General features: G+C 50.8%; 1 protein-coding gene and 4 non-coding genes across 5 annotated transcripts; 3 read left to right on the forward strand and 2 right to left on the reverse strand.

Moving 5' to 3' along the window:
• Nucleotides 1-4,967: 4,967 nt before the first annotated feature.
• Nucleotides 4,968-36,329, forward strand: LOC144258208 (uncharacterized). Its single transcript, XM_077806614.1, is given in 10 exon segments — nucleotides 4,968-5,027; nucleotides 5,924-6,016; nucleotides 11,538-11,664; nucleotides 15,434-15,547; nucleotides 15,892-17,266; nucleotides 27,529-27,826; nucleotides 28,855-28,981; nucleotides 33,734-33,847; nucleotides 34,199-35,980; nucleotides 35,983-36,329. Coding segments are annotated over 9 exon segments (4,116 nt in total). The 5' UTR covers nucleotides 4,968-5,027; nucleotides 5,924-5,935; the 3' UTR covers nucleotides 36,081-36,329.
• Nucleotides 36,330-42,708: 6,379 nt separating this feature from the next.
• TRNAS-AGA (transfer RNA serine (anticodon AGA)) lies at nucleotides 42,709-42,790 on the forward strand. Its single transcript has one exon. It is a non-coding gene; the product is annotated as a tRNA-Ser (tRNA).
• Nucleotides 42,791-48,766: 5,976 nt separating this feature from the next.
• TRNAC-GCA (transfer RNA cysteine (anticodon GCA)) lies at nucleotides 48,767-48,838 on the reverse strand. Its single transcript has one exon. It is a non-coding gene; the product is annotated as a tRNA-Cys (tRNA).
• Nucleotides 48,839-56,839: 8,001 nt separating this feature from the next.
• Nucleotides 56,840-56,911, forward strand: TRNAG-UCC (transfer RNA glycine (anticodon UCC)). The gene has a single exon. It is a non-coding gene; the product is annotated as a tRNA-Gly (tRNA).
• A 13,497-nt stretch (nucleotides 56,912-70,408) lies between these two features.
• On the reverse strand, nucleotides 70,409-70,480 carry TRNAG-UCC (transfer RNA glycine (anticodon UCC)). The gene has a single exon. It is a non-coding gene; the product is annotated as a tRNA-Gly (tRNA).
• Nucleotides 70,481-71,020: the final 540 nt, after the last annotated feature.

The raw sequence follows: 71,020 nt of genomic DNA on the forward strand, positions 1-71,020 counted from the left end.
GCCCACGCCCCAAAACAGGGAGATAGGAGACTAGTCACTCACATCACTAAGAGGTAAGCGAGACATTTCACACCTCTCCCTCTTGGGCCCTGGGCGCGGACCCAGTGGAGCAGGAGGCCCAGGCCCCCCTACCCCTCTCCACCACCCGTTCGGGAGAACTCTAGGGCTTGACCATCTGCTACTTGCCTGCTAGGCCTGCTGGCCACTAGGCTGGCCCGTTCCCGTGATACACCAGGCAGGGTCTGTTCCCTGCCCTCGCACTGTGAGTCAGCTACCACCCCTCAAGGCATTTTGGGGAGTATGGACTGTCGAGCCTGCGGGCCCCTGAGGGAAACCCGCTATAGAAGGGCGAGCGCTCCCACAATGCACTGCATGAGCATTCGCACGGGGGGCTCAGCTTGCTGCGGTGCTACAGTCCGTGAGACGTGCCCCCCTGAAGCCTCAGCCGCCCCCTCGCACAGGGCAATATGGCAACTCTGCCCATTCTGCAGCACGGCACCGGCCACGGTATCGCCTGACACGAGGGAGGTGGTAAGTCCATCAGTGGCTGTTAACCAAGATGGGCAGGGACACAACCCCATGTTCTGGGTGTCCCTAGCCTCGGAGTGCCAGAAGCCGGCGGTGGACGGCAGCATATGGCCCACTCGGTGACTGCCCGTGCTGTTCATTCCCTCTGAAGCACCTGGCATTGGCCACTGTTGGCAGACAGGATACTGGGCTAGACGGCCCATTGGTCTGACCCAGTGTGGCCGTTCTTATGAGTAAGTCGAGGTTGGTTGGCTTGTGTTAAATCTGTTGCTGCTAAATTGTATAGTCAATTGCTTGACCCCACTTTGGTTCATTATGAAATATACTCAAGAAACCAAATACCCAATGTCAGTCAGGTTTGTTGATATGGTACAGGAAAACGGTTCTGTACACTACCAACCTCCGAGGAGCCATCCCATGCAGTGATGTTACGTTCACCTCATGCAGACGGTGCGCTCCCCAATTTACACTTTCAGCTAGTATCATTTCTGTGATTTTACAAGTTACACATCTCTTTGCACGTCACAAAAACCCAATCCACCAGGTCATTCCAGTTCTCTAACTTCTTGTTCTGTTCATTTCTTTGTCCGGGATGCTAGCATTCCCAGCACTGAAGATAATTCACTAGCTTGTTTTCCTGTTCCTTCCTCGTCTTTGTTTGGGATGCTAATATTCCAGGCACTGATCCATGAAGATAATTCCCTAGCTTGTAGTAAGACAGAGAATGAATGTATCTTGACTTTTGACAATTTTCCCGTCTGTGACAAACATTTACTTCACCAGATGCAAGGTGTTATGGGATACTTAGCATCAGTGAACAGGATTATGGTATTAGGCCAGTTTGGGTAAGATCACTGATATAATATCTGTACCTAATCTTATTGGTGCTTAATACATATATATGGTGCGGATAATACATACTATTAATATGAGTTATAGTTATATGCTAGCCACCATATTCTAGTCAGCACTGGCATGCCTTGCTTGCAGTTGGCCGGGGTGATCGGCACTCTGTTTAGCCTAGCCTGGGTGTGAGTGGCCACACTGCAAATCCAGACTCAGGTTACTGGTGCTGTGCCCTCCCGTTTGTGTCTCTAGGGCATATGGAGGGAAGATCCCCCACTTCTCTGTGCTGTGCCATGGGGTGAGTCCGTCTCAGTGGACCGAGGGAGACCTTGTCTCTCCCTGCTGGGCATGATGGGTTGGAAATGGTGTGACTCCACATTCGGGGCATGGCACTGCTGTCTCCCGTGTGCACCAGAGGGGGAGAAAAGGGAGGCTACGGTCATGAGGGTGCAGGGGGAGTCGTGGGAAGGCACTTGGGGGGCTGAGAGCAACCGAGTGGTTTAGCCTGCGTTCTCCTTGCGAAGTGTGTGCGTGTGTTGGGGGAGGGGGCAGGGGGGTTCCCTGCACCAGGATTCTCACCCCCGAGCGAGGCCAGGCACCGGGATTTAAAGCCCCACCAAGCCCAGCTGGCAGCATGTAATCTGTGGACAGGAGGCGGGTCAGGAGGGTGGGGAAGCGCTGGAAGGGGCTCCCCGGGGAGGGGGTGGAAACTCCTTGCTTAGCAGTTTTTAAGGTCAGGCTTGACAAAGCCCTGGCTGGGATGATTTAGTTGGGGTTGGTCCTGCTTTGAGCAAGGGGCTGGACTAGATACCTCCTGAGGTTCCTTCCAACCCTGGGGGAGGGGTTTCTCAGTGGTTTGAGCATGGATTGGCCTGCTAAACCCAGGGTTGTCAGTTCAATTCTTGAGGGGGCCATTTGGGGCAAAAATTGGGGATTGGTCCTGCTTTGAGCAGGGGGTGGGACTAGATGACCTCCTGAGGTCCCTTCCAACCCTGATATTCTATGATTCTAGAGCAACACCCAGGTGAAAACCTGGGCGAAGTCTGCTGTGAAGACAAACAAATGCTGTGCCTCTCAGGTCTAATCAGGATCTACAGCCAGCTTTGTAGCCTCTAGGGTCCCTAACCCTTCCCGCACTCCAAATTACTCAGCGCCAGCCCGGAGCCCCCTCCTGCACCCTGAATCCCTCATTTCTGACCCCATGCCAGAGCCTGCACCCACAGCCTGTACCCCCTCCCGCACCCCAACTCCCAGCCCCAGCCTGGAGCCTCCCCTCACACTCCAAACCTCTTGGTCCCACTCCCCACAGCAGAGCCCCCTCCTGGACCCCTAATCCCTGGCCCCACCCCAGAGCCCACACCCCCAGCAGGAGCCGTCCACCCCATCCTGCACCCCAGTCCCCTGCCCCCCAACCTGTACTTCACTCCTGCACCCCTAACTCCCTCCCATAGCCCCAGAGACCCTCCCGCTGATCCTAGCAGCTGCCCCACCTAGGTGGCCCTTCCCCCCACAAGTGGCTGCTTGGGGAGGAGGGGGTCAGGTGGAGATGCTCCCAATTTGTGGCTCCCGTCCCCAGTAGTCCCTACCTTGGAGCCTCCTCATCAGCCCCGCTGAGCTCTCTGGGGTACGTCTACACTGCAATTAAATGCTTTGCTTGCCCGGCTTGGCAGCCGGGGGCTGTAACATGTGGGTCTCTGAGTCCCTCCCCCCTCGGGGTTCTCAGAGCTTGGGGCTCAGCTGGCCCAGACACAGCCCCACAGCGAGCCTGTCAGCGGATGGGGGCAGCCAGCTTCAATCGCGGTGTGGACACGACCACCCACATCAGCTCCCGGCAAGTGGGACACAGCAGCCAGCCCAGGCCAGTCCCACCCTGCAGGAGGGGCCTGTAGGCTAGTGTAGTTTGGGGCATGTCTCTGTCAGTGCATCCGGGGCCCTGGGACTGGGCTGGGCTTTGCCACTGGGGTGGCCACTGCATCCCCCAGTCAGCAGGGCACATTAGGAGCCACGCCAGCAGCCAGCCATCGCGGCGTGCCAAGCCTGGCACGTCGCACTGGTGGGAGCCGGCCCGAGTCTGCAAACCGTAAGCGGGTCAGATGGTGCCAACCCCGCGGGCGGCACAAAAGGGGCCTGGCAGCAGGGAACGCACAACTTCCCTAACGCTGATGTTTGCGGCTCGGATGCGGATACAAACTTTGTATCTAGAGCCCTGCCAATCTGCAGCTATCCGCTTTATATCCACGGACCATTTCTGCGGCTCGGACGTGGACAGAAATTTTGCACCCGTGTAAATCTCTAACCATTACACTCATCTAGTCTGACCTTGTGTCTAACGCGGGCCGTAGTACCACACCCAATAATATCTCCGTCGAACCCAGAACGTCGGCCTAGGCTAGACGATCTCTTTTAGAAGATATCCAGGCTGGATTTATGAAGACGGCGAGGGGTGGAGAATACAGCCGGCCCGCAGACCGGCCCAAAGTGAAAAGTTAGGACCTGACAAATTATTTCTCATGTTAGAAAAAAGCCAGAGGTTGTCACAGAAACGTCAAAGAATGACCGAGATGCACTGGCACACGGCTTCAGGGGAGGTCCAGGAACAGAGCCAGGAGCATCAGTTGGCTGGATTATCCATCTAGCTGGGTGCACCCAGGCTAAACCTGGGTTCAGAGGAGCCCCTGGCGGAAAGTCACCCTCAGGCGTCAAGCAGCACAGCCCGAGGCTCCCAGCTCCCGGTGGGGAACAAGCCAGACCCTTCTGCGCACTGGATCCGCTGGAATTCAGCTCGGGGGCGGTGAACAGATTTTCATCCTCCCCCGGCCAGGGCAGCTGCTGCAGCTTCAGCAGAGCTGACTGAGCACGTGTGTGAGGCTGACCCTGCTCCGGCCGGAGTCCCCGGGCCCGATCCTGCGGGGGGAGGGGCCGGAGTCCCGGGGCCGATCCTGGGGGGAGAGGGGCAGGGGTCCCCGGGCCCGATCCTGCGGGGGCAGGGGCAGGGGCTGGAGTCCCCGGGCCCGATCCTGGGGGGAGAGGAGCCTGGGTCCCCGGGCCCGATCCTGCGGGGGGAGGAGCTGGAGACCCCGGGCCCGATCCCGCGCCGCCCCATTGTTCCGGCCGCAGAGACATTTTGTATCTGGAGCCCGGCCAATCTGCGGCTCCGCCCTAGTCGCCTGGCTCCGCTCGCCCCGCCCCAGGCCCGGGCCGCGCCGGAACAGCTGGGGGGGCGGGGCTGGGAGAACAAAGCCCAGAGCCCGGGGGCGGGGCAGCTCCTGGGGGCGGGGCTCGGGCCCGGCCCGGGGGCGGGGCAGCTCCTGGGGGCGGGGCTCGGGCCCGGCCCGGGGGCGGGGCAGCTCTTGGGGGCGGGGCTCGGGCCCGGCCCGGGGGCGGGGCAGCTCTTGGGGGCGGGGCTCGGGCCCGGCCCGGGGGCGGGGCAGCTCGTGGGGGTGGGGCTCGGGCCCGGACCAGACGCTGCTGCTGCCGCCGTGGGAGCCGGGAGCGCGGGCTGGGCAGCGGCTGCTCCCCCCCGGGGTCCCTGCGGGGGGGGGGGCCCGTCATTAACCCCTCCGTGCCCGGCCGGGGGGGCGTTTCTCCAGCCGGGACCAGACCCCGGGCAGCCCCGGGCTCTGCCTGCCCCAGCCCCCGGCCAGAGCCCCCCGGTGAGTGAGAGACCCCGCGGGGGGGAAGCGACTCTCTGCCCCCGGGAACCGGGGAGAAGCCTCGGAGCTGCCTCAGCCCCAGCGGAGCCGCCGCCAGGATCTGCCCCCGGCCCCGCTGGGATGGGGGGGCAGAGACTGGGGCCCGGCGGGGGGGGTTGAACTGTCTCTGTGCAGCCAGGAAATCCCCGGGGGGGAAGTGGGGGGCGGGGGAAGGGGGGCAGTTAATTGGATCCCGTCCCTGTTTGTGCCACTCGCCTCTCAGCCCCGATACAAATTCCCTCCGGCTCGTCCCCTTTTCTCTCTCAGCATCTCACACGTGGCTGCAAACTCCGGGGCGATTCCCCACCTTTCCCTCAAATGATCCGCTCTCTCGTCTCTCCTCATCCCCCCCGTCTCTCCCTAATTCTCAAATGTCCATTTAAAATCTCCTCCCATTGGGGGGGGGGTTTCCCACCCCTTTTATCTGCACTAATTTGTGTTTGTTTACGTGGGAGATCGTTGCCCTGGGTCAGGGATCGGGGGCTGTATGGGGAGCCCTGAGACAGGCTGACTCTGGGGTGGGGATGGGGTGTCCCTTCTCTGCCAGCAACAGGGCCGAGGTGGGGAGGGGGGGAAGGGAGGAGCCAGTGTCCCCCATGGAGCCTGCCCAGTCCCTTTGGTTCTGCTCTTTTCTAGCATTTAATTCAGAGAATTTGTTACTGGGGAGGCTGAAAAATCTCTCTGTGGGTTTAGCCTGGCAGGAGGGGCCAGGTCTACACTGGAATAAAGAGATCAAGTATTTTACCAGCATGGCAGAATGTAGGATGTCTGTCTGCAGGGAAAGGGCCTGGGGGAAGCCTGATGTGAAATTCACTAAAGCCTGTTCTGAAACCCCCACAACTGCCCTTCTCATCCAGCCAGGCCGCAGAATGACATCCATGTTTCCCTCCAGTTCATCCCGTACTCCCACGGGACAGGGGAGAGAAATGGCTGCAGAGGAGCCCGTTCAGGTAGGGATTATTGGGGGGTTGCTGGTGGGGTCCTGCAGGAGGGAGAGGGACAGCAAATACCCCGGAGAGGGGAAGGTTTGCACCGTCTGGGTTGGAGCGGGGCAGGAAATGCACAGGGTGAAGAAAGGGAGGAGGCCAGGGAGTGGCAAAGCTGCCAGGACTAGTTTAATAAGTGGCCTCGATTCTAGGAACAGACCCATGAGTTCGGAGGTGGAAATGCCCTGATTTGTGGGACAGGAAATAACCCATCTACATGGGGCTAGGAAAACTGACCAGACTCCCAGTGCTGGAGCCTGACCCGACTAACCAGCGGGTGCCGTGACTTATGAAGGGGGCCCCCACCAGTCAGGTTTGGGGAGCTTCCCCTCCCTTCATATCCAGCTCCATACAATGCAGAGGGTGTTGGGCTCCTTACCAGGGAGCTCTCCCTGGACCCTGCTAGGGGCTCCAGCTCGTGTATCAGTCTGTGGCTAGTCGGTGTGTGATGGATCTGCTGGGAGAGAGGAGGGGCTCTCTCTTCGTCCCCTCACCCTGGTGTTTCCTGGATGCTCGGAGCATGTGGTCGGACAGAGACATCCCTTAGGGGAGGATCTATTAATGGAGATTCTCTATGTCCTAATAAGGAGGAGAGGATGGAAGGTAATAAAATACAGGTAGGATCTGATGAGAAAGAGTCAAATGGAAAAAAAAGAGACCCTTTCAATTACATCATATAATAGCAGACAGCTAAAAAGTGACACGTTTTTAAAGTGCTTATATACCAGTGCTAGGAGTCTAAATAATAAGATGTAAGTAAGTAAGATGAAGTAGAGTGCCTTGTACTAAATGAGGATATTGATATAACAGGCATCACAGAAACTTGGTGGAATGAGGATAATCAATGGGACACAATAATACCAGGGTACAAAATCTATCGGAAGGACAGAACAGGTCGTGCGGGTGGGGGAGTGGCACTAGATGTGAAAGAAAGCGTAGAATCAAATGAAGTAAAAATCTTAAGTGAACCAAACTGTACCATAGAATCTCTATGGATAGTAATTCCATGCTCGAGTAATGAGAATATAGCGGTAGGGACATGTCACCGACCACCTGACCAGGATCATGATAGTGACTGTGAAATGCTCAGGGAGATTGGAGAGGCTATTAAAATAAACTCAATAATAATAATGGGGGGTTTCAGTTATCCCCATATTGACTGGGTACCTGTCACCTCAGGACGGGATGCAGAGATAAAGTTTCTTGACACCTTAAATGACTGCTTCTTGGAGCAGCTGGTCCTGGAACCCACCAGAGAAGAGGCAATTCTTGATTTAGTCGTAAGTGAAGCACAGGATCTTGTGCAAGAGGTGAATATAGCTGGACTCTTTGGTAATAGTGACCATAACATAATTACATTTAACATTCCTGTGGTGGGGAAAACACCTCAGCAGCCCAACACTGTAGCATTTAATTTCAGAAAGGGGGACGACACAAAAATGAGGAGGTTAGTGAAACAGAAATTAAAGGGTACGGTGCCAAAAGTGAAATCCCTGCAAGCTGCATGGAAACTTTTTTAAAGACTCCATCATAGAGGCTCAACTTCAATGTACACCCCAAATTAAAAAAACCAAAAAAGAGCCACCGTGGCTAAACAACCAAGTAAAAGAAGCAGTGAGAGGGGAAAAAGGCATCCTTTAAAAAGTGGAAGTGAAATCCTAGTGAGGAAAACAGAAAGAAGCATAAACTCTGGCAAGTGAAGTGTACAAATATAATTAGGAAAGCCAAAAAAAATTTGAAGAACAGCTAGACAAAGCCTCAAAAAGTAATAGTAAATATTTCTTTAAGTACATCAGAAGCAGGAAGGCTGCTAAACAACCCGTGGGGCCACTGGACGATCAAGGTGCTAAAGAAGCACTCCAGGACGATAAGGCCATTGCGGAGAAAGTAAATGAATTCTTTGGATTGGTCTTCACGGCTGAGGATGTGAGGGAGATTCCCAAACCTGAGCCATTCTTTTTAGGTGACAAATCTGAGGAACTGTCCCAGATTGAGGTGTCATTAAGGGAGGTTTTGGAGCAAATTGATAAACTAACCAGTAAATAAGTCACCAGGACCAGATGGTTTTCACCCAAAAGTTCTGAAGGACTCAAATGTGAAATTGCAGAACTGCTAATTGTAGTCTGTGACCTGTCATTTAAATCAGCTTCTGGACCAAATGACTGGAGGGTAGCTAATGTGATGCCAATTTTTAAAAAAAGGAGGTGATCCTAGCAATTACAGGCTGGTAAGCCTGATATCAGTACCAGGCAAAGTGGCTGAAACTCTAGTAAAAGAATAAAATTGTCAGACACAGATGAACATAATTTTGTTGGGGAAGAGTCAACATGGTTTTAGTAAAGGGAAATCACGCCTCACCAATCTGCTAGAATTCTTTGAGGGGGTCAACAAGCATGTGGACCAAGGGGATCCAGTGGATATAGTGTGCTTAGATTTTCAGAAAGCCGTTGACAAGGTCCCTCACCAAAGGCTCTTACACAAAGTAAGCTGTCATGGGATAGGAGGGAAGGTCCTCTCATGGATCGGTAACTGGTTAAAAGATAGGAAACAAAGGGTAGTATAAATGGTCAGTTTTCAGAATTGAGAGAGGTAAATAGTGGTGTCCCCAAGGGGTCTGTTGTGGGACCGGTCCTATTCAACATATTCATAAATGATCTGGGAAAAGTTGTAAACAGTGAGGTGGCAAAATTTGCAAATGATACAAAACTACTCAAGATAGTTAAGACCCAGGCAAACTGTGAAGAGCTACAAAGGGCTCTCTCAAAACTGGGTGACTGGGCAACAAAATGGCAGATGACATTCAATATTGATAAATGCAAAGTAATGCACATTGGAAAACATAATCCCAACTATACATATACAATGACGGGGTCTAAATTAGCTGTTACCACTCAAGAAAGAGATCTTGGAGTCATGGTGGATAGTTCTCTGAAAACATCCACTCAATGTGCAGTGGCAGTCAAAGAAGCCAACCGAACGTTGGGAATCATTAGGAAAGGGATAGATAATAAGGCAGAAAATATCATGTTGTCTCTATATAAATCCATGGTACGCCCACACCTTGAATACTACATGCAGATGTGGTTGCCACATCTCAAAAAAGATCTATTGGAATTGGGAAAGGTTCAGAAAAGGGCAACAAAAATTATTAGGGGTATGGAACAGCTTCAGTATGAGGATGTGCTGCATCCGAGAGTGCTAAAGGAGTTGGCGGATGTGATTGCAGAGCCATTGGCCGTTATCTTTGAAAACTCATGGCGACTGGGGGAAGTCCCAGATGACTGGAAAAAGGCTAATGTAGTGCCCATCTTTAAAAAAGGGAAGAAGGAGGATCCTGGGAACTACAGGCCAGTCAGCCTCACCTCAGTCCCTGGAAAAATCATGGAGCAGGTCCTCAAGGAATCAATTCCAAAGCACTTAGAGGAGAGGAAAGTGATCAGGAACAGTCAGCATGGATTCACCAAGGGCAAGTCATGCCTGACTAATCTAATTGCCTTCTAGGACGAGATAACTGGCTCTGTGAATGAAGGGAAAGCAGTGGACGTGTTGTTCCTTGACTTTAGCAAAGCTTTTGACACGGTCTCCCACAGTATTCTTGCCAGCAAGTTAAAGAAGTATGGGCTGGATGAATGGACTATAAGGTGGATAGAAAGTTGGCTAGATTGTCGGGTTCAACGGGTAGTGATCAATGGCTCCATGTCTAGTTGGCAGCCGGTATTAAGTGGAGTGCCCCAAGGGTCGGTCCTGGGGCTGGTTTTGTTCAATATCTTCATAAATGATCTGGAGGATGGTGTGGATTGCACCCTCAGCAAGTTTGCAGATGACACTAAACTGGGAGGAGAGGTAGATACGCTGGAGGGTAGGGATAGGATACAGAGGGCCCTAGACAAATTAGAGGATTGGGCCAAAAGAAAACGGATGACGTTCAACAAGGACAAATGCACAGTCCTGCACTTAGGACGGAAGAATCCCATGCATCGCTACAGACTAGGGACCGAATGGCTCGGCAGCAGTTCTGCAGAAAAGGACCTAGGGGTTACAGTGGATGAGAAGCTGGATATGAGTCAACACTGTGCCCTTGTTGCCAAGAAGGCCAATGGCATTTTGGGATGTATATGTAGGGGCATTGCCAGGAGATCGAGGGACGTGATCATTCCCCTCTGCTCGACATTGGTGAGGCCTCATCCGGAGTACTGTGTCCAGTTTTGGGCCCCACACTACAAGAAGGATGTGGAAAAATTGGAAAGAGTCCAGTGGAGGGCAATAAAAATGATTAGGGGACTGGAACACATGACTTATGAGGAGAGGCTGAGGGAACTGGGATTGTTTAGTCCGCGGAAGAGAAGAATGAGGGGGGATTTGATAGCTGCTTTCAACTACCTGAAAGGGGGTTCCAACGAGGATGGATCTAGACTGTTCTCAGTAGTAGCTGATGACAGAACAAGGAGTAATGGTCTCAAGTTGCAGTGGGGGAGATTTAGGTTGGATATTAGGAAAAACTTTTTCACTAGGAGGGTGGTGAAACACTGGAATGCGTTACCTAGGGAGGTGGTGGAATCTCCTTCCTTAGGTTTCAGAGTAACAGCCGTGTTAGTCTGTATTCGCAAAAAGAAAAGGAGTACTTGTGGCACCTTAGAGACTAACCAATTTATTTGAGCATGAGCTTTCGTTAGCTACACTTCATCCGATGAAGTGAGCTGTAGCTCACGAAAGCTCATGCTCAAATAAATTGGTTAGTCTCTAAGGTGCCACAAGTACTCCTTTTCTCCTTCCTTAGAAGTTTTTAAGGTCAGGCTTGACAAAGCCCTGGCTGGGATGATTTAATTGGGGATTGGTCCTGCTTTGAGTAGGGGGTTGGACTAGATGACCTCCTGAGGTCCCTTCCAACCCTGATATTCTATGATGATAAGACTGGGACTTTTCAGCTTGGAAAAGAGATGACTAAGGGGAGATATGATAAAGGTCTATACAATCATGATTGGTATGGAGAAAGTATATAAGGAAGTGTTATTTATGCCTTCTCATAACACAAGAACTAGGGGTCACCCAATGAAATCAATAGGCAGCAGGTTTAAAACAGACAAAGGGAAGTGTTTCTTCACACAACACGCAGTCAACCTGTGGAACTCTTTGCCAGAGGATGTTGTGAAGGCCAAGGCTATAACAGGTTTCTAAAAAGAACTGGAGAAGTTCATGGAGGACAGGTCCATCAGTGGCTATTAGCCAGGATGGGCAGGGACGGTGTCTCTAGCTCTGTTTGCCAGAAGCTGGGAATGGGCAACATGGGATGGATCACTTGCTGATGACCTGTTCTGTTCATTCCCTCTGGGGCACCTGGCATTGGCCACTGTCGGAAGGCAGGACACTGGGCTAGATGGACCTTTGGCCTGGCCCAGTCTGGCTGTTCTTATGCTCCTCTCCCCCACAACTAGTGGGGCTGTGAGTGGGGCAGCAGGTCCTGAGTGTGGGGCTCTGGCTCTTTCAGGGACTGGTGACCTTCGAGGAGGTGGCTGTGTATTTCACCAGGGAAGAGGGGGCTCTGCTGGACCCCGCTCAGAGAGCCCTCTACAGAGACGTCATGCGGGAGACCTATGGGAATGTGACCTCGCTGGGTAAGGATTCCTGTCCCCTCAGTTCTTAGAGGGGGAAATGCAGAGTTAAGGTTCACAACACCCCACAATAACACACACACTAACATGTACTTCCCTGCTACAGAACACTCTGGGTACTGCACAAAGTCTAACAACGTCTCTTTGCTAAAGCCAAATAAGGATTTAGGTCCAGCGTAACAAACCAAAGCTTCCGCACTCAAACACTGAGCCTACTTCACACTCACCAGCTCAGACTTGCAAACCAATACCACTGTGCAAGCCCGGTCTCTCTGGGTCTAGCCCTGGGGGAGGCCATGTTTCCGCGCTGTCCAGCCCTTAGCACTGCAATCAATTAGTGGGGAATTAGCAGTCTTTAGACTGCTCAGTCCACTTGATCCTGGCTGAGCAACAGGGAGTCTGTGAACACCTGCCCTCAGGCAGAGCGGGACAGCAAGCAGTTAGGGGCTCTGGCTTGCAAACAGGGCAGAGGACCACAGTCTATGAGCCCAGGCCCTTAGTCAGGGTGGGCTAGCAGGCAGTTAGGGGCTCTGGCAAGGGTAAGCACCAGACACAGGCCTCTGGCCAAATGTGGGGAGGCTGCCACCCCAGGGGTGAGGTGGTAGGGGGACCCAGGCCAACCCTGCTCCACCGGGTCCCAGCCCAGGGCCCTAACAGTGGTGGAGTGTTGCACCACCGGGTCAGCGGGGATCCACCCACAACATGCCAACCTGTCAGGCCAAGGCCCAACCAGACGGTCGTGTAGTTTCCCTGGGCTACTTCCTACCTCCCCATAGTCTGGTACCTCCATGCTGTAGGTGTCCTCTGTCTCCCCGGGATGGGTGGTCAGCGGTAGCCCCAGGCGTTTGTCAGCACCTTGCTCAGCCAGCGGCCCTGGGAGCTCTGGCCAGGCATCCTGGGAGCTCCCCATCAACGTCCTGCTCCGGCAACAGGGGGGAAGCGTCTATCTCCCTTGGCAGCTCCAGCGCAAATAACGGCCATCCTTTTGTGCTTCCGCTTCCTGTCCTGCCCCTCCACGTCCGGTGGGGTGGGCATGGCTTTCCTGATTCTGAAGCCCAAAGGGCGGGTTATGGTCCTTCCAGGTCTAGCTCTGAGGGAGGCCAGGCCTCCTCGCTACACACTCCCCTCCCCTCACCGTGAGGTTTCCTTCTGAGTCATTGTCTTCACTTTGCCATTGATCAACCTTGGAGTCTGCTAGAAGTAAGCACCCAGGCTGCTGGCAATCTCCGTGACAAGAACATGCCCTGGTGCACCTTCACTGACACAACCTACAAACACAGCACGGAAATGAGGCACGCTTGGTCCCTCAGGGTTCACATGGACCTCTCTTCATCCCACAGTCACAGCTCTGCCAAGCTGCTCCAACTAATCCCTCCACCTTTCAATTACGGCTATGCTGCACACAGCTGGAGGGCATGCGGATAAATGCCGGTATTCCCATCTGTGCAACACAACACAAACACTGACAGGTTCTCTTAGTCCTTCCTTGTGTCTATTGTAGATTCACGGGTTTTGTGGCCAGAAAGGACTATTGGAACATCTAATTTGGCCTGCTGTATAACACAGGCCACAGAATTTCATCCAGATACTGCCAAGTTGAGCTGAATCCCTTGTGTTTGATTAAATCATCTTCCGGAAAGGCATCCAGTCTTGACCTGAAGACTTCCTGAGATGGAGAAGATGCCACTGACCTTCGTAGTTTGTAAACCTTTGCACCAATCTTACTGAACTGTTTCCAGTGGCTAGTGCCTACTCAAGGATTAGAGAAGGGCAGAGTTAAGGTTGTGTTGCAGGTATGGCATCGTTTTCTAGTTTTCAGAGGTTTAAGTTTTGCTCTCATCCACATGCTGGAAGGACATGAGGCCGCACTGGGCAACCTTAACTCTGCATTAATGTACTTTATGGGTATTCTACGCGGATTTTTTTTTTTAAATGGACTTTTTGCCACTATAACTGTGTCTACCTTACACCTTTTCCTGGCACGGCTGTGATGGTTAGCGGTGTGATTTTTACACCCCTAACTGCCAGTGCTACGCTGGCAAAACTTGTAAGTACAGACCGGGCAAAACTCTGCATGTGGACTTTAGAGCACTTTAAAATAGAACTCTGAACCCACATATTTTGGAGTCAGAGGGGAAAACTTCCAAGAGGAACTTCTGCAGAATGCAAGAAAAAGGCACAACACACATTGTCTGAAACTATCAGCGGTCGGGCTCCATCTCAAATTCATGGGTGTGGTTTAGGTTCAAAGGCTGCAGCATAAACCCTCTTGAGCCAACTCAAAGAGGCAGTGGGGGCTACGTACTACCTGAGATAAATGCCAAGTGAAAGAAATCAGTCCGGGGACAATGAGAACCGTCGTTTCAGCCCCAGCTGTGGGTAAGAAACTATGACAAGAGGAAGATGATTTTGTAAAACAGCTGCCAAAGGGGATGGGGGGGCCTGTATCTTAGGTATCTCTTTAACAGATCTCCCCCAAGTTGAACCACTAACCCTTCCCTGAATGCCCATGAAAAATGTGCCCTGCTAATTTCAAGAGACTCCAAATACACATGTGGAATTCAGGGTAGTTCGAATAGTTGGTCTTTAAACAGAAAATAATGCTTCCATCGAGCTGCTGCCTCTCGCGGAGGTGGATGGCCTACGCTGATGGGAGAACCTTTCCCGTTGCTGTAGCGAGCGTCTACACTGACGCACCATAGCAAGACAGTCGCAGGGTCTCAGGTGTAGACAAGCCCTGGGATACGACATTCAGTGACACCCCCAGTCCCTCCTTTTCCTGACTGCGCTGAATCCCTCCAGTCCGTGCTCACCAGTCCCGGCTTTCCTACACCTCTCCCATTGTCTCTAGGTTTCTCTCTCTGATTCAAAAGCAGATCCAGGATGACTTCCCCTCTGGCTGGAGTCTTTAATTCCTGGAACAGGGAGTTACTGACTCTGTGTTTTAGGAGCTGCATTGCCAAGATGGCCAACGGCATATTGGGCTGCATTAGTAGGAGCATCGCCAGGAGATCGAGGGAAGTGATTATTCCCTGTACACATCACTGGTTAGGCCACATCTGGAGTATTGCGTCCAGTTTTGGGCCCCCACTACAGAAGGGATGTGGACACATTGGAGAGAGTCCAGCGGAGGGCAACGAAAATGATTAGGGGGCTGGGGCACAGGACTTACGAGGAGAGGCTGAGGGAACTGGGGTTATTTAGTCTGCAGAAGAGAAGAGTGAGGGGGGATTTGATAGCAGCCTGCAACTACCAGAAGGGGGGTCCCAAAGAGGATGGAGCTCGGCTGTTCTCAGTGGTAGCAGATGACAGAACAAGGAGCAGTGGTCTCAAGTTGCAGCGGGGGAGGTTTAGGTTGGATATTAGGAAAAACTATTTCACGAGGAGGGTGGTGAAGCACGGGAATGGGTTCCCCAGGGGGGTGGTGGAATCTCCTTCCTTAGAGGTTTTTAAGGCCCAGCTTGACAAAGCCCTGGCTGGGATGGTTTAGTGGGGGTTGGTACTGCTTTGAGCAGGGGGTTGGACTAGGTGACCTCCTGAGGTCTCTGCCAACCCTGTGATTCTATGAGCAGTGTCTGGCTGTGTGTGTTCCCAGCAGAGATGGGGATGGTTAAATCCCTCATACGCAGAGCGTCCTGCACCTTTGAGCACCTGAGGAGCTGCCCCCAGGATTTGACTGTTTTAAAACGGGCTGGGGTTAAAGTAATAGACTCTTTGTGACAAATGTCCCATGAACTCCCCTGATCTCCCTTGTTTTCTATCCCCTGAGCAGGGTTTCCCGTTTCCAAACCTGATGTGATCTCCCAGCTGGAACGAGGGGAGGAGCCGTGGGTGCTGGATCTCCAGGGCTCTGAGGAAGGAGAGATCCCGAGAGGCACCTGCGCAGGTGAGGGATCATTAAACCAATTCAAATACACTCTGTGGCTGAAGGAAATACCTGGGACTCGCTAAAAAGGCCTTGGGAGCTCTCGGAGTTCAGGAGTATCCCCAGGAGGCCTTGTACCCTATGGGCAGCTATCGCTCACGGCTTCCTACCTATCCTGACTGACACCCAGCAGCAGCTCCCTCCCTGATGGGATGTGGAGGCAGAATTGTTCCCCTCCTCTCTCCCCTAAGGAGAAGAGTTTTGGAGAATTCAGCTACTAGATTTTTTTCTGTCTCTCCAGCTCTAATTTTGATTTGTTTTCCCCTTTTCCACCCCTGTTTCTGAGGTTTCTCTCTTTGTCCTAGCAGGTGCTTGGATGGTGAATGAAAACGAGGAGCTTAATCCTGAGCAGGAAGATGCTGAGCAAGTGGAAGCGCACAGGGAATTATCGCAAGGATCGAAAGGGAATGTGTTCAGGTGTTGTGTGAGGGGGAAAGCCTGTGAGAGCCAGCCCAGGCCAGAGAGGCAGCAGGGAAACCAGCCCAGGGAGAAAGTGGGTAAATCCATTAATTGTCAGGGGACTCACCAGGACTCCAAGGAAATCACAGCCGAGCAGAGAATACCTACAAGAAAACACACATGCACTGAGTGTGGGAAACACTTCAGTAGCCACTCAGACCTTATGAAACATAAGCGAATCCACACGGGAGAGAGGCCCTATGGATGCGGTGTGTGTGGGAAAAGCTTCAGCCAGAGCTCTCACCTTATTCGGCATCACAGGATCCACTCAGGAGAGAGACCTCACGAGTGTGGCAAGTGTGGGAAAAACTTCACTCTGAGTTCTGCCCTTATTAGACATCAGAGGATCCACACGGGAGAGCGACCCTATCAGTGCTGTGAGTGCGGGAAAACCTTCACTGACAGCTCAGCTCTTATTAATCACCAGAGGACCCACACAGGAGAGCGACCCTATACATGCTGCGAGTGCGGGAAAAAGTTCACTCGGAGCTCAGGTCTTATTATACATCAGAGGATCCACACAGGAGAGCGACCCTATGAATGCTGCGAGTGCGGGAAAAGCTTCACTGTCAACTCAGACCTAATTAATCATCAGAGGATCCACACAGGAGAGAGGCCCCATGAATGCTGCGAGTGCGGGAAAAGCTTCACTCAGAGCTCAGCCCTTATTAGACATCAGAGGATCCACACAGGGGAGCGACCGTATAAATGTTGTGAGTGCGGGAAAAGCTTCTTTGTCAAGTCAGATCTTATTGGACATCAGAGAATCCACATGGGAAAGATCCCCTATAAATGCTCTGAGTGCGGGAAAACTTTCACGCAGAGGTCAGCCCTTGTTACACATGGGAGGATCCACACAGGAGAGAGACCCTATGAATGCCGTGAGTGCAGGAAAAAATTCACTGTCAAGTCAGACCTTACTAGACATCAGAGGATCCATACAGGAGAGCGCCCCTATGAGTGCTATGAGTGTGGGAAACAGTTCAGTCAGAAATCAAACCTTAGCGCTCATCAGACAAGCCACACAGGCGAGACACCTTATCAATGCTGTGAGTGTGGGAAAGGCTTCAGTGTGAGCTCTGCCCTCATCATACATCAGAGGATTCACACGGGTGAGAGACCTTATCGCTGCTCGGTGTGCGGGAAAGGTTTCATCCGCAGCTCACACCTGAATAGACATCAGAGTCTCCACAGGAGAGAGAGACAGCACAAAAACTTTGTGTAGGGCTGAGAAGTTTTTTTTGTTTGGTGGTGGTTTTTTTAACCATATTTGCTAATTCCCACACAGCAACCTTTTGGTTTGTTTGCACCATTTGCATCACCCTGTTCTCTCAGCTCCCCCAGGTTAGTTGCCCTCTTTTGCCTTTTCACAGATCGCCCTTCTCTCGGGTGACTCCTATGGTCCTTTCTACCAACTCCTTTCTCCCAGGAGTCTTGGGAGCGTGTGTCCTTCTGGCCAGGAGTTTCCATCAGCCCCAGGTGGGGGAAATAGGGGTGACCTCAAGTAGCTACACTGAGCGAAAATCAACCTGGGCTTTGTCTCCTCTAGGATTTTCCAGCCTGCTGGAGGTAGCGATCCTCATGTAAACACCCTGCTGTATGTGCCGTGCTGACATAGCCCAGGGGCTGGGGTTAGCTCGCACCTTCCCCTTTGACCTGTCCTAATCGACACCAATGTTCCTGCTCTGGAAAGGCCCTGACCATCACCTTTATACTGGCCCCGCTCTAGCAGAGCGAGTCTTAGTCACCAAGTTCCCCCTTTGGCGACAGATTGTCTCATCCCCAGTTGTTCTCACGCTGATCCAGGTTGTGCTGGGCAGCAGGTATTTTTCTTTTTACCACTTTTCTTATTGAAAATCTATTTCAATATCACAAAGAGGAGGAGCAGGAGTGGGACAAATGTATCATTTCAGTCTTTGCAACACTGGCAGGAAATGGGGTGAGTCGACGGGATTCCCTTCTTCCCCATCACCGTCGCTAGGCCCGCTCACTCCAGCAGCGCTGGGGTCTGTCTGAGCCACAATGGAGCTTATCCACCTATATTCTACCCCTCCACCTCCCAAACTTAATAGCACCGATTTGATCCTAAATCTGACTCATTATGGAGATGAAAGATGAAAGTGTCCCAGTCCTGGCTGGGGAATTCCAATGGATCCCAAACACCATGCGATCATTCCCAGTTTAAATCCCAGTTTCTGTCTATTGACAAAGCCACTCCTGGGCTTTTTCCCTCTTGAGCTGGGCTCATTTGCAGATGAGAAGGTCAGCAGTTTTTCCCTATTACGATGCTTTTTTCTCAATAACACAACTCTATAATAATGAAGGGCTGTTGAGTGAAGCAGGTGTGAATGGATCAGTGGAGAAAGCGATGGGGGAATCGGCTGTCTTGATTTCTGAGTAATCAAATGTAACCTGCTCTGGAATTTCATGTTGTACGAACAAGAAAGTGACTTATACCGCTCTGTGTTGCAGGTTTTTCTCTCTCTCCTGGAGGCCATTTGGTCACATATCTGAATATTAGTTTTGTAGCTCAGATTTATCAGGGACTTTTGGAGAAATGACTGTTTGCTAAACAAGTACTGTCTTATTTTATTTTTGTCTTTTCCCCACCGCTGCATGAGGACATGGAAGAAGCTCAAGTGGAGTTCACTCACCAGGAGAGGATGCTCCGAGCCATCCGGCTTGCTAACAAGGAAACAGTAGTGGGTTTAGGGCTCTGCTCCAAAATGGTGAACAACAGCACACCCCAGATTGTGCAACTAACTGAAATAACTGGGTGCGTGTGGCCTATGATTTGGGAAACGCTGTCCCTGCCTGTGTTGATGTGGAGAAAACAAAAGTGGAATTTTTGGCAAACTTGCACTTGGGAGATGCTGCAAATATTCATTACAGTGAAATCAGTAGCTACACACTGTCTTTTTTTATATATATTCTGCTCCTTTGGTGACTTATAGGGATTCTGCTCCAGCTGTATATTATTCCTGGGGGAATTCTGCACCAAAAATTGAAAATTCTGCACACAATAGTTTAAAATTCTGCATATTTTATTTGTCAAAATAAGACAATGTAATCATGCCAGCTTCAATTATTTTGGTAATTTATTTCCAATTATCTGTCAGCAAGTATGTCTCTAACAATACAGACCCAAAAAAAAAATATTCTGGGGATTTTTTTTTGACAAATAGATTCTGAAGTACAATATCACTCCAAGGCTGAGGTGGGGGGAATGTGAAAGAGAAATAGTGTATAGGAGAACACCGACCCAAGCTTCAGTTATTTCAAATGGAATTTGTTTTGACAAGCTCTAAAGTAAAATTACTGAAGGAGACAAGTTGTGTAACCTTTTACTCAATTAGACTATACGGGTCACTGAGTTCCTCGCTTCTCTGCAAAGCAAAGATGTAGAACGTCTGTCAGGAGAGGCCCATGGTGCTTTTTATGAATGGCAATGGATGCATGAGGAAATAGGTAGCTTGGTTTGGATTTTTGGGGTTTTTTTTTTTTTTGGTGGGGGGGGTTGGCTATCCATTATTTTTATGGGAGCCGAGATCCCTTTTCCTTTTTTAACAAAGCCCATTGTCACAGCTCAGACTTTTAACCCTCAAGCCGGGCTACTGAAACCTCCCCAAAACTGCCCTTGGTGTTTTCACTTTGGAGATCTTTGGGGTTCAAACCTCCACAGTGCCTGTGGTTCGGAGCAACCGATATTTTAAGAAAACTGCTGGGTTAATTCGGACTCTTCCATGAGGCAGACTGGGCTATCGTCAGTTTGGATCAGACTGTGGTGTCTGTAACCAAGGCGTACTTCACTCCTCACATGCCTGGAGACTTCAGGGGAGTGACCGCAATGTTGGGTGAGCTGGAATCCTCAACCATAAAGACCAAGGTAAAGGTGGAAGCCCTTTTGCACCAGCACCTGCCTAAGAAAGATGGACATTCCAGGACTCCCAGACTGATCACCTCTGGGGAAGGAAGTTGTAACCTCAACACCAGGCTGTGCCAGCCTTGACTTGTCTCCTCGTACCTGACACAGCTTGCGAATGTGGAGTACTGAGTAGGCGACCCCATCGCCTGGTTCCTTGACTGCAGCTCTAGCTCCTACTCCAGGGGAGTTGAAAGAGCTGCAGAGTTGGAATCACTTGTCAGTTTCAATCTCAGATGGTTACTTGTTCTATTTTTCATGCTTTGTTTTTATCAAGTGGGAACTATCCCAGCCTTTCTATTCTACTGCGTTGCGTGCAGGTGTGTGTGTGAAACCTGTCTCAGCCACTCAAGGAAGGAGCTAAAAACAATTCCCAAATCTAAATAACCCTAAAATGCTGCCCTAGAAAATGGTTGAACATGTGCTCCTCGTTCGGTGAAAGTGGTCAGAGAACCTGAGCTGGCGGATACATACCGTTAAAACTCTGTGCATTAAGATCTGTGTCTATTTTAAGGTTTTTAATCTGTAGAAGCCACCGGGAGGTTAGCGATATGCTGGTGAGGTCTAAGATGGACGCTCCAAAGTTGTGGCTTAAATGTGAACAATGTGGACAGCTGCCTCCTTGGGTTCCTGTTTCAGGGTTTATAAGGGCTGATTTTCTGCTTTATAATTCTGATGATTTGGCTGAACTGATGATTTGATTCCAAAGCAAGATAATTGTTAACTGAGTGATTTCCGGATCTGGCCTGATCGAGATCCCAGTACTGTGTGCCCCAGAGCTAGCTGAGGGGTGTGAATAATAGTTTAGGTTTAGTTAGATGTGGTGTTCATTTTGTTTGTTCATTTTAATGAAATGTATAAAAGGGATATTGAGTCTTGTCTTCCACTAAGCTACATGGCCAGAACCGTAGAGATCAGCCAGCCCGACTCGGAGCCTTATCAACTTCCTCAATATTAACTCTTAGGTTCTCAGATGGGACCAGCTGGGGGAGGCCACACGCATCTCATCCTAGGGGGCTCACACAAGGGAAAATGAGCTCCCAGCGCAGACTTTCAGGAGTAGTGAGGGTGGGCGTGGGCCAGGGGCAGCGTGTCTGTCTGCATGATGAGAGGTTGGTGGAAGGGGGTATCTCAGCCGGTGGGAGAAGTGGCTCCGTCCCATCCCCTCTGCTCCCCATACGTGCCCGGAGCAGGGTCTTTCTGCTCAGCCAACTTAGGGACATTTCCTGCCCCCCTCACCCTGCTGAAGGGCCCAGGCGTGCCCAGGAGCTCCAGGGAGACACTGATGCTGTGAGTCTCCCTGAGCCAGGGATGTGGGGCTGGAAGGTTCCTGCCAGAGGTGACACGGGGGAGCTCATGTCCTCCCCCGCCCCTTTACATTGTGCCCTTCTAGTATCACAGGTACAAATCGTCTCTACTGGGAGGGGCAGACTGTCCTTGTCACAGTGTATATATACACGGGGCCAGGGTGTACATGTACACCCTGGCCGGGTGGGCAAGGAGCATGTGGTTACCGCAGTTACAGCCTACCAGACTGTACTGGGTCTTGTCATGATGAGATTCAGAGATCAGGGTCGCATGGCAGCCCTCAGGTACAGGGCAGCATGGCCTAGAGGCCAGCATCAATACTGCGGCCCTTGAATTCAGGACAGCGCGGCCTAGTGGCCAGTACCCAGGGGAGCCACCACCAGGGGTTGTTGGTCCAGGTAGAGGGGCACCCGACTCCACCAGGGCCCTAGAGTGGTCTGTCAGCGGGGAATCCCACCGAAACATGCTGACCTCACGCAGGTGGGAGACACCACTCGCTCACCCGCCTGCTGTCGCTTCCTGCAGCTGCAGTTCATGAGGCATCGGGGTCTCCAGGCTCCTGATGGCAACAGATCTCTGGTCCAGCTCTCCAGCTGGCACCTCCCGCAGAGATCCTTCTTCTCCAGTGGTCAGCCCAGGCTGCTCCCTTTTTATACTGAGCATAACACCTGGAGCATGCCCAGTACGGTCTGAGAGGCGGGAATTCCTTCACCCGCAGTGTGGGGTTAACCCCTTCTGGCCCAGTGTGCGGTGTGTACGCCCCATCACACATCCCCCATCACAGTATTGTGGGGGGGGGAAGGTACTGACTCCATGGCAGATGACTGCTCTCCCTCCCCTGCCCCTGGAGGGAGGGGAAACCCTTTACCCATGTCTCCAGCTCCCTTCCTTCCTCAGCTGCAGGAGATCTCGAGGTTGTGTTAAAAACACTGCATGGCAGTTCAGGCCAGTGGGTGGTTGGAGCTGGCCATGCTGGCTCCAGGGTCCCGCTGTAACCTCCAGGGCAACTGCACCTGGATTCCCCCTCCGTGGTCCACCAGTGACACCCAACCTTAGACTTCCCAGATGTCACCTTTCTTGGGCAAAGACACATGTCTCTCCCTCTCCTGAACAGCATATTTCCAGGCTGCACCAGCCCTGTTTACCCTGTACTAGCCCTCAACAAGTCCTAAACGGCCAGCGCCTGCCCTTTGCTGTCTCTGCAGTGACTAAGGGCAGTGTCACGGCCAACACTGATACCCACCCAGCTCTTTGGTGCAAGCACGTTTATTCTTCAGGGGAAAGCATTAAAAACAAGGAAAGAACCAGAGATCACCCCAGCTCCAGCAAGGGCTCTGGTTGGGGATTTGTCCTTCAAACCCCACTATGGCTTTTTCTGTGGTTACAACAGCCTTCGCTCAGCACAAGCCCCCACCCCGTTAATCCGTAAATCTCTCCTTTGTGGGGTTCTGTGATCTGGGAATGGAATCACAGGGTCACCAAAGCACGAACCTCTCCGGGGGTGGGGGGTGTCAAACGGCACATTCTGCCCCAGCCTGACTCTGGTTCCCCCAATCCCATGAGGTTTGCCTGCACAGGTTCAAATCCTGCTCACAGCAAAGGGCCAAGCACCAGTCCCATGGAAGGGCAGTGGGGGTTTGTGCTCCTAGGTCACCTTGGTGCTTCTCAGAATCCAACCTCGTGGGCTTCCCGGGAGGATGCTTAATGCTGAAGGAGAAGGGGGGGATCCTGGAGAGAAAAAGCCACAACAACACAGACTGAACGGTGAGGAAATGGGGTGGGGGAAGCAGGCAGAGGTTACAGAGAAGACTCTTTACACACAACAGGGAGCAGGAGGCAAGTGCAGCATGTTTAGGATGATGGTCGTGGAGAGAAAAAAGGCTGGATTCAATGCACTATGAGACCAAAGGAGGGGAAGGCGAGTGGCAGCCCACACAGGACCACGGCGCTCAGAGACCCCAGTGCTGGTCACCCTGACTGTCCTAGCTAGAGAGAACTGGCTAACAGGGACCATCCCCCCGCCATGCTCCTCTCCTGGCAGAAGGCCCCTTGGAGCAGTAGGAGCTGGATTGGGAGTGGGGGGCCCTGGGGACAGAGGGCAGCTGAAGTCCCTCAGATATCTGGGAACTAGGCACTGCACAATGAACGGGCTTCACACCCCTCACAGCCGGGACTGAGGGGCAGCAGCAGCTGGTAGGGTCTGCGAGCAGGATTGGGGAAAAGACGAGCAGATGGGCCAGATCCCCAGCTGATGTTAATCACCCTGGCTCCATTGGAGTAAATGGGCCAGAACCTCAGCCGATGTAAACGTCTTTTACTCCAGTGGTGACAACTTCTCTATTTCCCTCATGTCCCATTGAACCAGCTCGCTTCCCTGTTCAGGCTAAACGTTTTGTCATCTCGGTGGTAGAGGATCCCCCTCTAGTGGCCGGCCCACATGCAGGACAGCCTACAGCTCTCAATTACACTACTCGCTCAAGGCGCAGAGGTCTGTATGCGGTGGATTGAATGGCCCTGTTTTGCTGATGACCCGTGGGAAGGTCATAACGGCTCCCCATGGTGCAATCCCTCTTTGTTCAGGTTGTGAGCTTTAAAATTCTAGGAAAGGACACAAAAAATGTCCTGGCACCTTTTCTGTGCGGGATTCTCTGGGCAGGAAGAAAAGGCCGCTGTCTCTTACCAAGAACAAGCCACGTGATGGCTCGGTGCTGGACGTGCAATGAGCACAAAGACTCCTCTCTCAGCCTGCAGTAACCCCTCTGCATTGCTCCTTCTTCATCCAGCCCCAGCGAGCTTGTCTCAGAGACACAGGCTGCTTGGTCCCCAGACAGCTTCCCAGTGCCGGTGACCCTTAGATTCAGGACACCCAGCAGGACCTGGGGGTGGCTCCTCTCTCAAAGGGCTGGCAGGCTCAGGCCAGGCCCCTGGTATGGGGTTCACTATCTACTTACCTAGATGCCAGGGAAACCCACAGTCCCTTTGTGAGCCAGGTGAGGGATGGGTCTCGGCCCAGCTGAGCTGCCCAGAGAGAGGGGGCAGGAGAGGCTGGGGGCTGCTTGGCTCTTCTTGGGTTTTTGAAACTGATGGGAGACTTTGAAAACGTGTAGCCCACAGATCTGGGCATTAAACCCTCCACCCTGTAAAGGGATCCGAGGCGACAGACAGTAGAAGAATGGACAGAGCATGGGTGGACAGACCCATCGGCAGGGAAAAGCTCTAGGTACACACAGTCTTAGTGGCAAAAAAAACCCACTGAATAAAATCAAGGTAATTAAATGCCCATAAACTACATTAATGCAGAGTAACAGTGGCCCAGTGCTTCCTCCTGCCCTCCCAGCATGTGGATGGGAGCTAAAGTTAAACCTCTGAAAACTAGGAAATGAAGAGTTAAAGTACATGCCATAACCACAAGACGACCTTAACTCTGCCCCTCCCCTGTCCCTGGAGTTGGCACTTGCCACTGGGAGTGGTTCAGTAGGGCTGGTGCAAAGGTTTACAAACTATGAAGGGAGGCGGAGAATGCTCCATCTCAGGGAGTCTTCAGGTCAAGACTAGATGCCTTTCTGGAAGATGATTTACTCAAACACCAGGTACTCAGCTCAACTCGGCAGCAAATGGATGAAATTCTGTGGCCTGTGGTATAGAAGAGGTCAGACTAGATGACCTAATCGTCACATTTGGCCATAAAAACCCATGAATCTACAATAGATACAAGGAAGGACTAAGAGAACATGCCACTGTTTGTGTTGTGTTGCACAGATGGGAATACCGGCATTTACCTGCATGCCCTCCAGCTGTGTGCACTCCGCCATCTCTAGCTAGAATTTGTTGCTGGAGGGATTACTGGGAGCAGCTTGGCAGAGCTGTGACTGGGATATGAAGGGGGGGTGCGTGTGAAACTTGGGGCACCAACTCTGCCTCATTTCCATGCTGAGTGTTGTAGGTTGTGTCAGTGAAGGTGCACAAGGATGTGTTCTTGTCACATAGACTGTCAGCAGCCTGGTGGCGTATGTGTAAAGAGAAGTTGTTAGACTTTGTGCTGTACTGCTCCTGTTCCCAAAGTGTTGTGTAGCAGGGGAGGGCAGAGGGTGTCACTCTGTGTGTCACTGGCATGTCGGGGTGATGCTGAAACAGGACAGAGTAGAGGTTGCATTCTGGGGCTGGTGTGAACCTTAACTCTGCATTTCCCCTTCCAAGAACTGAGGGGACAGGAATCCTTACCCAGCGAGGTCACATTCTCATAGTTCTCCTGCATGACATCTCTGCAGAGGGCTCTCTGAGAGGGGCCCAGCAGAGAGAAAAGGGGAAGAACTAGAGACGATTTGTATCAGTGTGTGAGAGAATCATAGAATATCAGGGTTGGAAGGGACCTCAGGAGGCCATCCAGTCCAACCCCCTGCTCAAAGCAGGACCGATCCTCAATTAAATCATCCCAGCCAGGGCTTTGTCAAGCCTGACCTTAAAAACTTCTAAGGAAGGAGCTTCCACCACCTCCCTAGGTAATGCATTCCAGTGTTTCACCACCCTCCTAGTGAAAAAGTTTTTCCTAATATCCAACCTAAATCTCCCCCACTGCAACTTGAGACCATTACTCCTTGTTCTGTCATCTGCTACTACTGAGAACAGTCTAGATCCATTCTCTTTGGAACCCCCTTTCAGGTAGTTGAAAGCAGCTATCAAATCCCCCCTCATTCTTCTCTTCCGCAGACCAAACAATCCCAGTTCCCTCAGCCTCTCCTCATAAGTCATGTGTTCCAGACCGCTAATCATTTTTGTTGCCCTCTGCTGGACTCTTCCCAATTTTTCCACATCCTTCTTGTAGCGTGGGGCCCAAAACTGGACACAGTACTCCAGATGAGGCCTCACCAATGTCGAATAGAGGGGAACAATCACGTCCCTCGATCTGCTGGCTATGCCCCTACTTATACATCCCAAAATGCCATTGGCCTTCTTGGCAACAAGGGCACACTGCTGACTCATATCCAGCTTCTCGTCCACTGTCACCTCTAGGTCCTTTTCCGCAGAACTGCTGCCTAGCCATTCAGTCCCTAGTCTGTAGCGGTGCATGGGATTTTTCCGTCCTAAGTGCAGGACTCTGCACTTGTCCTTGTTGAACCTCCTCCGATTTCTTTTGGCCCAATCCTCCAATTTGTCTAGGTCCCTCTGTATCCTATCCCTACCCTCCAGCATTTCTACCTCTCCTCCTAGTTTACTTTAGAGAGAAATGGCACAAACAGGGAAAGGGTGCAATTAATGCACCTCTGCCCCCCGCTTTTCCCCCTGGAAATTCCTGGCTGCACAGAGACGGCTCAGTCCCCCCCAGTGTAAAAAATTGCTCTCTGTCTTAATGTGCTAACAGGAGCAGTTACTGATGAGTCAGGTGGGGTGAGGGGGTGTAGGTCAAACACTTCACTGAATCAAGTCTCCCACAGCCCCCGGTAGGTAACATCAGACAGAGATCAGAGGGGTCGCCGGGTTAGTCTGCATCGGCAAACAGAACGAGGAGTCCTCGTGGCACCTTAGAGATGACCAAAGGGGGGTCCAGCCCATGAAAGCTTCTGCCCAAATACATGTGTTAGCCTCTAAGGTGCCACAAGGCCTCCCTGCTCTTCCTTCACCAGCCAGGGAGACGCTACCGCGACTCGGCCGTGCCCCACCTGGGCCTTGAAGCACCAACCCCGGGAAGCCCATGCTGGGAAGTGCTGTCTGGGGGAGGGGAAATAAAGAAGCCCCTCTGCCCCCCCCATTGCAAACACTGGTGTCGCACTGGAGTGTAACTGGCCCCCCTCTGCCTGTGCTGGGCTTTTGCCCCCCCCACCCTCAGGCAGGCCTCATCCCGGAGCTTACGCCCAGTTCCTCCCCCCACGATTTTGCCCTCAGCCCCCTCCTAACCCTGCCTCCAGCTGCTTGATCCCCTGCCCCGACCTGTCAATTCCCGCCCCCCCGCTCAGACCCCGGCCGCCCCCCGCTCCAATCTGCTCCCTGGCCCCTTTCTGAGCCCGGTGAAGGGCAGCCGGCAGAACCGGGGGCCAAGGAAGGGCAGGCAGACGGGCAGCGGCTTCCGCAGATGTTACTGAGCATGCTCCGTGCCCCCTAAGTAGCCAAAACAGAGATTTCCACACTACTCCCCCGCCCAGGCTGGCATCAGGCCGACAGTCAACAAGTACCGTAAGGGAAAGTTGAAAAGAACTTTGAAGAGCGAGTTCAAGAGGGCGTGAAACCGTTGAGAGGTAAACGGGTGGGGTCCCCGCAGTCCGCCCGGAGGATTCAACCCGGCGGGTCCGGTCGGCCGGATCCCCCTCGCCTGCGCACTAGGGCCCCGCTGCAGCGTCCCGCGCGGGCTGCGCCTCCCCCTGGCCCCGCGGGGCCGGGGCGGCCTTCGCAGCCCCCGGGACCGGCCGCCCGCGGTCTGGCGCCAGGGCCGGAGGCTCAGAGCCGCACAAGCCCCGCGGGGGCCGGCTGGGGCGCTTGGAGCAGCCGACCCGCCCCCGCAGGCTCGCCCAAAGCTCGCGGGGATGGAGGAGCCCCGCCCCCCCGCAGCCCGAAAAAAGGTGACGGATGCACCGACCCCCCCGCAGCAAGGTCCCGCCTGCACCGACCCTCCCGCCGCCTCCCCCGGCCCAGCCAGGCCCCGGGCTCAGCCCCTGCAGCGGCTCCGCGACTCACAGGCACGCCGGGGCCCGGCTAGGAGCGCGGCAGCCCGGCCCGGCGTCTGCAGGACCCACAGGAAGGGGCAGGAGCAGCCGGGAGCGGGGCGGGCTGGAGGAAGCAGGAGAACAAAGCCCGGAGATCGGGCCCGGGGCAGGTCCGTTCCCCGCGGGGAGCCAGCCCCGGGCTCTGCCCCCGTCCGCTCCGGAGCCAGAGACTCCAGGTGCCCGAGAGCCCCCGGGGGAAGCGCTGGGGCCGGGCAGGAAAGTGACTCTCTGCCCTGGGGAGCCCCAGACGCTGCAGCCCTCGGGGGTCGGCCCCGGCATGGCTGGGATTGGGGGGGGGGGGAGAGACTGGGGCCTGGCGGGGTTCCCCTGGGGTGTGGGGAAGGGGAAAAACCGGAGGTGCAGGGCGAGGGGAGGTTGGTCGGTCAGGGGCGTTTGAATTGTCTCTGTGCAGCCAGGAAATCCCAGGAGGAGAAGTGGGGGGGGGATGAGTTCATTGCACCCTTTCCCTATTTGTGCCACTTTGCTCTCTCACACTGCTCCAGATTCTCTCTAGTTCTTCCCCTTTTCTCTCTCGTTATCCCATATGGCTCATCAGTTCCAAGGAGATCCTTCCCCTATTTCTCTTAAAATGATTGACGCTCCATTCTCTTCCTACCAGGCAGCTCTCCCTAGACCCTGCTCGGGGCCCCATCTCCTGCATGTCTCTGGTTAGTCTGTGTGATGGATCTGCTGGGAGAGACGAGGAGCTCTCTCTTCGTCCCCTCACCCTGGTGTTTCCTGGATGCTCGGAGCCTTGTGGGGGGTTGAAACTCTTTTGACAGCGAGCCTCCCGGAGCTCCAATTTGATTGGCTCCTCTCCCCCACGAATAGCGGGGTTGTGAGTGGGGCAGCAGGTCCTGAGTGTTGGACTCTTACTCTTTCAGGGACCAGTGACCTTCGAGGAGGTGGCTGTGTATTTCACCAGGGAAGAGGGGGCTCTGCTGGACCCTGCTCAGAGAGCCCTCTGCAGAGACGTCATGCAGGAGAACTATGAGAATGTGACCTCGCTGGGTAAGGATTCCTGTCCCCTCATTTCTTGGAAGGGGAAATGCAGAGTTAAGGTTCACACCAGCCCCAGAATGCAACCTCTACTCTGTCCTGTTTCAGCATCACCCCAGCGTGCTAGTGACACACAGAGTGACACCCTCTGCCCTCCCCTGCTACACAACACTTTGGGAACAGGAGCAGTACAGCACAAAGTCTAACAACTTCTCTTTACACATACGCCACCAGGCTGCTGACAGTCTATGTGACAAGAACACATCCTTGTGCACCTTCACTGACACAACCTACAACACTCAGCATGGAAATGAGACAAACTTGGTGCCCCAAGTTTCACACGCACCCCCCCTTCATATCCCAGTCACAGCTCTGCCAAGCTGCTCCCAGTAATCCCTCCAGCAACAAATTCTAGCTAGAGATGGCGGAGTGCACACAGCTGGAGGGCATGCAGGTAAATGCCGGTATTCCCATCTGTGCAACACAACACAAACAGTGGCTTGTTCTCTTAGTCCTTCCTTGTATCTATTGTAGATTCATGGGTTTTTATGGCCAAATGTGACGATTAGGTCATCTAGTCTGACCTCTTCTATAACACAGGCAAGAAAATTTCATCCATTTGCTTCCAAGTTGAGCTGAATGCCTTGTGTTGGATTAAAGCATCTTCCAGAAAGGCATCTAGTCTTGACTCAAAGACTTCCTGGGATGTTGAAGCTGTCACTTCCCTGGTAATTTGTAAACCTTTGCACCAGCCTTCCTGAACCATTCCCAGTGGCGAGTGCCAACTCCAGGGATAGGGAAGGGGCAGAGTTAAGGTTGTGTTGCAGTTAGGACATGTACTTTAACTCTTCATTTCCTAGTTTTCAGAGGTTTAACTTTAGCTCCCATCCACATGCTGGGAGGGCAGGAGGAAGCACTGGGCCACTGTAACTCTGCATTAATGTAGTTTATGGGCATTTCATTACTGTCATTTTTGTTCAGTGGTTTTTTTTTTTTGCCACGATGACTGTGTGTACCCTAGAGCTTTTGCCGTCCTAGCTATGATGGTTAGCGGTATAGTTCTCTCTAAGGTGCACCCCTGGGCAGCTGCCCATGAGAGAATGAAGGGCCATGCACCTAATTAGATGTGCTGCACACGCATGGCTCCACTAATTAGGTGCCCCTGGACAGGACATGGAAAAAGGTGAGGTTATGGGGGGGAAATAGGGGGTGGGTGGAGTGAGGTTGGGGAGGGGAGTTTAGGGTGTCCCAACTCCCAGCTGGGCTGCAGCTGCCGGTGCCGGGGAAATACAGAACTCACTCTCCGCTCCAGGCTGGGCTGGGGGAGCAGGCTGCATGGGTCGGGGGGTGGAGGGGCTGGTGGGAGTAGGCTGCACGTGGGTTGGGGTGCTAAGATTTTGGGCGGGTTGCTGGCATTTTGGGGCATGCGGGGAATGTGGCTACATGGGAGGTGGGGTGCTGGGGAAACTCCATTGTCTGATTAATGCATCAGAGCAAGATCAGTCCAAGCACATCTTGCCTTTTCTTGTTGTTGAGGTAACTATAAGGCTAGGGTGAGGAGCTGGTATTAATTACCACCTGATTGTTGATATAATTACGAGATCTGAAATATCCCAGGAATAATCTGATGGGGAAGGAATAATGTGGCACCCCCGCTATTTTCCCCTGTTAGAATTAGGGAGCAAACACAAAACATTGAATCCTCTGCGGTTCTAAACCAAAATATTTTCCACTTAGTATTAGCAGGGAAAGATGAAGAGCTTGCTTTGGGCCATGTTGCATTTCAGTTGACAGCTGGTGGACATCTGCCAGAGATGTGAGAAAGACTGGGCTAAGATTTAGTTTGACTGGAGGGAGACAGATCCAGAGCAGAGCAGTAAAGAGGGCGGAGGGATTCTGCATTAGCAGATCTTAATGCAGAATATGACTTGTACTGGTGTTTTTTTTATTGTAAAGCCTTTAGGCTGCTTTTGTAGATACGTGTAATTAATCTGTCCTCTTCCTAGAGTTCTGAGGAGGTTATATGAGTATTTTTAAAGAGTGCAGACTGCAGATTAGGTTGCAGTGAGGTCTCAATAACTGCAGGATCAGGCTCTAAACTGCTGTCCAGTCCACACACTGAACAAACTGAAAAAAGGTTTCAGAGTAACAGCCATGTTAGTCTGTATTCACAAAAAGAAAAGGAGTACTCGTGGCACCTTAGAGACTAACCAATTTAGCTCACGAAAGCTTATGCTCAAATAAATTGGTTAGTCTCTAAGGTGCCACGAGTACTCCTTTTCTTTAAACTGAAAAAACACTTTGATCTTTCTGTCGTAGTGATCTGATGGGTAAAGTACAGCAATCCAAGGTTAAAAGAAATAGATCTGTGATTTTTATTTTGATTGGTGTGCGTAGGGGCAAGGTTGCGGAAGATTGGCGAGGAGCTAAGTGGTGCACTGAGTATGTGACTGGATGTAAGTGAAGGATGCAGGCGATTTCAATGAACTTTGTCCGACAGATCCTGCCAAAAGATATTGTAGCCTAGCTCAGCATATTTTTGCCTGTAAACGAGTCAGTTTATGTAACAAGCATAAATTGTACATATAAGAATGTAGCCAGCTGTTGACCGCATGTAACCCCGAGATAAGTGCGGAGAATACAGTGCCACAGAGGACTCCCCACTGGTGGAGTCCTGCCTGGTCAGCTGTCCCGAACGGCCAGAGTCCCCTACAGTCCCTCCGCGCGTCCTAGGGGCTCCCCACGCAGATTGGAGCGTAAGTTTTTCCTTCCTTCAATAAAGCATAGTTTGCTATTCTTAGGCCTGAGTGTCCTCCTTTCGCTGATATCTTCCCCCCCCCCCCCCCCCCCAGCCCTTGCGGGCACAGTGTCGCTTTAAGAAGCTGCTTTCATGCTATTTACTCTCTCTTAGGTACTGATCCTGCAAACAGTTATGCCTCTGGAGGGCATCCATACATAGGTGTTTGCGGGATTGGGGCTTTAGTGAATAAATATTGGAGCAAAAGCACCTGGCTAGGCCTAGCTCGTGACATTGGCATGGTTACATTTCAAACAAAGTTTACATGGGTGTTAATGGCTTAAGGTAAGAAAGAAAAAGAAAAAAGGATTCTTTTACAACATAATTCTTGGGAGGTATCTGAACACGGAGATCTTAATGATTTTTTAAAAAATATCCTGTGTTACTAATCAATACATAAGAAATTGTTAAAACTGGAAGAACTTGACCATGGATGCTGTTTGGCCTTTCAATTAGAGTTGGATTCCAGACAAGTGATTCCCATTAAGTTTTAGAATTTGTCTGGGGAGAGGTATTAGCAAAGATCTGGCCTTAATGCTTTCCATCTGGTATAGTTCTGGCATGTCAGAGTACTCCCATTGACTCAGAAGTAGGAATAGGTGTTTTGTAGGATGAAGACCTTACTTGCAAGCTCTCTGAAGCAGGGATCTGTCTGTAAACTCCGAAGCCATGTGTCAGTCTGCTCCAGGGCTTCTGCTCTGAGTTTTTGAGTTGGTGACACACACACACACAATGTGAAAACAGGAGAACTTTGCCTGTTTCTACAGGGCTCTGTTGCACTTGCACAGTGTGGGTCCTGGACACTCATTTAAAATACCCATCACCAGCCAGTTGCTGTTTTACTTCCCTTTGTATTCTCAGTGTTGTCACTTGTTTGTTCGGGGTTTTGTTTGCTGTCTGTGTTGCTTTATTACTTCTTTTTCCTGTTCTATGTGTGTGAAGTATTCACCAAATTAAGAATTGACATCCCATAGAAATGGTATAAGCCTGAGTGAATACCTTCTACTCTCCTTTCCAGTATCAGACAATATTGTATTAATATTTGCGATGAGAGCATGACTGTTTCTAGTTGACTCATAGATTTGTTTAGCATCTTAAAGCTGGGCTGTGTGCACAGATAATATGCATGCAAGAGGGATAGTTTGGGGAACTGCGAAAGTCGGTAGCATGCTAGCGTTTTGGCAGATGCTTCATTTTTTGAGAGCAGCTTTCCCTGAAGATTTAGTGATCAGGCTGTATGGTAGGAGGAGGTTATTAAATTGGGTCTCTGGTGCATACTTTTTATGCTTTTACTAAGTGGCCATGGCTTTGTTTTATTTCTATAGCTGTTTTCAGTAGGCCACATTTGGGTGTGTTTACTAGCTTGAGTTGTTAGAAAGGATGATAAAATACATGTACTCCAAGGGCAGTGTCCATTTTCTTTTTATTTGATTTCATATTAAATACACATCTTAAGCAGTGCACCTTGATAATTATCCCTTGTTTTAATATTCTTTCTTCTTCCTCCATACCTAGGAACTGTTTAAGAATATATATTCTATCTAGGGTTTTGTTTGAACTGGTAGCGTGCACCCACACATTACCTCAATGCTGGTGGAGCACATAACAAAATTCAACTCGCACGTGGATGGAAAATATTCGAGGGAACATTGGTTAGTGGTGTGATTTTTCACACCCGTAACTGACACAGCTACGCTGGAAAACTTTTAAGTACAGACCGAGCAAGAGTCTGCATGTGGATTTCAGAGCACTTTAAACTATTACTTTTAACACAAACATGTTAGTATCAGAGAGAAAACTTCCAAGAGGAACTTCTGCAAAAAGCAAGAAAAATGTCCTGCCCCTGGGGAGCTGCCTCCAGGATTTGAGTACTTTAAAATGGGCTGGGGTAAAACCGATAGACTCTTCTCGGTGAGAAATGTCCCATGAACTCCCCTGATCTCCTTTGTTTTCTATCCCCTGAGCAGGGTTTCCCGTTCCCAAACCTGACATGATCTCCCAGCTGGAACAAGGGGAGGATCCGTGGGGCCTGGATCTCCAGGGCTCTGAGGAAGGAGAGATCCCGAGAGGTGCCTGTGCAGGTGAGGGATCCTTAAATCAATTCAAAAACGCTCCGTGGCTGAAAGAAATACCTGGGACTCCCTAAAAAGGCCTTGGGAGCTCTCAGAGTTCAGGAGTATCCCTAGGAGGCCTTGCACCTTATGGGCAGCTATCGCTTACGGCTTCCTACCCATCCTGACTGACACCCGGCAGCAGCTCCCTCCCTGACGGATACAGTTCTGCCTCCAAATCCTCTCTTCTCACCGCTGTGGGGAAAAGTTTAGGAGAATTCACAACCAGGGTTTTTTTTTCCCTGTCTCTCAAGCTCTAATTTCAGTTTGTTTCCTTCTTTTCCACCCCTGTTTCTGAGGTTTCTCTCTCTGTCCTGACAGGTGCTGGGATGGTGAATGAGAACGAGGAGCAGAGTCCTGAGCAGGAAGATGCTGAGCAAGTGGAAGCGCGCGGGGGATTATCGCAAGGATCGAAAGGGAATGTGTCCAGGTGTTGTGTGAAGGGGAAAGCCTGTGAGAACCAGCACAGGCTGGAGAGGCAGCAGGGAAACCAGCCCAGGGAGAAAGTGGGTAAATCCATTAATTGTCAGGGGACTCACCAAGACTCCAAGGAAATCACAGCCCAGCAGGGAATACCTACAGGAGAGAGAAAAAACACATGCACTGAGTGTGGGAAACACTTCACTCTGAACTCCACCCTCGTTAGACATCAGAGGATCCACACAGGGGAGCACCCCTACCAATGCTGTGAGTGCGGGAAACAGTTCAGTGAGAAATCAAACCTTATTACACATCAGACAAGCCACACAAGAGAGAGACCCTATGAGTGCTGTGAGTGCGGGAAAAGCTTCACTCGGAGTTCAACCCTTATTAGACATCAAAGAATCCATATAGGGGAGAGACCCTATGAGTGCTGTGAGTGCGGGAAAAGCTTCACTCGGAGTTCAACCCTTACTAGACATCAGAGAATCCATACAGGAGACAGACCCTATGAGTGCCGTGAGTGCGGGAAAAGCTTCACTCAGAGCTCAGTCCTTATTAATCACCAGCGAATGCACACAGGAGAGCGCCCCTATACATGCTGTGAGTGCGGGCAAACATTCGCTCAGAGCTCAGCCCTGTTTAAGCATGAGAAGATCCACACAGGAGAGCGCCCCTATGAATGCTCTGAGTGCGGGAAACAATTCATTGAGAAATCAAAATTTATGAAACATCAGAAGAGTCACACAGGAGAGAGACCCTATGAATGTTGTCAGTGCGGGAAACAGTTCAGTGAGAAATCAAGCCTTACTAAACATCAGGCAAGCCACACAGATGAGAGACCCTATGAGTGTAGTGAGTGCAGGAAAAGCTTCACTCGGAGCTCATCCCTCATAAGACATCAGAGGATCCACACAGGAGAGAGACCATATAAATGCTGTGAGTGTGGGAAAAGCTTTGCTTTCAAATCAGACGTTAATAAACATCAGAGGGTCCACACGGGAGAGCGCCCCTATGAATGCCGCGAGTGCGGGAAACAGTTCAGTCAGAAATCAAACCTTAGGGCACATCAGAGAGGCCACACAGAACAGAGTCCCTATGAGTGCCATGAGTGCAGGAAAAAGTTCACTCAGCTCTCAGGCCTTATTAATCACCAGAGAATCCACCCGGGAGAGCGCCCCTATGAATGCTGTGAGTGGGGGAAACAGTTCAGTGAGAAATCAAACGTTCTTAAACGAGAGGCAGACCACACAGGAGAGAGACCCTATGAGTGCTGTGAGTGCGGGAAGAAGTTCACTCAGCGCTCAGGCCTTATTAATCACCAGAGAATCCACACAGGAGAGCGCCCCTATACATGCTGCGAGTGTGGGAAAAAGTTCACTCAGAGCTCAGGCCTTATTAAACATCGGAGGATCCACACAGGAGAGAAACCCTATGAGTGCTCCGAGTGCGGGAAAAGTTTCACTGAGAGCTCATCCCTTATTAGACATCAGGGGATCCACACGGGAGAGAGACCCTATGAATGCTTTGAGTGTGGGAAAAGCTTCACTTTTAAATCGGACCTTATTAATCATCAGAGAATGCACACGGGAGAGCGCCCCTATGAATGCTGTGAGTGCGGTAAAAAGTTCACTCAGAGCTCAAGTCTTATTATTCATCGGAAGATCCACACACGAGAGCAGCCTGTGAGTGCGGGAAAAGTTTGATCCGGAGCTCACACCTTAATAGACTTCAGCGATTTCACAGGATAGAGACACACCATAAAACTTTAAGATTTTTTTAAAGACCTTTGCTAATTCCCACATAGCGACTTTTTAGGGCTGTTTGCACCATTTGAGTCACCCTGTTCTCTCAGTTCCCCCAGGTGAGTTGCCTGCTTTTTGTTTTGCAGGTCGCCCTTCTCTGGGGTGAATCCCGTGGTCCTTTCTACCTACTCCCTTCTCCTGCGAGTCATCATGGGAGTGTGTCCCTCCTGCCAGGAGTGTCCGTCAGCCCCAGGTGGGGGAAATAGGGGTGATCTCAAGTAGCTACACTGAGCGAAAATCAACCTGGGCTTTGTCTCCGCTAGGATTTTCCATGGGGTCGGCCTGCTGGAGGTGGTGATCCCAGTGCCAACACCCCACTGTATGTGCCGTGCTGACACAGCCCAGGCTGGGGTTAGCTCGCACCTTCCCCTTTGACCTGTCCTAATCAACGCCAATTTTCATAGTCTAGACAGGCCCTGAGCAGCACGTGTATATTGTCACCCCACCAGCAGAGCGAGTGTTAGTCACCAAGTTCCCCCTTTGGCAACAGATTGTTTCATTCCCAGTTGTCCTCACGCTGGTCCAGGTTGTGCTGGGCAGCAGGTTGTTTTTTGTTTGTTTTTTTTTTACCATTTCCCTTATTGAAAATCTATTTCAATATAACAAAGAGGAGGAGCAGGAGTGGGACAAATGTATCATTTCGGCCTTTACGACACCGGAAGGAAATGGGGTGAGTCAGCGGGATTCCTTCCTTCCCCATCATCGTCACTAGGCCCCCTCACTCCAGCAGCGCTGGGGTCTGTTTCAGCCACAGTGGAGCTTATCCACCTATATTCTACCCCTCCACCTCCCAAAGAGTCTCTGCACTTCATAGCAAATTGATCCTAAATCCAACTCGTTAGGGCTGGAGATGAAAGTGTCCCAGACCTGGATGGGGAATTCCAATGGATCCCAAACACAGTGCAATCATTCCCCATTTAAATCCCAGTTTCTGTCTGTTGACAGAGCCCGTTCTGGGCTTTTTCCTGCTGAGCTGGGATCGTTTGCACAGGAGAAGTTTGGTAGTTTTCCCCTATTACGACAATGCTGTTGTTTTTTGTCAGTAACACAATTCTATAACAATGAAGTGCTGTGGAGTGAGGCAGGTTTGAATGGATCAGAGGAGAAAGCGACGGGGGAATCTCCCCTCCTTCTTTTTGATTAATCAGACGGAACCTAGAATTTAATTTTATATGAAACTGAAAGTGACTTATACAGAGCTAGCTGAGTGGTGTTAAAAATAGGTTTAGGTTTAGTGAGCTTCTTCATTTTATTTGTTTTATACATTTCATTAAAATGTATAGCAAATCATGTCTTTCAATAAGCTCCCGGCTCAGAACCATAGAGGATCTGGGTGGAGATCAGCCAGTCCAAGTCAGAGCCTTATCAGCTCCCTCTGTGTTAACCCTTTGGTTCTCACAGAGCAGCTGCGGGGGTGGGGAGAGAACCCATCTCAGCTCCCACTGCATCTTCGGGGGCTCAGAGCATCGCAAGTGAGCTCCCCTATGCAGGCTTTCAGGAGTAGGGAGCTGGGAGGGGAGAGGTGGGCTGAGGCTGTGTTTGCCTCATGAGGGGTTCGTGGAATGGGGGGTATCTCTAAGTAGGGGTGGATTGGTTGTAGATTTCTCTGCTTTCACTGTAATGGTCAGGGCCAGTCACCACTGCCATCTGGCTTGCCCTGGCTTGGGGTTGTGTCTGCTCAGGCCCAGCTGAAGTTGGGGGTCTAGTTCGGAGGGTTGTAAATGGAGGTAAGGAGATTGTGCCTTTCAGCCATTGTGGTGTTGGCAGAGTGAAGATGTTTGTGTTTGAGGGGAACATTGGGGAATGACTGAAAGAGGGCAGAGTTAAGGTTAAAAGAAAAGGAGTACTTGTGGCACCTTAGAGACTAACCAATTTATTTGAGCATAAGCTTTCGTGAGCTACAGCTCACTTCATCGGATGCAACAGCTCCGATGTAGCTGTAGCTCACGAAAGCTTATGCTCAAATAAATTGGTTAGTCTCTAAGGTGCCACAAGTACTCCTTTTCTTTTTGAGAATACAAACTAACACGGCTGTTACTCTGAAACCTAGAGTTAAGGTTGTGTGGGTAACCTTAACTTTGAGTTTCCTAGTTTTCAGATGTGTGAGTTTTTTAAAAGCTGAGGTTCTGAAGGCAGACAACATTCCACTGGGTAACCTTAACTCTGCATTAATGAGGTTTTTTTGCCCTTTAATTACTCTGAGGGGAATTCTGTGCCAAAAAAATTAAAAATTCTGTACACAATATTTTAAAATTCTGTATATTTGATTTGTCAAAATAACACAATATAATCACTCCCGTTTCAATTATTTTGGTAATTTATTTCAAAATACCTTTCAACAAACACAGACGACAGCAAAAAGTGATTCCCCCAGGAGTGGAGAGTTAAAGAAATTCCTACAACACCCCAGTTCCAGTTGTGGGGGTGTTGGAGGGGTTGTGTGGGGCCCCCAGAGCCCAGACACCTGCACTCCCATCCCCCCAGAGCCCAGCTGCGGGGCATCCCCCAGCCCAGAAACCAGAACCCGCTTCCTGCAGAGTCCAGCCACGGGGCAGCCCCCAGACACCAGCAGTCCCCTCCCCACAGAGCCCAGTCATGGGGCAGCTCCCGGCCCAAACACCAGCACCCCCAGAGTCTTTACTTCCTGCAACTTCTTTACTGTCCCATCGGGAGACATGGTGTGGCAGGGTCTCCCAGGCCCTACGAGCCGGAAGAGTCCACCCTAGTGGCCAGAAATTCCACAGGGAAGACAGGGAATTCTGCAAAATTCTGCATGGTGCAGTGATGCAGAATTCCCCCAGGAGTATTTAATCAATATAAAGCGGATAGGCTCTGGCTGCCAGCTAGATATTAACCAGCTAGCAAAGCCAACTCCAGGCGTAAACTCTTAGAAAGAGAGCAATGAAAATTCCCTTTGACCAGGCATCCTTTAAACCCATCAAACCCCAAACGCAGGTTGGAAGGGGACATTAAATGCACAAGAAACCTGCCTGTGTCCGAAGCAGGGACTTCCAGGCTGTTCTTGGGGCTCCTTTCACCATAATCCACACACCCTGTCGCTCCCACATACTGCCCCGTGCTGAAATTTTAACTTTACACCCTAAGGGCCTGACATGATGAAGAGGGACTGTTCTTAATGTTTTCTCTGAATATTGTGGGGGTGTCTCAGTTTGCCCTCTGCAGTTCTTAAGTATCTAGGTGGTAGGATAAGGGTGTATGATTGTTGCAGAGCCCTAGAGGGCAGGTGTGTGCAGGGGTCTGGACACAGAGAAGGGCCGACACCCTGTTTCCTGGCAACTGATGGCCTGGGCCTTCCCCCCTGCAAGGTGGGAGCTAAAGGGTTGGAGAACAAAGGAATCAAAGGAAACAAAGGAATTTCTCCTGGCCCAGGAAAAGGACAAAGCCCAGAGCAGGAGGGTCTGGGGAGAGTTTCAGTTGGGGGCTGGCTGGGGACTTGGAATGAAGTGCAGATGTGGTTGTCTGGCTCACTGCCCCCCAGAATGGACCCGGCTGAGGGGTCCTGTTCTCTGCACCTAGAAACTCTGTGTTAGACCGTGTTCCTGTCTCCTGACTCCCGGATCATGAAAAGCCAAAAAGCCGTTTCTTTTTATGGCCGGGAACACTAGGAGAAAAGAGTTCCAATAATTCCTGCCCGTTTACTTATGAATTCTTTTATATTATAAAGAAAATTGTCACAAGATTTGTCTGAACGTGAGCTGCCTGTTATTAAAAACTGGTTTCCCAAATCAGTTCCAACTGCTCTGCTAGAAACACCCCCAGGTCCCTGCTCACCCCAGTGGGAGCAAGACGAGAACGCCCCACTGGGTGCTGCCCTTAGCCCCACGCTGCTGTCCCGAGGGTGGGGACTGATTGTTTCCTGCTGAGGAGGGAGCCAGTACAGGCCTCTGGTGCTGAGCTCCTGGCATCTGCCCAGCCCTGTCTGTCCTCGGCCTCAATTGTTCCTTCTCCACACTCCAGAGTCAGACATGCTAGGCCCCCAGAAACCTGGGTGGGCTGGGAAGATGCTGGGAGTTCTTGTTCCCCCAAAACTGGCCTGGCTCCCTTCTCAATAGCAAACAAATCAATTCCACGTCCCCTCCCCGGATAAATCAGCCTGGAGCCAAGGGCAGCACGGGACGATTCCCTGTAGTTCCCACCGAGGTGTGAGGGAACCCAGGGTGTTTCTAGAACGTTTGGAACTGACCTGGGGAAACCAGCCGTTAACACCAGGCAGCTCACATTTAAATTAACTGGGTTTGGTTTTTTTTACAATTCATTAGAGCACTAACTAATCCTTCAGTCCTAGTGTAACCACACACAGAATTGCTTTAGTCTTGTAGTTTTCCAAGGGCTAAATTAAACATCTCTTCAAATCCAAGGGCGTGGAGATCAGTCAGTGTGCAGAGTCATCCCACATAACAGAACCATGTTGTGGTTCAGACCTGCCCCATCATGTGGCCATCACCTTTCCCTCCTCTCCCTTAAAAGTTTTAGTCTTTTGCATCAAAACTTTCTTCCCTCAGGAGAGACCTGGGAACCAGGGCTGCCTGCTAGACAAACACCTTTAAGAGGATGGGTGCCGCCCAGTCAAAAAATCATCTCCCTCCTTCAGTTCAGTGACAGCCTGAATTGTTCCTTATTCTGGCAGAGCCAGAGGATTGAAGGCAGCAACATCAGACCCCTGTGTAGCTCACAGGAATGAACACAAACACTCCCTTGTGTCTGAAGAGCTGTTTAGTTTTACCCTTGGTAAACGACCAGGCTAAAGGGAAAGGCGGTGGCACCAGATATAAGGACTGAAACATGACACAGTCAGCATAGTTAAGCCCCGAGTGACTGCAAAATCTTTTTATATACTTCTTATTATCATCAGTGTATTATTTTCTCTGGAGTCTAGACCTTACAATCATAGAAGATTAGGGTTGGAAGGGACCTCAGGAGGTATCTAATCCAACCCCCTGCTCAAAACAGGACCAACCCCAACTAAATCATCCCAGCCAGGCCAATCTTAAAAACCTCTAAGGAGGGAGATTCCACCACCTCCCTAGGGAACCCATTCCAGTGCTTCACTACCCTCCTCGTGAAATAGTGTTTCCCACCTAGAGCTCCCCCACTAAAACTTCACTATACCTTGACTAGGAAATTTGGATCTTGATAAAATAATCGACTACCCCTGGTTAAGGCCACGGACTTGACACCCACAGGTACACGTACTAACAACAGCGGCTGCCTTTTAGCCATAGATTTTAATCAGGGCAAGAAATTGATACAAACCCGTTAAATCATTTCTCAGCCCGAGTCCTTCACCCACATTCCTTAGGCTAGGGGTGGGCAAACTATGGCCCATGGGCTGGATCCAGCCCACCAGCTGTTTTAATCTGGCCCTCGAGCTCCTGCTGGGGAACGGGGCCTGGGGCTTGCCCCGCTCCAGTGCTCCATCCAGGAACAGGGTCGGTGGCTTGGAAGCAGTGGGATGGACCCCACCAGCTCCTACTCATAGGGGCAGCCAGGGGGCTCTGCTCTGCATGCTGCCCCCACCCCAAGCGCCACCTCTGCAGCTCCCATTGGCCGGGAACAAAAACTCACCCACCCCTGGTCTACTCCAGGGTGCTAGAGCCATGTCACAAGCATAAGCAGCCTAAGACTGAGACAAGATCTGGCCCCAGTTAGCACTGTGACAACAGCAATGACAACACACCGGTGCTTCCGGAGTCAGGAGGATTCGAACCTGCACAGGGAGACCCCAATGGATTTCTAGTCCATCCCTTAACCACTCAGCCACAACTACTTGATGGATGGTTACTTCCTGACACTTCAATTCTGTTCTCACTGAATTGTCACTTCAAATTGTTTGCTCAGACCAGCTTCCCCAGCACACTCATGGCTGTGCGGTTGTGTAAGTGTGTCCATGGCTGAGAATTCCTGCCCATTTCCCTTCCAGCTGGAGCATGATCGGAGTGTGTTTGTGTTAATGACATCGCTGTAGATTGTTGTTTGTTCCCCACTCTGACAATTCAGACAGTCCCGTTCCTGTTCCCAGAGCAGGGGGTCAGAATTTCTCTGTTAAATAATTTCTCAGCCCAAGTCCTTCACCCACATTCCTTAGGGCATTGGGCCACCATGGGGATGTCTCATTTCCCGCCTCAATTTCACACAGAGACACAATTTCCTTTGCACAGATCCATGTACAGCAAAACCTCCCTGTGTCTCTTGTCTGAGCCAGGGCATTCAATTCCAGTGAACCCGTCTCCCCTGCAATGGCAGTGGTCAGACAGAGGGGACGTGGCCACCTTCTGCCCTGACAGTGCCCCAAAGAAATCCTGGCCCCGGCTATTGGAATGATGTGCTGGAGATTTAAATAGGAAAGATTTGAATTGTCAAAGTGGGGAACAAACAACAATCTACAGCGATGTCGTTAACACAAACACACTCGAATCCCGCTCCAGCTGGAAGGGAAATGGGCAGGAATTCTCGCTGTTCAGCCATGGACACACTTACACAACCGCAAAGCCACGAGTGTGCTGGGGAAGCTGGTCTGAGCAAACAATTTGAAGTGACAATTCAGTGAGAACAGAATCACAGTGTCAGGAAGCAAACATCCATCAAGTAGTTGTGGCCGAGTGGTTAAGGCGATGGACTAGAAATCCATTGGGGTCTCCCTGAGCAGGTTCGAATCCTGCCAACTACGGAAGCACCGGTGTGTTGTTGATGCTGTTGTCTTAGTGCCTGGGCCAGATCTGGTCTCGCTCTTAGGCCGCCTGCACTTAAAATGTTGCCATTACCCTGCTCTAGCACTGTGGATTAGACCGGGGTGGTTGAGCTTTTTTGGCCTCACAGCCACATCTGGGAATAGAAATTGTGTGGCGGGCCATGAATGCTCACAAAATTCGGGTTGGGATGAGGGCTCTGGCTGGGGGTGCGGGCTCCGGGGTGGGGCCAGAAATGAGGAGTTCAGGCTGTGGGAGGGGGATCCGGGCTGGGACGGGGGGGGGGGGTGAGGGCTCGCAGGGGGGCTGGGGATCAGGCGTTTGGGGTATAGGAGGGTGCTCTGGGCTGGGACTGAGGGGTTTGGAGGCTGGGAGGGGGATCAGGGCTGGGGCAGGGGTTTGTGGCTCAGGGCTGCAGGCTCCAGGCAGTGCTTACCTCAAGGGACTCCCAGAAGAAGTAGCATGTCCCTTCTCCGGCTCCTACGGAGAGGTGCAGACAGGCAGCTCTGCACGCTGCCCCATCTGCAGGCACCACCCCTGCAGCTCCCATTGGCCATGTTGCCTGGCCAATGGGAGCTGCGGGGTCTGCACTTGGGGCAGGGGCAGCACGAGAGCAGAGCCCCCTGGCTGCCCCTACATGGAGGTGCTGGAGGGGTCCACTGCTGGAATCATGGGTCCAGTTCTGAGGTCCATAGTCAAGGAGGATGAAAAACTTGAGAGGAGTCAGCAGAGCCACAAGAAGGATGCCAGGCTTCGAAACACGGCCTTGTCGTGACAGACACAAAGCTCTCAGAAAAGGTTAGAGGGTGACGATCCCAGTCCAGAAGTACCTACATGGGAAACAAATACTTTGTAACAGGTTCTTCAATCTAGAAGACAAATGTATAACATCAGCCGATGGCTGGAAGTGAGGCTAGACAAATTCAGATTGGAAATTAGGTGTGCTTTCTGACAGGGAAGGGAATTAACCATTGAAAATCTTACCCAGAGTCCTGGTGGATTCTCCATTCCTGGCAATTTTCAAATCAAAATTGGATTTTTTTTTAAAAATGTGTTCTAGTTGAAAAGGAATTCTTTGGGGGCAGTTCTCTGGCCTGTGTTAGACAGGAGGTCAGACTGGGTGTTGCAAAGATCCTGTCTGGTTTTAAAATGTGTGAAACAAACCCTTAAATAACACTCTCTTTATTCATTCCAGGAATCAAAAAGAAGTTGTACTTTTCCTGGCTCTGTTTCTCATTTTGTAAACCAGGGCGTGGAAGTTCAACTCTCAGTGAAGCTTTGGCTTTAAACTGAATAGGTTAATTTTCCAACTCTTGATCCACTGAGTCTAAGGAAGAATCCCTGATAGGGGATGAAGTTTTTAACCTCAGAATTTCATTGGTTAATTTGATGCCATCCAAGAGCGAATTCTTTGGTAGGGAACGTTGGAGAATTTGTTGATGGAGAAAAATTCCTGGTGAAAATAGGCAAATGTGTGGATTTTTTGAAAAGTTACAGTGAATTTTCACATGAAGATATAAACACACACACACACACACAAACCTAGGGAAAACCACATAGTGCACAGACATAAACAAAAACCACACACACACATAACCAAACAGTACACAGAGCCGTATGCACATAAAGCAAAGCCACACAAAACATGCATATAACAAATCCACCCCAAAAACACAGAAAAAGCACACAAGAAAGCTCAAAAACCACAAAATAAAAGAATACCAAGTTACAACATACAAAAAACAATTCACATGCAAAAATCATATACACAGAGAGAGAGAGAACTATGCAACACATCCACAAAATCACACAGGATCCACATACACATCAAGATAGCAGACAAAAAAAACACCCCAAACCCATCAACATACAGAAAGCCAGGCAGGTTTTGGGCCTCACAGCCTAGGGGGAGTGCAGGAGGGTGGTTTGGGGAGCAAAGATTGATACTCCCAGGGGAATTTGGTGCCAAAAAAATAAAAATTCTGTGCACTTACATGTCAAAATAACTCAGTATAATCATGCCAATTTCAATTATTCTGGAAATATATTTAAAAATATCTGTCAGCAAGTATTTCTGTAACAATACAGACAAAAAAATATTCTGGTAATTTTTTTTGACAAATAGGTTCCTTACTAGGCATATTGATAGAGAACAATGAGTAATTCATTGAAATTACAGTGCAGAACTGTATTTCCTGCACCCATCAGAAGCAGTGCAAAGGCTTGTGGGAGTCAGGGGTAACAGAGGAACAGAGGAAGAGGGAAGTAGCCTGGGGTGAACCTGGAAGGTTGTTGGGTGTGAGTGGGAGAAGTATGGAAAAGGCTTTGGGGGGGGGGGGGGCGGGGGTCAAGGGTGGGATTGTTAGGGAGATGGGGAGCCTCTCCCATGCAGACCCTGGCTAACCCCAAGCCTCTCCCAATCAGTCAGGCACATCTGCCCTTGTCCCCATGTGTCTCTGCACCATCGTCCACATGTATCCCAGCACCCCCACTCAGCCACCCTCTCTCCCCATATCCCTGCACCCCCTCCCTCTGTCCCTATGTGTCCCTGCACCCCCACTCAGCCAACCCTCCTCCCCCCTTCCCCATGTGTCCCTGCACCTCCATTCCCATTCAGCCTCCACCCCAGTCTATCCCCCCTCCATGAGCTCTTCTGAACCCCAATCTGTGACACCCAACAGCCCCATGTGCCCCGCGATGTCCAACCCCTATATCCCATGCCTCTTGACCTGGTCCCACAGGCAGGGCACTGTGAGGATCCCAGCTTCTTCTCTAGGCTATCTGCGGCTGAAGCTTGAGAATGGCTGCTCTCTGTTCTGGCAGGACAGCAGCCCCTGTTGGCTAAAGGTAGAACTGTAGCACATTTCCAGCAGGATGTATTTTCTGCAGAGAAAAAAAAATTCTGTGTGGCCTGTCAGGGTTCTCTCCCCACTCTGAACTCTGGGGTACAGATGCGGGGACCCGCATGAAAGACCCCCCCCTAACCTTATTCTTACCAGGTTAGGTTAAAAACTTCCCCAAGGCACAAATCCTTCCTTGTCCTTGGATGGGTACTGCTGCCACCACCAAGTGAGTTAAACAAAGATTCAGGAAAAGGACCACTTGGAGTTCCTGTTTCCCTAAAATATCCCAACCCCCCAAGCCCTTCACCCCTTTTCCTGGGGAGGCTTGAGAATAATCTACCAACCAGATAGGTAAACAAGGTGAGCACCAAACCAGGCCCTTGGGTTTTTAGGCTCCTAAAAACCAATCAGGTTCTTAACAACAGAATTTTATTATAAAAAAAAAAAAGAAGCACCTCGGTAAGATCAGGATGGAAGGTAATTTTATAGGGTAATCAGATTCAAAACACAGAGGATTCCCCTCTAGGCAAAACTTTAAAGTTACAAAAAATAGGGATAAACCTCCATCTTAGCACAGGGAAAATTCACAAGCTAAAAGAAAAGATACTCGAACGCATTTCCTTGCTATTACTTACTATTTCTGTAAGTTTAGATGTGTCATTCGGTAGGGGCTAGATTACTTGCTTGGTCTCTCTCTTCGTCTCCCGAGAGAACACACACAAAGAGCCAAAGCCAAACCCTTCCCCCCACAGATTTGAAAGTATCTTCTCCCCTTATTGGTCCTTTTGGTCAGATGCCAACCAGGTTATCTGAGCTTCTTAACCCTTTACAGGTAAAGCAGGGATTTTATGCTACACTGAGCTGTACGTTTATGGCACGGCCCATGAATTCTGCACATGTGCAGTGCCGCAGAATTGCCCCAGGAGTGAAGTTCCTACTGCTGGCCGTTCTGTGCCAACACAGCTTCTGGTGGGCAAAAGGCAGAACAGCAGCATTTCTTGGCCAGAACGTATTTTCTGAGGGGGAAAAATTCTGTGCCAGACTTGAATTCTGCTTGTGCGCAGTGGTGCAGAATTCCCCCAGGAGTAGATGGGGGCGTGGGTCAGGGGGTCAAGACTCTCAGGATGGGCAGTGCTCTGCTTGAGTCATTGTGACCCAGAGGGTTGGTGAACAGCAGAGTATCATAAAGCTGTAGATTCTGCCCGGCACTCTGAGGTTCTCCACCTGGGGCCCATTGGCCACTTGCGGCCCAATCAGCATACGTGCGGCCCATGTGACATCCTCAGCGACATACAAGTAGTATATATATTGTGTGGATGTGGCCCACATAATACACAGCGAGTTGCATATGTGGCCCACAATGGCAAATAGGTTGAGAACCCCTGCTGCGGACAAAGTAACAAGTGAACGGGACAGATCTTGATGTCTCCTTTCGTCCGTGTCTTCTGAGCTGGACAGAAACCATTTGCATAAGGAAAACCAGTGCTCCAGGGGAGGCTTGAACTCACAACTTCAACCTCAGCCTCGCTCCCCCGGCACTGCTCCATAAGTACTGTGCGTTAACCAATCGCACTGCTGCAGCCCACATTTGGGCCTTTGTCTCATGGATGGATTTGGGGGGTGGTTTGCATGAGCTACAACAAATTCATGTTCATGTCCCCAGGAAGACAGCAACAGTAGTGGGTGGCCATCCTTCTGCTGTAACGCTGGTTCCTGCTACCAGCTGGTTATGGGGAGGTGGGTGGTTTGAGCCCACCCAGTGCTGGAACTCTTCAAGGGTAAGATTAGGGTGTCTTTTAAGAAGAGGTGGAGGAAGTGTCTTTTCCATTCCTGTCTAGCCCCACCTATCTCCTGTGGTCCTTCAGCCTCCCTCCTTCCCTGCTGGGGAGATGCAGAGACAAGCCCCCATCTGGGGGAGTCACTGAGAGGCTGTATCCAATGGAGCGTGTGAGGGAAAGGGAGAGGGGGCGTGACTCTGTGTGCGTGTGTGGAGGGTCTGTTTGCTAGGGAATGAGTGATGGAAAATAGAAGGGAAGTGAAAGTGAGGCCCCAGGTCTGAATATTATGACCTTGTGTGGTGCTGCCATTCACCTTCCCCTCCTATGGTCCCATCTTTCATTGAACCCAGCGTTTTGTAACCGATCATCCTCACAGAGGTGTCCCACGTGCCTCAAATAGAGAGTGTCCCTCTTGGACAGCAGAAGCAGATCACAAACTCATGCAGGAGCTATGGGCAGGCTACCTCGTCAGTGCTTCACTCACCTGGGAGGTGTTTCACTAAACACAGCACCTCTCCTCTGGGAGACAAACACCCGCCTCTCACACACCCCGTTGCCACCACCTTGCTTTACTCTCCGTGGGGTGGCTCATCCTGGGGGATCTGGCTCTTTCTGGGAGGTCCATGGTCATTCTTACAAGAGCATCTGGGGAGCAGAAATCTTCCCCCTGGAAATCTCTTCACTCCTTTCTCAGGGCCACCTTCTTAGCCTTGGCTTTGGGGTTGGTTTTAGCCTGGCTCTCTCCTGTCTTGCTTTCCGCTGGCTTCTTGACCACCTTCTGGGGCTTGGCAGCTTTGACCTTTTGGGGGCTATTCTCTGCTTTTTTTTGTCCCTACTGCAGCCACCACTTTCTTCGGACTATTCCTGGACATGGACATGGTGGCCTTTCTGGGGATCCTGGCAGCTCTGACCAGCTTCTTGGGGGCTCTTTTCCTGCTCAGAGCCACTGACTTGTACTTGTGCCTTGTCCTGGGGGCCCAGCTGCTGCTGGATGAATGTGAAGGAGCCTGCACAAAGGTCCCTTTGCTCGTCAGACTCCTGAGCCCCAAATGGCTGTGGTTCTTGTTCTTCTGCACAGCATAGTCCCTGCAGAACAAGGACCTGCAAATATGCATCATATTATACCTTTGTTTAATCCATGAAAACATAAACTAGAGCCTCAGAGGACTGGAATTAATTTCAGCTGATGGAAGGATTTGCTAAGTTTTTATACATTTGCACAGGGAAATGTTAAGTGTCCCAATTCTTTTCAAGCATCCCCATTCAGTGGAATTCCTGAACATAGCGGAGATGGAGATGAAAACATATTTCCATTTTTAAAAAATAAAAAATTCCAAGGGAGCACCTGGATTTGAACCAGGGACCTCTTGATCTGCAGTCAAATGCTCTACCACTGAGCTATACTCCCTGTAACACTGTCTTGTTGGATCTAGTTTCTTGAGGATTATGAAGGACACACTCCATCTCAAAGAGCTTCTGTTCCATGCCCAGACATGGGTGGTTTTAAAAATGGCATTTTGTTAAACATTAGATGTGCATGTAAACACCACACCTTGCACAATCCCCACACCTACGCCATCTCACCAACGCACAACAACTTCTGAGGGACCACACCCAGCTCTCCTGCTCTGTGGCCTGTAACCTCTTCACTGTTAGCTCCAATCCCTTAAAGGCACAGGGCACATGTAACTTCAACCCGTTAATCTCCATATCATTAATGACTTAATTCCCAAAGAATTCCAGTCTGACCAGCAGCAGAGAGGATCAGCCACACTCCTGCGCCATGTAGCAGAGAGGGGCTCTGGCAGTAGGCAGTGCACAGGTCGCTTTTAATATTTTGCACACTTGTGGTTCAGTGGGAGAATTCTTGTCTCCCATCCAGCAGGTCTGGGCTGAATTCATGGCCAGGGTGGACCTGAGTTTTATGCTTAGATGTAGAAATTGCAGAATTTAAGCCTGAAACACGGGCCAGTTTTCCCCCCTAGCATGTCACATCTTTACATCCAAACACGATGACTTTCTGAGTGATCTGTCCTAGTTCAACGGGAAGGTGTTGGGGGTCCATGTAGGACTCACAGGGTAAAATTCTCTGGACAGTTATGTAGCAGGTCAGATCAGATGTTCACAGAGATTTAACCTGCCTTTAAAATCTATGAATAAACACAAAATATGGTGCTAAATTAAGCCTCAGACGCTGCCTTTTCCCCTATCCAGCTCCCAAGCAAAGTGCAATCCAATGTCTGCAGTGCCTGGACACTTCTTGGTGATATGCATCCAGGGTGGTATGGAATTCCCCACCCGGCATGTCATCAGGTACAGAGGGGAAAGGGAAAAACTGGGGGTTGTTAATTGGCTTTTAGCTCGTTTAACGCTTCTTTAACGCAGATCTCAGGAACACCAGTTTGATACCTTGTACACTCTTTAGCAGAGATCAATGAAAATAAATAGAATCTGCTGAAAACCTGCTTGCTTTCTCGAACAGGCACACCCTGGGTTACTGCCATTACCACCTCTATTTTAGTCAGTTGTTTTTCACTCCACTAAAAATGTATTTACTTAGTTTTAACATACGTGATTAAGGGTTTTTTTTCTCTTTATTAAGAACAGGAATTTATTTGTCTAATTATTTTGGCGTTTAGGTTTCATAGGAATTCTCAGGTATTTTACAGATATAACTAAAAATACAATTTGAAAATAAGCAGCCTTCATCTGCAGAGTCTCTACAGTTATGGGTTTAGCTAATGGGGTGAGCCAAGATCAGCCCCCCCTTCTCCACTCAGCACACAGGAGGCTCCCAGGGGCAGCTCCAAGTGTGGGGAGGAGGCAGGAGCAGGGGTGCCAGACACAGAGGGCACAATCACTTCTTACTGGCTGCAAGGGTGAGCAAAGAGGGAAAGGGGGTGGGGAGGAGTGAGTGGGGGGGACTTTGGGGGAAAGAGGAGGTGTGAGGGTGGGGTGTTTGGGAGGAAGAGGCAGTGTGAGGGTGGGAGCTTGGGGGGACCCACCCTGAGCAGTCGCCCAGCCCACCCACCCCCAAGGCCGGCCCTGCTCCTCACTCCCGAGATCTACCCCCCTGAAAACCCTCCCCACAGCGTTCCCCACGCCCAACTAATCCAGATTGTGTATCCAATTCTCCCCCCACCATCAGCACCACCGCTGGGCTCTCCCCCATTCAGTCTCCCACTCCCCCAGCCCACCCCACTGCCAGGCCCCAGGGGCTCCTGTCCCTGATTCCCTCCCCCGTTTAAAAAATACAAGTCAACATACCACAGCCGGGTCCCCCTCTGCTCGGTGCTCCCCAGATCTGCCTCCTCCGCTTTGCCTTCCTGGGGGCTTGGACACGTTCTTGCCTGAGAGAGAGCAGGGATGGGGGGTCAGAGCCATGCCCGGCCTGGCTGCCCGCTTCAGTCTCCAGCAGCAGCCGGAGCCCATGTCTGAAGGGCTCAGCGAGGGAAGCCGAGGCAGCCCAGCCCCTATGGGGCTCGGCCCAGTGCACACCCGCAAACCCCACACCTGCTGCCAAGGGCACACTGCCCCCGGGGAGAAAAGGGCAGGGGCAGAGGGAACAAGCCAGCCTGGCCTTAGGGAGCAGGTGTCCGATTCCCTCCCCACTGCAAAACATGCCTCATGGACTCCCAAAATATGTCCCAGGCCACCCAATCACACCTCCCCTATCCTAAAACATCCACCCCACACATCCCCATTACCATCCACCAGCACCCAGCCCTCCATACACACCCACATTACTACCCACAAGCACCCAGCCCTCCATACACACCCACGTCACACCCATCCACACCCCATCCATCCCCACCAGCACCCAGCCCTCCATACACACCCACCTCACACCCATCCACCCCCCATTACCACCCAGCCCTCCATACAGACCCACTTCACACCCCCATTACCACCCACCAGCACCCAGCCCTCCATACACACCCACGTCACACCCATCCACACCCCCATTACCACCCACCAGCACCCAGCCCTCCGTACACACCCAAGTCACACACATTCACACCCCCATTACCACCCACCAGCACCCAGCCCTCCGTACACACCCAAGTCACACACATTCACACCCCCATTACCACCCACCAGCACCCAGCCCTCCATACACACCCACCCTCTATGTAGCCCCCATCCCCACAAGAACCCCAGTTCCATTCATACCCACCCACCCTTCAGCCCCCCTCAGAAGAACTCAAGTGCCCCTCGCACCTCGGCCAACCCATCCACGCCCTGTCCCCTCCACTCTGCCCACTAACAGCCTACCGCCGCTACCTGCACACCCTGCCCCTATCCAGACCCCCCCTCCCTGACTCACACAGCTTCTACACCCCCTTGGGCTCTCCATCACCCACCCTCCCCCTCCAGCACCTGTCAGGGCAGGTACCATTAGCCATGGCCCCAGAGTGGTCTCCAAATAGATACGCTGAGCCGCTCTCCACCGCCTGATTGGTGCTCCCACGTGCCCATCACACCAGCTCCATTCTCCGATTGGTGTGCAAGGGAACATCTCACCTCCCCCTATTGCTCTTGAGCCACCCGTTTCCACCGGGGAAGGGCGTTTAAATGTGCATGCCCTGGTCACTGATTGGCCCATGTCAAGAGAAGCTGGGCTGTGATTGGAGGCCAGACCAGATGCTCCCCCTCCTTGACTAGGGTGGGTGGGAGTCCTGGGTGGGAGTCCTGGATCCCAGTGGGTGAGAGTCCTGGATCCCTTGCCATATCTTCACAGACTCCCCATCCACTGTAGAGGGGGGGTGTTTTCCAGCAGGTTGTACATACCAGCCCCTGTAGCTGCAGGCAGCAGACGACAATTAAGGGTGCCAATCCCATACCATGGGAGACTTGATTCAATGAAATATTTTACATACAGCCCCCAAAATTGTGTCACATATTTTGAGTGTTTAAAAGAATCCCTTATCCCAGTTTTCAGAGTGGTAGCCGTGTTAGTCTGTATCAGCAAAAAGAACGAGGAGGACTTGTGGCACCTTAGAGACTAACAAATTTATTTGGGCATAAGCTTTCATGGGCTAAACCCACTTCATTAGATGCAGCATCTGATGAAGTGGGTTTAGCCCACGAAAGCTTATGCCCAAATAAATTTGTTAGTCTCTAAGGTGCCACAAGTCCTCCTCGTTCTTTCTTTTTAATCCCAGTTTATGTGTCTGCATGAAGTCTCCTAGCAGGTCACAAATGTATCTTTGCTGCTGCTGGGATTCCCTGAATGGTACTCCCTTCCTTGGACTCCATTTTAAATATAGTTTTGATCGTTCTGTTTACTTTTTAAAATGATATTTTTATGACTCTTATTATTCTTAGCACTTCATCATTTACCTTTGTGCAGAGGGATGTCACTGTGCTATTTAATTTATATTTTAATAGCAAATAATCATTGAAAATATGCATAAGTAAATAGTTGGTCATAGCTTTAGCAATGACATCTATGTTTCTAGTATAGCACTTCCCACACATAGGCACCGACTCCGTGGGTGCTCCCCGGCTGGAGCACCCATGGGGAAAAATTGGTGGGTGCTGAGCAGCTCCCCACCCTGCCCCCCCACTCTAGCTCACCTCTGCCTTGCTCCGCCTCCTCCCTTGAGCACGCTGCTGGGTCCTGCTTCTCCCCCCTCCCTCCCAGCACTTGTGCCACAAAACAGCTGTTTCGTGTGGCAAGCCTGGGCGGGAGGGGGGAGAAGCAGGACCCAGCGGCACGCTTCGGGGAGGGATCCAATAGGGACAGGGAGGAGTGGAGTTGGGGTGGGGGGGACGCGAGCACCCACCGGGGCCGACAAAAGTTGGCACCTGTGTTCCCATGTTTTTACTGTGACTTTTAATTTGGAATTTTTAATTCTACATTTTTCTTTGTACTTTCATAGCAGATGTTTATTCTGTGGGATCATGTGACTTTCCGTCAGGCTGATTTCCTGGCCTGGTGTCAAAACTTCTTCATTTGCATTTGATGCACCAATGGGGATTGCCGTTCTCCACTGTTATTTTGCCTTTCAGTCCAGCCCTTAGTGTTTTTTCACACGTCACTGCTTGTGTGTGGAACTTGGTTCCCAAATAGTCACTAAGGGCCATATACGATCTCCTATTAAATCCTTCTCAAAGGCAAAAATCTACTATAACTTTTACTGAACATAAGAAGGGCCATATTGGGTCAGACTAACGGTCCATCTAGCCCAGTGTCCTGTCTTCCAACCGCGGCCAATGCTGGTGCTTTGGAGGGAATGAACAGAACAGGTCATCATCCAGTGATCCATCCCCTGTCACCCATTCCCAGCTTCTGGCAGCCAGAGATTAAGGACACCCAGAGCATGGGGTTGCATCCCGGATCATCTTGGCTAATTGCCATCAATGGACTTATCTTCCAGGAACTTATCAAATTCTTTTTTGAACCCAGTTCTAGTTTTGGCCTAATGAACATCTATAACCGTAAGATGGCTCGATGACCAGAAGAATGCAAAACTCATGAGTTATACACCCCCAAGTCACGACATTTAAAAAAAAGAAAAGAAAGAAATGATACTCAGTTCTTTTTAGGTGCCTTTTTTGTTCCAGAGCCTTTTGGGTGCAGGACGCCCAGAGTAGCAGCCTCAACCCCTGGGGGAACCTTGGCCTAGCCTCGGACATTTCCTGTTGCCTCCCCACGTTTATTCATGTACCGAAGGCCATATCTGCACTACAAACCTACGTTCATTCCTGTCCCGTCAGCGTCCAGTCTCTGCAGTTAGTGTGTTACTTGGGCTTGTGCCCACTTGGCTCCTTGGGCCAACGGTGAGTGCACTCACCAGGAGCCTGTGTACTGATGCAGAATGTGGTGCCTTGTGGGTAGGCATCTGTAGCAGATCGAGCACTGACCGCCATGGCGCCTCCTGCTGGTCGTCTGGAAATTAGCTATTTCCAGCCTCGGACGGTGTCTCGCCTGCTGCTGGCCCCATGTCCCTCCTGGACCCCGGCGCCCTTTACCTCAGGGTTCTGCCCACAGCAGTACCCCCACACTCTGGGTCTCCCCTCCCAGGGGAACCCCCAACCCTCTATACCCACCTTGCCTCAGTGGCTACTGCCAGTCATCATCTAGCCCCATTCTCTAGGGCAGACTGCAGTGTAATGGCCACTCATCACAGGGAAGGGGGTAGGACCAGCAGCCTCTGCCTATCCCCGGGCTACACCTCTGTAGCCCCAGGACCTGCTTAGGCCCTAACCAAGGCCTCAGCCTGGAGCTCCCCAGCTCCTCTTGCCTTTCCCCAGCACTGTTCTGCGGCAGGTACCCTCAGCTCACAGGCAGCCAGGTCCTTCCCACTCCAAGGCTGGAGTGATGCTGACCCAGCTCCTCCCTGAGCCCTTATATGAGGGCCAGGTGTGGCCTGATTGGGTGCGGCCCCAGGTGTGGCTGCCTCCCCAATCAGCCTCCCTTTTCCCCCAGGAGCGGGGTAACTGCCCCGCTACAGTATCCCACTGTGCAACTCACTGCTGCCCACTGCACTGTATTTTGGGAAGTTTTGGCAATGCTTGGTGGGGCCCAAGCAGGTTGCACAGGGGTGACTGGGAGCATGGGATCAACTTCCCATAATGCAATGTTCACCATCCCATAATTTTATACATCTTCCCTAATTTTCACACCTTTCCCCCCGAATCCCACAGACCCCACTCATTGTCTGCCGTCTCTGACAGACCCCCGGAGCCTGCACAGCTGCCCTGTTGTTACAAGCTTTGCAAGCCCAGGGTATATAGTCCTGCAGTGTTTGCAGGAATAGACGTGCGGGGGATGACAACTCCGTGCAGAACAGATTGCTGCGGGACACAGCGACAATCAATGCAAGCTTGATGGTGGCATTCACCGAGCAGCTGCAGATGGCAGAGCTCCGGTTGTGGGCCCGAGAAACAAGCACCAACTGGTGAGATTGCGTCGTCATGCGGGTTTGGGATGATGACCAGTGGCTGCAGAGCTTTCGGATGCACAAGGCCACGTTCCTGGATCCGTGTGCCGGACTCGCCCCAGCCCTCCAGCACAGGGACAGGAAAACGAGACTGGGACTGACAGTGGGGAAGGGAGTGTCGATCACATTGTGGAAACTTTCAGTGCCAGACTGCTACCAGTCAGTGAGAGTCTCGCAACAGAATACACGGTGGGGTAGATTTATCATAAGGCGTTAACAGACAGTTCCATGTTAAGTGGCCTGTTAATGCCTCTCCAGTCAAAGGGGCACTAGTGGGTTACAGACTGTTGTCTCTTACAACTCCGGGTAAAGGGAATTGGAGCAAGAATTCAGATCCTTTCCCTATCCGATTCCACCGGGATCGTGCAGAAGCCAGGAAAGTTCCCCACAATAGCAGGACCAACCCCCGTTTGCATAATTGGCATCATGAACAGGATAGCGTCTGTAGGCTCCACCCCATTAGTTGACTGGTTGGGTTCTGGAGGCACTGGCCAGGCCCGGCTGAGAACCGACCATGGTGGAACAGAAGAACGACAGGTCCAGTTTGCTGAACTTCAGTGCTAATTATCGGACAAGGCTGGGGCATTACGACAAGCTAGATCTGAGCAGAGAGAAGTTTTTTGTCGGCCAGAGAGGTAACAGACCTCAGCTTGCCCCCTCCCAGCCCCATGGACCCCCTGAAAAACCAGCCTTTCACTCCCACTGCCGTGTGCGGGGACCCCAGGGGGGTTTCATCTGGAACTGAACTGGGGACACCAGCCTTTCATAACAGACAGCTCAAGTTCGGACTGTTTTTAAACACTTGTTTCATAGCATCACAATCGATACAATTGTGTCAGCCTTGTAGGTTGCCATGGGTAAAACTAAACAGCTCTTCAAATACAAGTGAGGGGAGATCAATCACTCGTCAGAGTCACTGCGCCTAGAGGAATCCTGTTGTTACATTCCTCATGTCCTGGCTTTCCTGTGGCCTTTTCCTTTCCCTGCCATCAGTGAAAAGTTTTGTTATTTTGCACAAAAACTTTATTTCCCTGGGAGAGACCCAGGAGCGGGAGCTGCCTGCGTGTAGCAAACACCCCGAGAAGGTGGCAGACGAACACCCTTAAGACAAGCTGGCTCATCCCCGCAGACCCCAAGGATTGGAATCCGCAGCAGCAACAAACCCTTGCGTGTGCAGCAGGAGCTAACGCAAACCTTGACTTTAAAAGCAGCTGTCTCGGCTAAGGTTTGTCATTGGGGCGATTTGTCTTCATTTCCCTTCTCTGAGAGGAGCGGTGGGGTTGGTGCCACCTTACCCTGGGATGTAGCACCTCCCTCCCCATATTTCAGCCGCTCTGGGAACCTGTCTCGGGGTAGAGCTGACAGATTGCCTCCTTCCCATCCATCCTGCTCACTAGAGTTGCCGGAATGAGTCATTTTGCTAGTACCTGCTACACCTGGGCAACTCTTCTTTGCCAGATGCATTGGTGGTATAGTGGTGAGCATAGCTGCCTTCCAAGCAGTTGACCCGGGTTTGATTCCCGGCCAATGCAAGGCTGTGTTTTGTCCTTGTCTGGAATTGGCTTCATTTCAGTCACATTGTCTTCAAATCACATGGTCAAGTTGCAGTGGGGGAGGTTTAGGTTGGATAGTAGGAAAAACTTTTTCACTAAGAGGGTGGTGAAACACTGGAATGCGTTACCTAGGGAGGTGGTAGAATCTCCTTCCTTAGAAGTTTTTAAGGTCAGGCTTCCCTGGCTGGGATGATTTAACTGGGAATTGGTCCTGCTTCAAGCAGGGGGTTGGACTAGATGACCTTCTGGGGTCCCTTCCAACCCTGATATTCTATGATTCTATGAATTGTCAAAGAATTTATGTCCCAAATCCCAGCAGGTCGTTAAAGACACAGTGGGGGGTTGCAAGGAACTATAGAGCGAGCGGTAGGAGTCTTCCTTGTGTCTAGAGCCCTGTGCAGATACACAGTTTGTATCCACAATCTGCAAAAATAGTCCGCAGATTTGCAGGGCTTCACCAGGCACCTGTGCCAAGCCCCGCACCACCAAGCATCCTCCACTTCGTCCCAGAGACTTCCTGCCCCAGAGATCCGCGGATTTACAGGGCTTTACTTGTGTCATTTGAGAAAGTCAGAAACCGTGGGGACATGCATCTGTATCTCCTTGTCTTCAGTAACGAGGAGTCTGGTGGCATCTTAAAGACTAACAGATTTATTTGGGCATAAACTTTCGTGGGTAAAAAACCATGACTCCATGCATCTGAAGAAGTGGGTTTTTTACCCATGAAAGTTTATGCCCAAATAAATCTGTTCATTTTTAAGGCACCACCGGCCTCCTCGTTGTTTTTGTGGATACAGACTAACACGGCTACCCCTCTGAGACTTGTCTTCAGTGTTATAATTCCAGCTGCTGGAGGTGTTTGTCTCGTGCTCATGCATGATGGGGAGAAAGTGGAAATATAAAGTTTTGTGTCCATTTTTGGTGCTGCAGATTCTCTTGTGTTACAAAAATAAGGATGTAAACAAAAGGGTGTAAAGGAAAAATAAACCAAAAATTGTAATACAATTAGGTAAGCAGAAGAACGAGGTTAAGCCAAACCTTTCAAAATAATAATAGAAAGGGGGGAGAGAAAGAGCTCAGGTATGTTGGGATCCCACCTATAGTTGAACTCAGATTGCTAGAATTAAAGTTCAGACCATTACGCTGTAGCCTATAGAGCTAGTTTACTCTTTATTATATTCAACAGGAACAGAGGGCACCTACAGGCCTGTATCCTGTAAGACATTAGCATAAGTATTGTAGGCCTGTGACCCTTGGCATGCCATAGATAAATGGCCTGGCAGTTACCCTTAGATTTAGGGGACCTAGGAATAGCTTACTCAACAGCAGAAGTTGGGAACTAACAGTACCGGGCAGGAACACTGAAGTGACCCTGGGCTTGGACATTTTAGGATAGAATCGTTGGCAAATATCAAACCATCAACTCGCCTGAGCAACTGGTGGTGTGGGTGATAATGAGTTAAACGGCATCAATATGTATTAATAGGTTAACCTATCAGATAGGTGCACCCCAGTCTTACGAGGGCGAGGAAGTTAGATTTGGACATGGAAGGCTGGGCACGAGAATGAATATTCATGGCAGCGCTCAGGCCCTATAATAGGGCAAACCACCGTGTTGAGGGTGTTTGCTTTGCATCCTCTGACCCTTCAGCTCTGTTGTTATCTACCATCAATCTTGGGCACTGAGGAACCTGGACCGTTGGACTCATTGGGCAGGCCAGAGACAGGGCTGGTCCTTTGTCTCTCACCACCAGGTCCTCAAGGAAGGATGTGAGTACGTAAGTCCAAGTTCATATGCAAAGAATGACACTCCCGATATCCCCAATCCTGAATTCTTGCTGTCTGGGCCTGTGGTTTGGAGCTTTTCTGTCTCTTTTACTGTTTCTAGTAAAAATCACGACGGCTTGGCTTTGCCCTCAGTGCAAGCATCCTCGCCGTACCCCTGGAGGTTCCCGACAAGAAAGCAAACGCATTGGTTTTAGTTCTGTGTAGCCTGAATCAGGGACAAGAACCTGACTACCCTCAGCTCATTAGTCAGGATCAACTGGCAATCAGTGCAAGGATTAACCATTAAAACCGGTCAGGCATCAATGTCATAGGAAACCTGCTACTGCCCCTCTTGCTGAACACCTGTGATGCACAGGATTGAGTTGGGACAACCTCTTGGCTTCAGCCACTGAGTGTTTCTTTGTGCTCCTAGTCCCTTTCTTGCCCCTTCCTTGGTATTTCTCTCCTTCACTCTCTCTGCCGTTCCCCTCCTGCTCTCTCTTCCCCTGCACTTTCTCAGGAACTTGCCCCACAGCATTTAGGAAAAGCCAGAGATTCTATAATCTGCACAAGTCAGAGGGGATGGGACCCAGTTCATAACCACTCACCAGGAGAAAATGAGCCTTTATGGGAAACTATGTCACACAACGCACAGTCAACCTGTGGAACTCCTTGCCAGGGGATGTTGTGAAGACCAAAACTATAACTGGCTTCAGAAAACAATTTGATAATGTCATACCTGTAGGTCCATCGATAGGCTATTAGCCATTGATGATCAGGGATGCAGCCCCATGCTCTGAGAGGCCTCAGCCTCTAGCTGCCAGAAGCTGGGAGTGGATGACAAGGGCAATGGTTTTGTCTGGCTATGTTACTGGCCACAGCAATAAAGTGAGTGGACCCAAATCCCTTTTCAGAGCCCAGGCACCCAGAGGAATCATGGGGCTTTTCAGTCCTTAGGTCCTGGCGCCGGTGAGTGCACGCTGTGAAGCTTTAGCATCTTGCAAAGACATGTTATCGCCACAAGCGAAACCAAACCAACCAACCAACCAAAGAAAGATCAAGATTGAAATGTTCTCCAGGTTCCTCGGTCCCAACCTGCCGCCCGTTCGGCCGCCGATGCAGCTCCATCCCTCCGACCCCAGTAGATGCCGATTCCCTCCGCCCCAGCTGGGCAGGGTGTGAAGCCCTGTCACTCTGCATTGCCTAATTCCCCAAACTCTGGGGGACTTCAGCTCCCCTGTGCCCCCAGGGACCCTCCACCCCACTCCCGACCCAGCTCCTACTTATCCCTGGGGTTTTCTCCCAGCAGAGGGACATCGTAGGGGGCTGGGTCCCTGTTTGCCTTTGCTCTCTCCCCGGCACAGTCCAGGGCAAGGGTCATGGATTCTTCCTAAAAGTGGGGGCCAGGGGGCTGGGCCCGTGGCAAAAAGTGGATGGGCCAAGCCCGTCCACTTTGAAAAGTGCGAGGGCCTTGGCCCCTTGGCCTCCCCTGTTCCGGCACCCCTAGTCTGAGCACCGTGGCCCTGGGTGGAGCTGCCATTCGCCTGCCCCTCATGCGGTCTCAGCTTTCTGTTACCCCAGCATTTCTTCTCGCCATCTGCAGCAGCATCGCAAACCCGTTGCACTTGCCTCCTGTCCCCTCAAGGGGGCAGTGTCTCTGCAGTGTGAACATCACCTGCAGCTCCGCTCTCCAACACCGAACAACTCCCATAGGCGCGGGAAGAAGGGGTGCGGCGGGTGCTGCCGCACCCCCCACGTTTTGAGCAGGATTCATAGATTCATAGATATTTAGGTCAGAAGGGACCATTATGATCATCTAGTCTGACCTCCTGCACAACGCAGGCCACAGAATTTCACCCACCACTCTTACAAAAAAACCTCACACCTATATCTGTGCTATTGAAGTCCTCAAATTGTAGTTTAAAGACCTCAAGGAGCAGAGAATCCTCCAGCAAGTGACCCGTGCCCCATGCTACAGAGGAAGGCGAAAAACCTCCAGGGCCTCTTCCAATCTGCCCTGGAGGAAAATTCCTTCCCGACCCCAAATATGGCGATCAGCTAAACCCTGAGCATATGGGCAAGATTCATCAGCCAGATACTACAGAAAATTCTTTCCCAGGTAACTTGGATCTTACCCCATCTAAAACCCATCACAGGCCATTGGGCCTATTTACCATGAATATTTAATTACCAAAACCATGTTATCCCATCATACCATCTCCTCCATAAACTTATCGAGTTTAATCTTAAAGCAAGATAGATCTTTTGCCCCCACTACTTCCCTCGGAAGGCTATTCCAAAACTTCACTCCTCTGATGGTTAGAAACCTTCGTCTAATTTCTAATCTAAATTTCCTAGTGGCCAGTTTATATCCATTTGTTCTTGTGTCCACATTGGTACTGAGTTTAAATAATTCCTCTCCCTCTCTGGTATTTATCCCTCTGATATATTTATAGAGAGCAATCATATCTCCCCTCAGCCTTCTTTTAGTTAGGCTAAACAAGCCAAGCTCCCTGAGTCTCCTTTCATAAGACAAGTTTTCCATTCCTCGGATCATCCTAGTAGCCCTTCTCTGTACCTGTTCCAGTTTGAATTCATCCTTCTTAAACATGGGAGACCAGAACTGCACACAGTACTCCAGGTGAGGTCTCACCAGTGCCTTATATAACGGTACTAAAACCTCCTTATCCCTACTGGAAATACCTCTCCTGATGCATCCCAAGACGACATTAGCTTTTTTCACAGCCATATCACATTGGCAGCTCATAGTCATCCTATGATCAACCAATACTCCAAGGTCCTTTTCCTCCTCCGTTACTTCTAGTTGATGCGTCCCTAGCTTATAACTAAAATTCTTGTTATTAATCCCTAAATGCATGACCTTACACTTCTCACTATTAAATTTCATCCTATTCCTATTACTCCAGTTTACAAGGTCATCCAGATCCTCCTGTAGGGTATCCCTGTCCTTCTCTAAATTAGCAATACCTCCCAGCTTTGTATCATCTGCAAACTTTATTAGCACACTCCCACTTTTTGTGCCCAGGTCAGTAATAAAAAGATTAAATAAGATTGGTCCCAAAACCGATCCCTGAGGAACTCCACTGGTAACCTCCCTCCAACTTGACAGTTCACCTTTCAGTAGGACCCGTTGTAGTCTCCCCTTTAACCAATTCCCTATCCACCTTTCAATATTCCTATTGATGCCCATCTTATCCAATTTAACTAATAATTCCCCATGTGGCACCATATCAAACGCCTTACTAAAATCTAAGTAAATTAGATCCACTGCGTTTCCTTTATCTAAAAAATCTGTTACTTTCTCAAAGAAGGAGATCAGGTTGGTTTGGCACGATCTACCTTTTGTAAAACCATGTTGTATTTTGTCCCAATTACCATTGACTTCAATGTCCTTAACTACCTTCTCCTTCAAAATTTTTTCCAAGACCTTGCATACTACAGATGTCAAACTAACAGGCCTATAATTACTTGGATCACTTTTTTTCCCTTTCTTAAAAATAGGAACTATGTTAGCAATCCTCCAATCATACGGTACAACCCCTGAGTTTACAGATTCATTAAAAATTCTTGCTAATGGGCTTGCAATTTCTTGTGCCAATTCTTTTAATATTCTTGGATGAAGATTATCTGGGCCCCCCGATTTAGTCCCATTAAGCTGTTTGAGTTTCGCTTCTACCTCAGATATGGTGATGTCTACCTCCATATCCTCATTCCCATTTATCATGCTACCATTATCCCTAAGATCCTCTTTAGTCTTATTAAAGACTGAGGCAAAGTATTTGTTTAGATATTGGGCCATGCCTAGATTATCCTTGACCTCCACTCCATCCTCAGTTTTTAGCGGTCCCACTTCTTCTTTCTTTGTTTTCTTCCTATTTATATGACTATAGAACCTTTTACTATTGGTTTTAATTCCCTTTGCAAGGTCCAACTCTACTTGACTTTTAGCCTGTCTCACTTTATCCCTACATATTCTGACCTCAATAAGGTAGCTTGCCTTACTGATCCCTCCCTTCTTCCACTCCCTATATGCTTTCTGCTTTTTCTTAATTACCTCTCTAAGATGCTTGCTCATCCAGCTTGGTCTACAACTCCTGCCTATGAATTTTTTCCCCTTTCTTGGGATGCAGGCTTCCGATAGCTTCTGCAGCTTGAATTTAAAATAATCCCAGGCCTCCTCTACCTTTAAACCCATAAATTCTTCAGTCCAATCCACTTCCCTAACTAATTTCCTTAATTTTTGAAAGTCAGCCCTTTTGAAATCAAAAACCTTAGTTGCAGATTTATTTTTGTTAATCCTTCCATTCAGTTTGAACTGAATTAGCTCATGATCACTTGAGCCAAGATTATCCCCTACAACCATTTCCTCTATGAGGTCCTCATTACTCACCAAGACCAAATCTAAAATAGCATCCCCTCTAGTCGGTTCAGCAACTACTTGCTGAAGGAATCCATCAGCTATCCCAGCCCCCCCCCCCACCCCGAGACCTGGGGCTCTGCTCCTGGCCCTGCACCTGCCCCCAGCTGTGGCCCCAGCCTTGGCCACCTTACCCCTGTCCGTGTCCCCCAGTCCCGGAGCCACGGCCCTGCTCCCAGCCCGAGCTTTAGGGGGCAGTGAGGGGTGCAGACAGCAGTAAGGGGGGTGCAACTCAGCACCCCCACACTAACAGCTGTTCCAGCACCACTGACTACTCCCCTTTTTCTTGGCATTCAGCCTGTGCTTTGGCAACCTTTCCTCCTTCTCCATCATCAACCGGCATCCCAAGAGGCACTGGGCACAGGAATCTCCATAGAGCCAAGGGGATTTAGGAGCACAAACCCCACTGACCTTCCATGAGACTGGCGCGTCCCTCCTGCAGTGAACAGGAACTGAGCTTGTGCAGGGAAACCCCACTAGATATTGAGTGCAATGCCGTAACTAGTAGATCATCACAGCTGGGCAGGACAAAAGACATTGGAGACACGAAGGATTAAATCCAGGGCCTAGTGTAGGCAGAGCTCGCACCCCACCACCGAGCTACGCGGCCCTCCCAGTAGGTTTCACGCAGCGTAGCGCCCCATGGGCTTTCCCCAGGCCAGCATCTCAACCCCCTTCCCCAGCCTGGGCAGCGCTTTAATGCCACTAATTCTGTACAGGCCACGGCAAAGCAAGAGGCCCCTCCTGATTGTTTAATAGCAACTGGTGACCCCTGGGGATGCTTTACAGTGCAGATTAGAAACGGCAGCCGAAACAGCCCACTCCCCAACACAAGGTTCAACCCAGCACAGGAAACCCTCTTTGCAGTCTAATTACTCGCATCATAGAATCATAGAATATCAGGGTTGGAAGGGACCTCAGGAGGTCATCTAGTCCAACCCCCTGCTGAAAGCAGGACCCATCCCCAATTAAATCATCCCAGCCAGGGCTTTGTCAAGTCTGACCTTAAAAACTTCTAAGGAAGGAGATTCCACCACCTCCCTAGGTAACGCATTCCAGTGTTTCACCACCCTCCTAGTGAAAAAGTTTTTCCTAATATCCAACCTAAACCTCCCCCATTGCAACTTGAGACCATTACTCCTTGTCCTGTCCTCTTCTACCACTGAGAATAGTCTAGATTCATCCTCTTTGGAACCACCTCTCAGGTAGTTGAAAGCAGCTACCAAATCCCTCCTCATTCTTCTCTTCTGCAGACTAAACAATCCCAGTTCCCTCAGCCTCTCCTCATAAGTCATGTGTTCCAGTCCCCTAATCATTTTTGTTGCCCTTCGGTGGACTCTCTCCAATTTATCCACATCCTTCTTGTAGAGTGGGGCCCAAAACTGGACACAGTACTCCAGATGAGGCCTCACCAATGTCAAGCAGAGGGGAACGATCACGTCCCTCGATCTGCTGGCAATGCCCCTACTTATACATCCCAAAATGCCATTGGCCTTCTTGGCAACAAGGGCACACTGCTGACTCATATCCAGCTTCTCGTCCACTGTAACCCCTAGGTCCTTTTCCGCAGAACTGCTGCCGAGCCATTCGGTCCCTAGTCTGTAGCGGTGCCTGGGATTCTTCTGTCCTAAATGCAGGACTCTGCATTTGTCCTTGTTGAACCTCATCAGATTTCTTTTGGCCCAATCCTCCAATTTGTCTAGGTCCCTCTGTATCCTATCCCTGCCCTCCAGCGTATCTACCTCTCCTCCTAGTTTAGTATCATCATTCGCCACGCACAGAAGCCTGCTGCCGGGGGCGTCACATGCTCGGCTCCCGCTCTGTAGCTATCCCAAGGGTGAGAATACCAACATGATTTCTCTGTGTTCGCACTTCCCCGGCCACTGCTGCTGCTGTTTAGAGCAATGAATGATGCATTTTCCCAAGGACTGAACAACCCCCGACCCTGCTTTGCTCAAGCGGAATCGGTTACTGTGTCCTGATTTTTGCCTGGCCTAGTAAGAATTGACTTTTGTAGCTTTTAAATTTGGGGACTTCAAGCTCTGTGTTTGTGGTGGGTGTTTTACTCTCACCCTTCCGAGAACACACCAAAATACTTATGGGTCTCTAGGGAGGGAGAGTAGACCCTGGTCCAGTGGCGGGGGCGGGGGGGGGGGGTGGCAGATGGTCAGACACTAAACCACAGCAAGAATAACCTGGATGCTCCTTAGTCAGTGGGATTCAAACCTGTGTCGGGAGACCCAAATGGAGTTTTTTAAGAGGGGGGGCCTTAGCAACTTGGCCACCAGAACTTGACACCCAGTTTTCTCACTACGCTGCAGTTGTGTTCTCTTGGGAAGTCACTTCTAGCCATTGATATTCCCAGCTGCCTTGCAGCGTCACTGTCTCTATTAGTTGGTGGTGGTCCTGCTTTGAGCAGGGGATTGGACTAGATACCTCCTGAGGTCCCTTCCGACCCTGATCTTCTATGATTCTATGAAGAACAAGAATTCTTGGCTTGCAAGTTCCCTTCTGTCCAGAGCATGATTAGAGGGTGTTGGGGGTCAGTGACGTTGCTGTAGATAGTTGTCAGTTCTCCAACTTGGGCATTCAGACAGTGCCTTTCCCAGTCATATCTCCAGCACACCAGGGATTTCCATAGCAAGGGCCAGGCTTTCCTTTGGAACTGGGATTGCCACCCTGGAGTAAAGTCAGCCTCTTCTTTTATCCCATATGTTCCATGAAATAACAACAGCAGCAGGAAGAAAGAGGAGAGTCATGACCCCACTTTCAGGGCAGAAGGTAGCCATGTCCCATTTGCTATTTGCATTGTAGGAGAGAAAGTTCCAATGGAATTTAATGCCGCTGGCCAGAGAAGTGACACAGAGAGATTTTGCTATTCAGTGACTTGTGCAAAGAAAACTGTGTTTCTGTATGAAATCGAGGAGGGAAATGAAAGCCACACGGTGGCACCGTAAGCTAAGAAATGAGCGTGACGGACTCAGAACTGCTCCCCGGGAGAACTGAATTCTCCCATTCACCTGGGACTAAGGAGACATTTGGTTCTTCCAAGGAGACATTGGGAAATCAGGACATTAAGTCAGACCTGGAGGGTTCAGGCTTCTTTATCTCTCTGTAACAAAGGTTTCAGAGTAACAGCCGTGTTAGTCTGTATTCGCAAAAAGAAAAGGAGGACTTGTGGCACCTTAGAGACTAACCAATTTATTTGAGCATAAGCTTTTGTGAGCTACAGCTCACTTCATCAGATGCATCCGATGAAGTGAGCTGTAGCTCACGAAAGCTTATGCTCAAATAAATTAGTTAGTCTCTAAGGTGCCACAAGTACTCCTTTTCTCTGTAACAAAGTGACCTTGATCCCCAAGAAGGGAGAAAAGGCCTGGAGCTGCCTTTCATCACATGCTGGAGTCTCCTGGGTAGGGTTATCAGCCCTCCAGGGTTTCCCAGACATTGTCAATAAGAGTTAATGTCTGGGTTTTCACAAAGCAGATGTAGCTCAGAAAGAGCCCTGATAGGTCCAGTTCCCGATTGGTCCATTCCCCTGCATATGCAGCTGTCAGATCCCACCCATCCAGGCCCTGCTCCCAGCCCTGCGGAGGGGGGTTTTGCAGGGATGGCTGTTGCTGCATCCTCTGCTTGCACCAACCCCTGCCACCGGGACAGGGAGTGACACCTCCAGTGAGTACCCCTGCCGCAGGTGCCCGCTCCAGCAGCCCCAGCACCTTGCACTGCATCCCCACTGTGGTTCACCTACTTTTTTATAATGGGGTAAATCCATTTATTTGCTATTCTCAGTTTTGTATTTGTCTTGTATCAGGTGTGACAAAGCTCTCTCCTTGCCTCCGTGGGTCCTGCGTTTCCTGGCGGATTTCGCTAGCCTCAGAGGCTCACTGTGACCCTCCATGTAACCCTTCTCTCTCTAGAGACAAGGGTCACAGTCTGCTGAGCCATTTTCATCATAAGCCAGCGAGGGAGGTGAGGAGAAGTTATCCTTCCTTGCACAGTGTGACAAAGTGGGACTGTTCTTAATGTTTCATCTGAATAGTGTGGGGGTGCCTCAGTTTCCCCTATGGAGTTCTTAAGTATCTAGGTGCTGGGGTAAGGGTGTATGATCGTTGCAGAGCCCTAGAGGGCAGGTGTGTGCAGGGGTCTGGACACAGACAATGGCCGACACACTGTTTCCTGGCAACTGATGGCCTGGGCCCTTCCCCCCTGCAAGGTGAGAGCTAAAGGGTTGGAGAACAAAGGAATCAGGTGACCTCCTGGCCCGGAAAAGGGACAAAGCCTAGAGCAGGGTGGGGCTGGAGGGAGTTTCAGTTTGGGGCTGGCTGGAGACATGGAGTGAAGGGCAGACGTGGTTGTCTGGCTCACTGCCCCCCAAAATGGACCCAGCTGAGGGGTCCAGTTCTCTGCACCTACAAGCTCTGTTTTAGACCATGTTCCTGTCGTCTAATAAACCTCTGTTTTACTGGCTGGCTGAGAGTCACGTCTGACTGCGAAGTTGGGGTGCAGGATGCTCTGGCTTCCCCAGGACCCCGCCTGGGTGGACTCGCTGTGGGAAGCGCACGGACGGGCAGAGGACGCTGCATGCTCTGAGGTCAGACCCAGGAAGGTGGAAGCTGTGTGAGCTGTGTGTCCTGCAGACAGGCTGCTCACAGAAAGGAGACTTCCCCAGAGTCCTTTGTGGCTTCGTAGGGAGCAGTTCCAGAGCATCGCCCGGGGACTCCGTGACACACAGTCTCTGTTGTCTCCCAGTCTCAGTGATTAATCAGGGGGCAAAAAGGGGGGGGAGCCCGGGCCCACCCTCTACTCCGGGCTCCAGCCCAGGGACCCTATTAGTATCAGCTATGGCAGTTGACCTTTTAGAAACATGACATGTACAATTCCCTGGGCTACTTCCCCCACAGCAGCCTTCACTTCCTCAAGCTCCACTTCACCCTTACCTCAGGGCCTCCTTCCTTGTGCCTGATATGGTGTGTACTACTCAGCCTCTCCAACAGCACAACTTCCTCCCACAGCTCCTGACATGCACCCCCACCTGACTGACTGGGAGGCTTTTAACAAGTTTCAGCCAGCCCCTGATTGGCTTCAGGTGTCCCAATCAACCTAGCCTCCTCCCTGCCTTCTGGAAAGTTCTTAATTGGCCACAGGTGTCTTAACTCACCTGGAGCAGTGCCATTTCACTTATCCTGGTACCAGGGATTTGTTTAGCCTGGAGCTAATATATCTACCTCCCACTACTATAGTTTCTATAGCCATCTGGCCTTGCCCTATCACACAGGCTTTTTAAAAAAAAAATCGATCTAGTTAATGGCATGTTTGGTTAATTGGTTAGCTGACTAGCTAACTAGTGATTTCGGAGGAGGAAAAGTTTGCATAGATTCCAACTGAAGATTTCTCCAAGCAAGATTGGGAGGGAAGATGTTGCTTTTGACTCATCAGACTGTATAGATTTGGTGATCAAAGACTCTGAGACTCACATGAACTCCACCTAAGGTTTGGGGGAACTCTCAGTTTCTTCTCACTATGTTTCTGTGGGGACTGACCTGTTTGGATTGAAGTTTTCTGTACTGATGTTCACGTATAACTGTGAAGATAATGTAGGTGGATTATAAAGTAGCCACTTGGTGTTGTAGAAATTACATTACAGTGGTTTATTATTCATGTTTCATTAGCGTAAGATTTTATAAAGCTGGCACTTAAGAATTAAGTTTATTCCTTTTGCTCTTTTGGGGACTTGAATGTGGGGAGGTTGAGCCTGTGCTATCCTGGCTGAAAAACCTTAGAGACTATATGCTGGGTCTCCAGGTGTTTTTCTCTGGGTTTTCTTTACGCACCAGAGAAGGGACATGACATAAACTCTAGGCCACCCAAAGGTGACACTGGCTCAGAGCTGATCAGCAAGAGGGTCTGAGTTAGTGTCAAAATCATAGCTCTCCAATCAGGGACTCATGCCCCAGACCCCCATGTGACAGGTGGGGATAGTCACCACTGTACTGATGAGGTAGGAACTGGCAGCTGCCCCTGCACCACAGGGATGACGGGGTACTGTGACTGCCAGGAGATCCAGCCGGGAGGGGGTTGCTCTGGGCTCTGCAGGGTGGTTTCAGCTGGGAGAAGGGTGAGACTGGGGAGTTTGTCTCTCATTTATAGGAGGCTTTGCCAGCAGGGAGGCTGTGGGTCCCATGTTGGGGGGTATCAGTGGGGTCTGAGCTGGGGCAGCAGCAGGGGGGCAAGATGGGGAGTTTTTCACTTGATCACAATGAAACGGCAAAACCTCTCCCTGTGCGCCAGCAAAAGACAGACTCTCCTGTGTAGTAGGAAGAGAGCCTGAGACAGAAGCCCTTGTATCAGGGGCCTGGTATGAGGCCTGAGGCCTGGACTAAAGTAGTGTCAAAGCTTTACTGATAGAAATCAAAGACAAGCTGTGGGCGAGAGGCAGGCCCTGCTCACAGAATCCGGCAGGAACAGGGCTGATATTACAGAAATACATGTTCCTAAGAAGTGCTAGGCACAGAGCGCTCACGCAAACACATCCCGCTATCAAGTGGTACCAGAACATCCCGATATCAAGGATGGTACAAAAGCATTCCCCAAGGGTAACGGGACCACACTGACCCCTTCTCAAAGATAAGGTCAGGATGACAGTACGTCATGGAGATGTTTTGATCAACCCAACATGTACAAGGTGATGGGTGGTAACTAGCCACATCAGGGGGCAGTAACTAACTGTGTCAGAGGGGCAGTACATAACTTGTTTGCATCAGGGTATAAAGATGTATGTCAGAGGGAGTGTCTTTGTCTACCCTAGGGAGGAATGGAAAGTCCCACTGTCCACTGAGCTGGGCACACATCTCGGGGTCCAGTAGGGTATGCGAGATACTAGTCCTGTGTTTTGTCGACAATAAACATGGCCTGGTGCCTTCGCACCTTAACGGATCTTGTGGTCATTGGGCGGTTCGCTGGAGGTCTGCAGTGCCGGCTGTCTGCGCAGAGCTGGGGCAGCACACAGGGAGAACACACACACGCACAGCCGAACATCCAACCACCCGGGGACCCCGACCCCCACCCTGATGCACGTTCCAGCGTTTCTGACTTTCTCATAGTACACGATGGCGATTCCTACAGCTCACCGTATAGTCCTGCCCCCACCCCCCGTTTAACGACCTGCTGGGATTTGGGACAGAAATTCTCTGACAATTGCGTTGACCATGTGATTCGAAGACAATGTGACTGAAATGAAGCCAATTCCAGACAAGGGCAAAACACATCCCTGCATTGGCCGGGAATCGAACCCAGGTCAACTGCTTGGAAGGCAGCTATGCTCACCACTATACCACCAATGCATCTGCTGACAGATGCTCTCCATGGTGCTACTTCTGCGAGCAAAATGACTCACTGCCACACGGCAGGACAGATGGGTGGGAGGCAGCCTGTCAGCTCTGAGCCCAGACAGGTTCCCAGTCCCAGAGTGACTGAAAGATGGGAAAGGGCCTGGGGAGCATCTCCAGCCTCAGCTCTTTTGGGGGTAGATGAAGTGAATGCAGCCGCCAAGCCTGGGTCTTTCCCTAGGGAATAAAGCTTCTGTGAAAAACACTAGGGCCAAGTCTACACTCCAGGGCCTATAGCTATGGTACCGTAGCTATGTTGGCATAACCCCATAGTATAGACACACCCAACAGTGATGGCAGGGGCTGGACACTGTGGCCCAGAGCCGGGCTCCTCCCCTGAACCAGGCAGGAGAAGCTATAGGGCTCTCTGCACAGCAGCAGCTGCTCTGGGCCTGGGATTATCACCGCCAGAGCAGGACTGCTGGGGCAACTAAGACATGACCAGCCCCTGCCCAGGGCTCTGCCTCACTTCCCAACCCCAAGTCTGTGCCTCTT

This window comes from Eretmochelys imbricata, chromosome 28 (assembly GCF_965152235.1).
Source record: "Eretmochelys imbricata isolate rEreImb1 chromosome 28, rEreImb1.hap1, whole genome shotgun sequence".
Taxonomy (NCBI): Eukaryota; Metazoa; Chordata; order Testudines; family Cheloniidae; genus Eretmochelys; species Eretmochelys imbricata.